Source organism: Anas platyrhynchos, chromosome 13 (genome assembly GCF_047663525.1).
Source record: "Anas platyrhynchos isolate ZD024472 breed Pekin duck chromosome 13, IASCAAS_PekinDuck_T2T, whole genome shotgun sequence".
Lineage (NCBI taxonomy): Eukaryota > Metazoa > Chordata > Aves > Anseriformes > Anatidae > Anas > Anas platyrhynchos.
The window spans coordinates 10,753,431-10,824,039 of NC_092599.1; the positions used below are offsets into that span (position 1 = coordinate 10,753,431).

A 70,609-nucleotide genomic window follows, 5' to 3' on the forward strand; every position below is an offset into this window, starting at 1 on the left:
CTCAGAGGGGTTCCTTGCTGATCTCCTTATTCCATTAACAAAAAATGCAAGGCTATCAGTGAAAACAGATGTAAAGGGAGTAAACGTCTGCTATAGGGAACAGTCCAGCACTTTCAATGAGGAAGAAGATAATAACTTATAAGTTATTATAAGGAAGAAGATAATAACTTATCTCTGTGTGCTGTTTTCACAGCACAGAAGTTGTTCTGGGTAAGAGAGATTGATCCACCCTCTTTGCCTGTCCTTTTTTTTACAGCATTGGTGGGCTCATCTTGGACAAAACTGTAACTGACCCAAAGTTTGAAGGCATGGCCGTTTTCACACCTGTGATTAACGGTAAGTTGGCCAGGGGGGTTATATGCATGCTTTTATTTATTCCTCCTCTGTCTTCTCAAGGCTTACGCTATCCACTGTTGTCCCTATGTAGGAGTCTCTTTTCAAGTCCCTGCTCCCATCACCAGTAGAAGTGAAGTCACTGGTCCCCATTACATCCCTGCTTACTGGTATTTTGAAGCATCTCCGGTGCAAAATAGCAGGCAGGGCTGAAACATACTGACAGAGCTGTTGGAAAGGTTAACAGCATCTGATGATTATCTCTGATAGCTATGCTGACACCTTCACTTTCATAACATCAGACCTACTAAGGATGTCACAATAAATCCATTTTCCATCTCTCTTCGCTCACTAATTTGAGCTGTGCAATCATCCCCTAAACAGATTGATGATAAAGACTAATATATTATGTATACATATATATATATATATATACAAGATTGTGTGTGTAGATTGTATATATACATAAAAACATCTTTTGTATGTATATTTATATTTGTAAGAAGCCTCACAATATTCTGTTACAGACACATAAATGTATCGGTATAAACTGCTGGGGATCACTGAGAATCCACTGGGTTGTTTTTCTGCCGTTCTAATGTTTCTTGCAGACCAGGCCCATTCCAAGGGAAACCCGTGTTCCTAGGGAAGGCTTGGCCTCATGCCACTGTCAAAGCATGGTGTCATCTTGAAATGTCAGAGGGTGTCATCCAGCTGTCACCTTGCAGGATCTGCATAAAGACAGCCGCCTTGGTGACAAACTCTTTCCAGCATGGTTAGCCAAAGAGCCCGATTAGGAAAGTGCATGTGTCAACAGCTGTTTAGGTGAACAATGGCTGACCCAGACATCAGTCTCTGGGGGTGGGTGACTGTTTGGCAGTGCTCTGTGACTTTGCACAGGTAACTACGTTGCATGTGCATGAGAATCCTGCAAAGAGTAGCAGTGTGTGTTTCAGAAAGCTTCCATGTTGGATGTGCTGCTCTGTCAGGGTGTTTTCATTTTGGTTCCACTCTGGCAAATCTCACATTTAATGATGTGAAGAATCATTTAAAGAATTTCCTTCTTTAAGGCAATGAAAACATGAGAAGCCTGTGCAATCCAGCTCAACGTTACCTTTTCTGTGTTATTTCTACCCTGCACACACTCAGGATGGTGGAAGTTTGCTCCACAGATCATCAGCCCTCTATTTTCTACTGGAAAATGTAGCAGCTTTTTCATATTTACTATAATTAATCAGTCTGGAAGGAATTAATTTCCTTTTAATTGCCTAACATATTTGGGCTCTGATTCATTCTCATATGATTCCTTCTTTAACAAGTGTGTCAGATGCCTTCAGACAGACATGTAATCAGTCTCCATGATGTTTGTTGTCTTGTTCTCTGACTGAGTAAATCCAAGAAGTGGCCAAGAGCAGCAGCTGCCATTGCCTGCACTGCTTTCCCCAGGTATTGCTCACAGACTGCACCAAACCAGGTTCAATTACATCATCTTCTGAGGCACGTTGCATTTACTGCTGGTGCTGGCAAGGCAGGGAGAACATTTCCAAAAAAGCAGTCAGAAGACCATCACTGGAGCCATCCTGATTTTTAAGAGTTGTTCCTACTAGGTGAATAGCACAGCTTCACCATGACATGTGGGATCAGATTTTCTCACCGCTGCTCCTAGAGAGCTTGTAAGTGAATGCAGATTGACCTGTCTTGGGCTAGGTTTGAGGCTGGTATTTCCTGCTGCAGTGAAGGTGGTGTACAGGTTTACTGTGTTTTGTCCTCATAGGTGTTGGAGGGAATCTGGTCGCCATCCAGGCCAGCCGTATTTCCACATTCCTGCATTTCTGGAGCATGCCTGGAGTTTTGCCATACAAGATGAGGCAGAATTGGCCCAACCCATGCACCACATTCTTCTCATCAGGTAGACCTTGAACTCTAGGTGTCCATGTCTCAAGGCCCGTCATCACAGATAGCTCCTTTATCAAGCCTGGTTGGCGCGAAGGACTAGGTGGGTTTCAAAGGCAGAACTCCCTTTCTCCCTAATGGGGAAGATCCTCAGACAGGCGAGCAACATCTCTGCAGCAGGCAGCTTGAAAAAAAGCTTGTATGTTTTTGCTCACTAACATGTAAAGAAACTGGTCTTCAGGAAATGCTAAAGAAAGTAATTGAAAAGGAATCTGAGATTTTATCTGATAGAAGGTGATTTTAACCATGGCCAGGCTAGAGCCATCACCTGTTGGCAGGGGGCTGAATAGAGCTGAAAATCAGTAACTCCTTACTGAAAATCAGTAACTCCTCCATCTTCAGCTGTGGATAAACCTAAACATCATTAAAACTCGGTTTGGGTCTGTTGTCTTTTTAGGCTGCAGGCTCACTCGATTTTCCCTGCTAGATTGGGAGTTACTGCTGGAGCAGACTAAAAGCTGGGAAAGTGGGTTGCAGCAAGACAGAGCAGAAGCAGTGGGAGGGAGATAGCTGCTGAGAAGGAGTGTTTAGAAGATGTAGAGTGAGAGGATCAGCACGGAGCATGTCTTTGGCACAGTTTTCAGTGCCAGACAAAGCTGCTGGGCTGATACTACAGATGCTCCAGATTGCTGCATGATCTAGAAAAGGCATTAGCAATGTGTTTGGAGGGAGGGGACAGACCCAACTCTACGTACCAGCATTAAAATACACAACCATCTTCTGTTCTCTCCCCACTGTCTGCAGCCGCTGTGATCATTCTTTTTCTCTGTCCTCTGCAGAGGTGAATTCCAAGTCAGCCCGAGTCCTGTTCCTCCTGGTTATCCCAGGGCACCTCGTGTTCCTCTACACCATCCACCTGCTGCAAGGAGGTCACACATCTCTGTCCTTCACCTTTGTGATGTTTTATCTGACTGCTGCTTTGCTGCAGGTAAACCCCAGCTTTTCTTCCAAAAGGAATACTACAAAATAGATACCACAAAACCAAAACAGTGTCCAGGCTAGACAGGAGTCATGCTAAAGCTCCAAGCAGTGGCTCCCATTTCTATTCATTTCAAGTGTCCTTCCTACCAAGCAACCTCTATTTTCTACTTGTGCAGTAATATTTCACCCTAATTGCCACTGTGCAGTTTCCCACAGAAGCACAACTGCCACTAAGGACGAGGGAGGGATTAGAATGAGATGAGGAACGAATTACTGTCATCCACAGAGCTGCAGTAGGTAGACACACATAGCTTAGGTACCTCTTGCTGTAAGGTGGTACCTTTTTACCATATTTGTTCCTTGAGATTTTAAGCCTCAGTTGTTCCTACTGGTCATCCTAGTAAGGAGCAAATGAAAGACTATGAAACCCAGCCAGCAGGTTTCCCCACTCATTTTGGAAACCAATTTCATATATCATGATCCCTTTGGACGGGGCCGTATGAGTCAAGAGCGAAGGGAAAACCCAGGCCTGGGAAGCTCGTCACAGAAAGTAAAGGTTTGGGGTCAGCAACGGGCAGTTCAACCAATTTGTTCTGCCTGTTCCCTTTCAGTGTTTTCACTGCCCTGTAAACTTTGTCATCTCACTCAGAAATGCATGCATCTGTCACAAACTCACAGAGGCTCTGACTTCACTTGCCCTTTTAAATCAGTAATTCATTAGGTTGTAGGGCGAGGCAGCTGGCTTCTCACTTTGCCTTACAAGCAGCCTTGTGTCCATGGGTGAATTCCTTGCGTGTGTAAACAATCAGTTTTTCTTGACCTTTGCACAACCCGAAGCCCCGCACCACAGCCATAGTTGTAAAGGAAAATATTTATTCTTCTCTTTATGCATCGAGGTAACTCCTCAACCAGAGCCAAGCATGAAAATACACTGAATAAATGACAGTGTAAAGAGCAGAATCCCAGCAACGCCACTGACCCCAAAAGACTCCCATGGAGCCCAGCAGAGGAGAATGTGCTCAGCCTGGTTCTTTCTTCCCCTCCATTACAATTTATAAAGAAAACCAGAAAGAATGAGAGGGGGAAGTTCGGTTCAGCTGGAGGAAGCCCAAAGAGAAAGATTAGGGGCCTAGAAAACATGACCTCAGAGGAACAATTGAATGGACTGGGGTTAGCTAGTCTAAAGAAGCGAGGCTTGAGAAAAATCTGGTAATAGCCTTTAAACTACCGAGTTTCTGTGGGGAGGGACAGAATAACGCTTTCTCTGTGGTCACTAGGAATGAATCAAGAAAACAGGGGTTTCAAATGGAAAAAGACAGATTTATGTTAGACCTTGGAGAAAAGAATAAAAGTCAAAAAATTAAGCCGCGGGGCTGATTGCTTACAGTGTGTAATCTCCATCTTTGGGGGTGGTTTAGCATACATTTAAACACTGTCAGGAAAGATGGGGACATATTTCACCCTGCATTGAGACAGAGGGATGGACTATATAAAACTCTTGAGTTTCTATTCAGCTTTAGTTTCTGTGATTCTGCTATTAATTTGCTCCCTCCATCTCCCTCTCCCTGCACCCAGCTTGCTGTTTGCACCTTTAGAAATGCTGCCTCTCTCTTTGGTTCCTGTTGTGCTGTGGTCCCCTATGGGGGGACTGCAGATGTGGAGTGCAAACTCTCCCTTCTTAATTCAATTAACTAGACGGTCTTTAATCTTTAAGAGAAATATTTTCTCCTCCATCTGTTTATCAGAAGCGGGAGCAAAATAGGAATTAAAAGAAATCACAACAAAGATTTTAAAATTGTTGAGATGAAAAAAATAATTTTATATTTTTTTAACATGTCAGTGCTGCTTGGGATAACTTTGATGTAAAAACTGCCTCAAACTCTAGTTGCCCACAGAGACTTTTAGGAAAAACAAAGTAGACGAGATTTGAATTTCTAATGGAAAGAAGGATGAGGAGAAAAAAATCTGGTTGCAAACTTACGCTTTGGGGCTGCCTGCGTATCCGCAGCAACACTGTTTCTGCTGAAGTGAATGGGAGCTGAGGGAGGTTGTGTGTTGCCTTCCTCCTGCATTACAGCAGAGCCTGTCTTGCCTCTCCAGGTGGGAATCCTGCTCTACGTGGCCGACCTAATTGTGCGCCTGATGTGGAGGAAGGCGCTGGATCCAGATAATTTCTCTATCCCCTACCTCACTGCCCTGGGGGATCTCCTGGGCACTGGATTCCTCGCCGCCTGTTTCCGCCTGGCTTGGCTAGTCCATGGCGCAGACATGACCCTGGGGAACTGAGGCAACGTGCGCTGCTCCACATCACTCGTTTGACACGGTGCTTTCCTCCATGACAGTGGGGTGCTTGGCGATGAGCGCTGGGTCACCCGGCTGGGTTGGGCCTCCCCTGCTGCCCCACCGCCCTGCCTCTCCTCCCCGTTGTGCCTTACAGCTGGGCTTGCTCACCCGGAGGAATCAGCACCCACAGACTTGCGCCGTCACACGTGAGTAAGCCGGGTTTAGGCAGCACTTGCTGCTCACACCCATGCCCGGCCAACATGGCCCTAAGGAGCTTCTGGGCTATATTGTACTGAACGAATGTTTTGGTCGGCTGCAGTCCCTAAAACCAACACAGCCTGCAAGGCTGCTCCAAAGCCTGCTGAGATTGCTGCATCTGATCACGCAGGTGTCACAACATCTCTGTCCAGCTCTGACTTGCCATCCAGGAAAATATTGTATTTGCCCCCTTTCCCTGGAGGAGGAGAGCATCCAGGTCTTTAAACTCATCTCCTCTCTGTCGCTCAGATGCTCAGGGAGTGAGTGTCTCGCTGTGAGTGTCTCGCTGGCTTGCACCCAGCAGGAGGTTATCTAGGGATACCACCTACCTAAGCCAGCAGCGTTGCTGTTGTCTGACCAACAAGCTGATTTGAGTGCATTTTGGGGGTAGGAGGGCTGGTTTTGTTTTTACGGTTTATGAAATGTCCAGTAGTTAAAACGTTTATAGAAACACACACAAATAAAGTGGTTAAAAAAAATGGAATGCTGTGGATTTGAGGATGTTTTTCTTGCCATGGCTCTTCCTGCTAGGAGACAGTCACCTTGTTTGAGGACCCACTAGCCCTTCAACATCTGGATTTGAGCTGTGTTGAGTGCCTGCTTGCCTTGGGCATTTTCTTGGCTCCTGGTACTGCTGTGGGGCTGGGGTTCTGCACAGGGTTGACGGTGGCTGAGGGTCCCTAATGGCAAAAGCTGTTCATTGCTGGGAGACCAGGAGTGGGGAAAAGCGCTCCCTGGACAAAACCAAGCTGTTGTTCCCCTCCTTTCCCAGCCTCCTCTTCCTTTTTTAGATTTGAAGGGTAAATAACCCCGCACCAACTGAGCTGGGGAGCATGTGTGGGGACATGGTGGGGACGTGACAGCATTTGGGGCACCCTCTCCACCACCGTGGGCCTCGCTGTTTTATCTCCTGCTGCAGCCCAGGCACGGTCAGCCCTGAGCACCTGCGATAACTGCAGCAGCAGCGGTGGCTGTGGGGGCTTGCATGGAAAACAAAGCAAGTGTCTGATTGCCAGTCCCAGTTTGAGGGAGCTGCACTAAAAGATACATACATATTTTAATAACTTCAGCTTAGTGTTTTATTTCGTGCACTTTTATTAGTGCCAATTTGGCACTGGCTTGAGCAGTCCTGGCAAATAACTCCTCCTGCCCCAGCACCAGCCTTTCTCTTCCCCACCTTGCTGCATGTCCCTGCTGCCTCAGAGAGCTGCTTTCCTGCGAGGTGGCCCAGTCACCTCCTCCAGCATCAATTCCCAGAGCCCAGCACTCAGCTGCTCCACTGCCATACAGCTCCAACAAAGCCCTGGCACGGGTGCGTCCCTTCTTCGGGGGATTTCTGGGCAGAGCTCGGCTTGTTGTGGTTGTAACTGTTGACAGAGGACACGAATGGGAACACGTAATAGAGGCCATCTGTGTCCTACTTGTGCTGCCCAGCTGGGATGGGGTGACCTGCACTGCACCTTGCCCAGGCTGGGCTTGAGCCCCCCATTACAGGAGGTGCTGGGGGTGTGAGCGATGTCTGGGTGTCACGAGGGTCCCCATGAGACTCACTGTCCTCGGGGGGCCACTTGGTGGGCAGCCAAGCATCAGCCTCCTGCCTGTGCACTTAGTGCGCGGAGTGCTTAAGACTGAAAATTGCTTCCAGGCTCAAGAGAAATGATATAACCAAAGGAAATGGTTTCAATAAAGGGATTTTTTTTTCCTTTTTTTTTTTTTTTTTTTTTTTTTTTTTTAATTCAGGGGCAGCGAAAGGCTAGCTCTTTGGCTATTCAGTCTGTTTACTCTTTTTCCTTCCTCCTTTTCTTTCTTTCTCTGCACAAATGAGAAAGGGCCCTTGCTAACAAAGGCTACATGTAACCCTGGAGCAAGTCCTGGATTAGTGTTCCCGAAACTACATCTGGGCCTGCTCCTCCCAGACAGCACCGCCAGCCTTCCCTGGGATGGGCAGTGATGTGCAGGAAGCCTTGAGAGCTTTGATCACACTTGTGCACCCAGGGTTGCAAAGGTAACAGCATTTCCCTCCCATTAGTGATGTGGGGTTTAAACACATGCAGGATCCTTGATTTTAAGACCTTCAGTAAGTCCCAGCTCACCCCACCTGGTTTTGTGCTACCTGGAGCGTTTGCCTGGGGTTATTTCATTGCGGGAGGTTCTGGGAGATGTTGCTTACATCCTTTTTCCTCCATAAAATTCACATGGCTTCAGAGCAAACCCGTGTGGGTAGCAGAGCCCAGATGGGGAACAGACATCACGGAGTGATTTCTCTTTAATCCAACCCAGCAGGAAGGTCACTGCTAGCAGTGGGCCTGATGTCTCTGCTGCTGTGTGTCTACATCACTAATGTACCCAGGGTTTGGCTGGTTTGTGCTACCCCATCACCTCCACCTGTACGCCATTTGAGCTGATGGTGGCTTTTATTTGTATTTATTCCTCACGGCTCCCAAATAAGCAATTTCCTTAAACAGGAGGAGGTGGGAGAGGAGCGCTCCTGTCTCACTGCTCGCCAGCTGACCTGTCCTGCTGAGCTCTGCACTTGCCCTGGACTGAGAAATCCATCAAATGCTACAAGGTCCCAGTAGAGTCTCACCTTATTTTAATCTCTGTGGGGAAAAAAAAAAAAAACAAATGTGGAGTTTTGGCACAGACTGGCTGGTTTTGAATAAAGCAGAAATTAAAAAACAAATGCCTTGGGCTCCTCCAAGCTCGGTGCAGCCATCAGCCAGCTGATCTGGGCCATAGGAGGAGGCAGTGAAAAGCTGTAAAATGTTTTTATTTTATTTTTATTTTTTCCCTTTTGTTTTGTTTCATGCTGTAATAGCAGTGAGGATTAGACCACTAATCCTGGGGAGCAACTAACAGCTGAGACCAGCTGTTAGTTGCTCCCCAGTAAACTAAATTTTGGGTTCATACCCATGTTTTGGGAGGGGGTCTGAGGAAGGGTGCTGGGGTTGGGAGGAGCTGGGTGCCTGTCCTGGTGCTGGGGTGGCCTTGGGGAGATCCTGGCAGTGCTGGGGAGAAAGGTTGGGTGTCCTTTGGCAGGCAAAGAAGGGGCTGTCACCTGCTGTAGGGAGAGGAGAGCAGGGGTTTGCTTTCAGGGACAGTTGAAGGATTTATCTGCCTCTCCCCAGCTTCTACTCACTGCCCTCATCCTAGTACAGTATTTTTCCAGAAAAACTACTTTGTTTGAGACACTGCATCCTCACCAGGGACGAGTGAAGTGCCAGCCAGCAAACAAGCAAGTCTGAAAAGCCTCCTTCAAGCGAGACACCACTTCCAAGACATACTTGAAAACATTTTTTTTCCCCTTCAATGGAGGTCTATTTAATCCTCCAGCTGGTAAACAACCCAATCTGCGGTGCACAGCGAGCTCGGGAAGGAACGCTCCCCATCACTGAAGCTCAGTTGTGTTGCGCTGGATGGAGAAATGCGATGATTTCAGATGGGTCACCAGGGACGGGGCTGGCAGCTCCGCAGCATGAAGCATCCCAGCACGGGCAGCGCGCCCGCCGCATGCTGAAGGCCGGAGCGAGCTGTGAAGGTAGCGACGTGCAGAGGATGAGGCTGGCTCCGTTAGCTGCTGAGCCACATTTCCTTGAAAGCTCACATTGTGGGAAGGGAAGGGGCTCCTCTTGTATGGGGAGGGAGTCTCGTCTGTGAATATGTGTGTAGGTATCACATACACACTCACACGTAAACACATATAAATCTATGCCTATTAACTACTACAATCAGATGCAAATATAATTGCTCTATTAAACATTATAGTCTAATCACATATGCTAATTATGTTTGTAACAGATTTTATATACATACTTGTTACATATGTATTAACTATTAAAATTATTTGCAATAACTCTATTATACATTATAGCATAATCATTATTTACACTGCATATGTATGCATGTCCACACACACACATAAAAGTGATGCTGTTCTTATTTTCTCCTTGCATCCCTGGGGCTTTGAGAGCTCCACAGCAGCTGCCAAGCATCGCTCTGAACCCCAGGGCCAAGCTGGCTCCCTCGGGGCTGCTTGTCCCCCAGCCCTGCAGCCTGTTTGAGGCCAGGGCTGGTAGGGTGGGTGATCCTACTGAGCCCCCACTGAGCACTGCCAGGGAGTACTCACCCCATCAGTGAGAGGGGTTCTCTGTGACCCAGGGGTCTGAATGCTGTTTCATATGGCAACAGATGTGGCGCTTTCTTATTTTCTAAAAAAATATTATTTTTAATAGGCACTTGATGGGGAGGTGGAGGGGAAAGGAGGGTTTAAATAGAGTTTGCAAGGTTATTCCTTGCCTGAGGCCAAGCCGTGTGCAATTATTGCATCTCGCTTGGATTTTTCCGTTTGTCTTCGGGCTCCCGTTGCTGAGCTGCGGTGACCTTGGCAGCACTGGCTGCTGCTGTCCCCCGGCCTCCTGCTTCTCCTGCCCCAACCCGCTGGGGCCACCAGGCTGGGTGAGGAGCAGTGCCTGGCCCCCTGCCCACCAGCAGCCGAGCTTCTTCGTAACGATGTAGGTGGCTAATCGTAGCCATGCTTGCTCTGGCATCTCTGCTCCTTTTTGCAGGGTCACCACAGCCGGGAGGGCCCAGCGGTGTCACCTGGCTGCTGCCAAACCCTGTGGTGTGTGGTCACACAGGTCGGCCACTGCGAACCCCAGTGTCACAGAGACCCCTCCATTTGGGACCCCAATAGTGCTCCAGTCCTTCATCTCCCAACCATCGTCTTCCTCCTGGACACTCTCCCTGCTCGCAGCAGCAGGGTGCCCTTGGGGTGGGAGGAGTGATGCTCAGCCCCTGTGTGTGTCGACGTGCCACCGTGTCCCCATGCTGAGGCAGAGGAGCAAACAAAAATCCAACTCCATTTTCGAGGTGGCCTCGAGTCCCTCGATGCTTTCCCCTCTGGCAAGAGGAAGGGATGAGGTGGAACAGCTGGAAAACAAAAAGCAAAAACAAACAAAAAACCCAGCCGTCTGGCAGGCCTGCAGTTGTGCCCTGCTGTCGCACGGTGTCCCCCGAGCTCCATGCAGGCCCCGGCCTGCGGCGCGGGGCTGCCCCAGGCTGCAGGCCGCAAGGTGGCCATTTTCTGGGGGCAGGCCGTGCTTCCGAAGGGGGGCTCTGGGCAGGGGGAAGACCTGAATTTGTTGGGGTGATGGTTGTGTTTTTTTATAGAAAAAGCCTAAAAGTGGGTATTCCCCAATACGTGACCCAAGTGATGGCCACCTCCTCCACCACCTTCAAAACACCACCATCAGACAAAGCCGTATCAGACCCTCTCTGTCACACCAGAGATCCCAAAAGGGCTCCCAACCAGCCAGTCTGAACACCTGTGGGCAGCAGGAGACGGTCTGTATGTCTGTCCTTGCTGCTGCCTGTCTGTCCTTGCCGCCGTGTGCCTGCCTATGCCGCTCACCATGCCGTCAGCTTTTAAGAGCTACCTGCATGGAGCTCCCTTTTTTGGCAAAGAAATCCATCTAAAAATCCATCCCTTTATGACTCTGCATCTGACCCAGAGTTATGATTCACGATCAAAAGAAAAGAAGAGAGCTTGTGGCAACTTGAACAATAATTTTTTTTTTAATTATTTTTTTTTTCCCCAAGCATAGGCAAGTGCTAACTGGGGAACATGAGATCCTGTGAAAACAGGAGGCAGCCACTCCGAGCCTGAATGCTGCAGACGAAATTTGTTGCATCACATCAGCTGTTTCTGTGCTTTGACTTTCAGCCAGGCAGAGAGATACTAAGGTAGCACGAGAAAGGCCGTCTCTGCGCGAGCTCCAACCCACATTGGGAGAATCGGTCAGGCTGCCGGGATCACCAGCAATTTTATTTACTTTTCTTTTGCAGTGCTTTGCTAAACCCACTGTCCAAACAGCGTAACCAAGGAGGGAATGTCAGCTGAAAGGGACAATCAGAGGCAAAGAGCAAAAAAGGTTAAGATGTAGAAGCCGAAAGTTGTTAGATGAAAACATTATTTTTTTAAAAACAGTCTGAGCACACTGGGGTTTTATAAAACCTCCCATTGTATTGCACTAATAAGTCAAGTGCTCGCAGCTGAGCCAGCAGACACACACTACGGCAAATTCTATTACCGGCGTGTTTATTTACAAAGGCAGCCACTGAGCCAAAGCTGAACAGAAAAGGGGAAAGACTGAAATATGGTTTTAAAGAAATACAGCTCTTTGGACTGTTTGAATATAAAGCTTTAGGACTGTGTCTGTCATTTTCTTTTGTGTCCCCCCCTTTTTCTTCTTCAAAAAAAATGAATTGTTTAAAGCTAGCCAACCAGAGGAGAATTTTCCACTAGGTGTCTCTGTCCCCATTTTTAATTCTTTATTTTTTCTGATGCACACGCGCACTCTCACAAATAAGCAGGCACACACAGACACGCTCCTTCTCCAGCCCTCCCAGTGCAGCACCACCTTTACCTCACCACTGCTCTCCCCTGCCCAGCACAGTTGCTCTCTGAAGCCCTTCCCAACCCCGCTTTGCCCCAATGCAGCTCCCCAAAATGATTTTCTTCCATCCCTGATGCAACACAGCCATCCCAGTGCCGGGCTCTGGCTGCAGGAGCCCTTGCCAGCTGCAAACGTGCTTCCGTCTCTCTGTTCGCAATATTTTTCACATCCCAGCCAAGAGCATGTGAGGAGGAGGAACAAAAAAGCCCTCCAGGCTTTGTCAGAGAGAAACGCTGCTGCCCTCCCCAGTGGTGGGGGACAGCGTGGGAAGCTGGGGTGGAGGGAGAACAAAGCAAAAAAAAAGAAGGTGGGAGCAATTTGAAACAAATGGAAAAACTTACATTAAATTATTGCTTTATTTCTGGTCCTATGCAAGTCTCTGACACACGCCATCCTGTCCCCCAAGTCTATGCCCAGTGAGGAGAAAGACCCAAAGGGATCCTGCCCGAAAAAAAGAGCCTTCCCCAAACTGGACCTACAGAGGAGTTAAAGGTCCCCAGACAAGGCAAGCCGTCAAAGCCAGCAGCCTCCTGTTCGCCCCAACATCTCCTGTTGGAGATGAAAGAGAAGGAAAGCTCCAGCCCCAGTGTTTTGTGAGGCCTTCTCCTTCCAGACCCTGCCTGAATGAGGCATCAGGATGTGGAGCAGACCATAACGGAGAGGGCACGGCGATAAACCAAGAGATCAGCTCAGGGTCGGAGGAGAAGATTTGTGGTAAAATGAGAGTTACCCAGCTCTCTCCCACCTCTCTCCCCCAGCCCCTGCCTCATCGGATGCGGAGGTAAGAGGGGATGGAGTAATTGAAGAGCAAGTAGTCCATTTTGTATAAATTAAAGAGTCTCCTTTGGTAGAAGGGGCTAATGTCCTGGAAGAACTGGGCTGTCATGTCATCTGTCGTCCTCGTGGTCTTGGACGAGGATGGGAACTTGACAGTCGTGTCGGCCCCCACCAGCTGGAGGATGTAATTGGCATCTTCAACCAAGGTCTCATACTTGCCCACCACGTCGTAGTGGACAATGCAGGGGTGGCAGAGCGAGTGCACCCGCTCCCAGTGTTCATTGAAGGGCTCCTCCCGCTGCGTCCGTGGATCCAGCAGGTAGTAGACGAACTCCTCGAAGCGCACGTCATCCCCGCGCTCCAGCGCCCTGTCGCTGGGCTCCTGCCGGTGCCGCCGGATGATCTTGGTCCCGTAGCGCTTGTGGAAGGCCGTGTTGTAGCTGCGGGTGAACTTGTTGCGGTACGCCGAGACCAGGCGCTCGAAGGGCTCCCGCACGAAGATGAACTTGAGGTAGCTGCGCAGGCGGTGGTTGATCTCGGGGATGCTGTATTCGGAGAGGGTGCGCAGGTTGGATGAGACATGGGCCTCGTTGGCAGGGATTTCCAAAGGGTCCCGGTACTTGCCTTGCCCCGTCAGGACCATCATCACCCGCTTCCAGTTAGTGCAGGCCACTTTGGGCACATAGCAGTAGAGCAGCCCGTGCGTGTCATCCACCACCAAGTGCCGCAAGTCATCCGGCCGCAGGAGACGCCGCTTGCGGGTGTAACGGCTGCAGATGTTGCTCAACAGCTCGCGTCTCTGCTGGTGAACTGCCTGCAGCGACGACTGCTCCAACTGGGGAGGAAAAAGAGCAATGGTCACCAGCTCACCCAAACTGACGGGGATCTGTGTACAACATCAGGCCCACAACTGTTCCCATCACTTCCCCTTCCCTGTTTTTTTGGAGGGGGCTTCCAGGGGATTTCCGTGGGCTTTTTGGGGACAGTGCTGACTTTGAACTCAACTTGCTTTGGTGTATTTAATGCTTGGACCCGCTGGGGGCAAAAGAGAGAACAAAATGTGATGAGGAGCAAGATGAGGAGACAAGAAGATCAGGAGTGCAGAAAGGGGCACGAAACGAGTCACGTTATAGCCTCTCCCCATGCTGGCTGATGACACTGTCTTACACCAGTCTGGGGACATGCATGGGCCCCAGCTGAAATCCCCCTGCAATCTGGAGGCGTGTCCTTTCCTGTCCGGGTTTTCATCAGAAACTCCAAAAATGTCAATCAAATATCTGGGGAAGGAAGCCATTTCCAGGAACTCAGAAGAGGAAGGTCCCCTCCTCCTGCCTGCTCCCTCTGCCTTTTACAAGCCGCGGCTGGGAGATTTCATGCTCAGCCCCAAAGCCACCGCTGGGAGCTTCCCAAAAGCCTCGTCTTGGCTGCAGCCGCTAACGGTCTCGCCATCCGTTCCTAACCCAGGGTGGCTCTGACCCTACAGAGCTGTTGCTTTAATGCCATGCAATGATACCGTGTTGCAAGACATCCGTGGCTTCCACTCTGAGCCACGCAGGCATCACACAGCTCCACGGCATTGTCCCTGCAGCTGGTGCGTCCCACTTGTGGCCACCACACAATGAAGGGCAAAGGGCAGGCCACCTCCTTGCTGTCCCCATCCTCACTGCTGACAGCTGTCATTGATTTTAGGAGTCACCACAGTATGGGAGAGGCAGTGCTGCGTGGCTGGGGCTTTGTAAAACTCTTGCCAGGATCTGGGATGCTGAAGCAAATCACTCACATCGTGCATGATCCAGCAGAGCCCTCACCTCCAGGGTGGCACTAACACCTGGGCAAAAAGCTCCTCCTGTAAAGGATGAGCCAACAGACTCTACCTGCCTCCAAGAGATGATTTTGACATTGTTGGCAACTTGGATATGAAGAGCACTGGATCTAGGGTGGCAATGATCATAGCTGAAGAGGTGTTTTCATGGTACAACTTGCTACAGAGCCAAACTTTTTGGTAGAAAATTCTCTTGCTGGGTTTTGTTTGGAAGCTGCCCTCCACCTTTTAAAAATGGAAATGCTTTTTGCAAGTGCTAAAAAAAAAACACAGACATTTTAATGATCTGATATTTTTTTCAGGTGTTTTTCCCTGCACTTGCATAATTTAAAACTATAGGGATGGATAGACAGACAGACAGACAGACACTGTCTGCAGGCATGGCAACAAATAAATGTGACTACTTTTCAGCAGCCGCCCACTGGAATAAGTGCATGTCTTTCAGTTAATTCAGGGCAAAATTGCTCCCTTCTTTCCCTTCCTTTTAAAAGCCAGAGAAATTAAGCATCACTTTCAAGGAAATAACACCAGGACATTCCAGCAGGATTAGGGTATGCAGGCGTCATGGCCAAAGAAGTCCGCATTTGCCATTTTCCCCAGAGCAAATGTAATTCGGCTGCTTATAGACGTGTAAGCACCACCCCAGGCTGGAACACAAAGCGTTGAGCATGGAAAGGGACCTGGCTCCGCTGCAGCAGCGTTCCGCATGGGCAGGGACCCACCAACACCCTGCATCTCGGCAGGTGCAGCTGGTGATGGAAAGGCCCGAAATGTCCCAGGATTATAAACCTGTCATGACCCACACCAGCTTAATATACATATTTATGTATATGCATACATAAATATACAATAAACATGTGTCTGTGCATGTACAGATATACATATATATCTCTCCCAACAAAGAATCATACAATATTATATATATCCATATATAATTATCCTACATTACATTATAACATATTATATTATAATTATATATAAGGGATGTATTATACTGTATTATATTATATATAAGGAACATATTATATTAATTACATTACATTAATTATCATACTATATTATACATAAGGGACCCATAAGGATCATCATAGAAGAAGCTATGAATGATGAGCTCAGGAAGTCCAGCAATGATGCTCTTGCCTTGCCACAATGACCCAGAGTTTCCTCTGACATCTCCAGATGGCAAAACCACATGGGTTTCTCATCATGGCTCAGCCCACCAGCACTGAATCCATTTATCCCAATTCCAGCAAGGGCCGTAAGCAGGTTTTGAGCATCAATTACCCCCCAAAGTGGCACGGTCTTTTCTTTTGGACACAGCCAGAGGTTTGGGTGCGTGTCCTTGGGTGGCTGGCAATGGCCCAGTGCCTGTGAACTGAAGGGCTGGGAGAAGGGGTCAAACCCTGCCACCCCTTCCTCCTTCACTCCCATTTCCCTCGCCCTGTCCCCTCACCTGGTCACTCTCATACAGGGCTTGGAGCGGGCTGCGACCGGCCTTCCCCTGCCAGGCTGTCCTCATGGCCCCGTCTTCTGCAGCTGGAAAAGGAGTGAGAAAAGGAGTGAGAAAAATCAAGAGGGTCAGAGGGGTTGGGCACTGCTTCCCTCACCCCCTCTGGTGATGCCCAACCCAGTGGTCGGGGCCGTATCGGGATGTGGCGATGTAACCCACACAGAGATGAACCCATTTGGCTCTGGGGAAAGATGCTCAGCTACAGGGGAAGATGGGGAAGATGAGCCGATGAGCCTTTTTTTTTTTTCTCTTCATCACTGATACTGTTTTTCCATTGTCACTTCTAGGTTTTAGCCAACCTGAATGCGGCAAATCCAATCTATTTAATTTGGGGCCAGTTCTCAAATGCTAGCAAGATGTTAAGTGGACTGCAGTCTTCAAAGGCTGGATTTCAGTCAAAAGAAAGGGTTGATTTATATGAAATTAAAAACCGCAGCCACCAGCACAAAATTTATGTGGTATGGGACTTCTCACTAATACTAACAGTTGTTCCTCCCCCTTATTTTTCAAGAGAGTCCACTGTTAGGGTGCAAAAGGTCCGGAGATCCTTTAAACAAACGAAAGGCCATACATAAAGACAGCAGCTTGTTACAATTTCAAGAGCAACTGGGAACAGCTGGCCCCATGTGCACGTGGGACGCCGGCTGCACTGGCCAGGGCACGCCGGGCTGGGAGTCTGCATTTCCAGGCTCTGTAATTAACACCACGGTAATTAACAGGCAACTCGGTCACAAGTTTCACCCAGTTTTAAGGTCTTATTTGCTATTTTTGATTTTTTTCCCCATCCAACCAGTGACATCCCCTTGAGCATCTGAAGACGCAGATGGCCACCCAAGCATCCTCGGGGCTGCTCTGATGCCGGAGGGCTACCTGTGGCAGCAGATACCCTTTTCATGTGCTTCTATTTTGCCTAAATGAAAACCACCCCAAAGTCACCCAGGTATAAGCTCAACTTTACTCCTTCTTTGGGCTGTAACAGGGGGAAATGCCAGGCTGGCCTCACAAGATTTCATCACCGTCACATGGTCGCTTGCGTGTCCATGGGATGCACCACTTCCCGTGGCACCGTACGGTGACTCAACGAGATGCTGCTTCTTCCTCAACACCCCGCACCCGTTACCCCACAAGAGGGGGAAAGGGCATCTCTGCTAACAAGAGATAAGCGGAAAACTCAACGTTCACAGCCCTGGGCTGGGATATCTGTCCCAGCAGGTCCCAGTTCACATTTTCCAGCTCGGCTATCTGCAAGCAGAAGGGAGCGAGATCAGCCCTGAAAGCTGTGCTCACCACGTCTCCAGGCTGCCAGCAAAGAGCACTGAACTCCAGTCCCTTTCCCCAATGGGGACAAACTGCTGTTGGTGTTAATGGTGTGACCCCACTGAGGGCTGCCTGCAAGTGTCACGCACCACAGGCACTGCGCCTGTGTTTAGCAAAAGCAACCTGGGGGCGTTTGTTTTTGTGGTTCACACATACATCACTCAAAACCTGTCTCATGGGAGACATAAACAAGCCCAGGGTGGTTCGGGATGACCCAAAGCTGCTGGAAACATGCTGTATGGGGTTACAGAAAAAAAAAAAAAAAAAAAAGGAAAAAAGAAAAAGCAGGCTTGCTGCTCCCATGCAGCTGGAGGAGCCCAGCAGAGCTGAACACACACGGCATCTCGACAGCTTCTGCTCTCCCTGCCCAGGGCTCTCGCCAGGGCTCAGCCACAGGACGTCTCCTTGCTCAGAGCTGTCTGTGCTAAATGCAGCGTCCCAAGGAGAAAGGGAAATTGTGCACGGCACGGCACTGTGTTGCCCTCTCATCCGTCCCAACTGGAACCCAAAGCCCTCTTCCCCATCCCAACAACCTCAATCCCACGGTGTCTCCCCATTCCATCCCCTACCTGCTGTCCCCGTCCTGTCCATCACCACCCAGTCTGACAGGCAATGGCTCGCCTTTGAGCTCCAGGGAATCTGCAGCTGGCTGGGCTGCATGGCTGGAGAGGAAACCTAACGTGTAAGTGGGAGCTTGGGGAAAGGCTCGGCTCGGTCTGTGCCTGTTTCTTCTATCAGGTTTGGGATGCAGCCTGGGCTGCGAGGAGGAAGGATGAAGGGGGCAGATGCACAATGGCCTGTACGTGTCCTTTTTCTTCCACTCACTTATGCTGAGAAGGAGTCAGCCACCCCGTGCCCTGCACTGCTGGTTTACCCATCTTTGGGATGCTCCTGGGACTCCAAGCAGTTTGGGAAGGCCAAGGAGTACTGAAATATATGGCAGTGTTGAGGCAGGAGGATCATCAGAGCAAATTAATAGTTCGTGCTGCATTTTGGCACCATGGCCCTGAGTACAGCAGGATCTTCCATCATGGGGGAGCTGCCAAGATCTCTGCACGCTGGCTTGCCTCCTGACTTTATAGCTTGTTATGAGGTTCCCAGATTCCCCCGCATGCGATGGCAATCCTCAGAAATTTAGCATCACGGTAATTGCGTCTGTAAGCAGCGATTGTAGTTAGCCAAGGTATATCCAGTTTCTAGAGAGGAGAAAATGTCACTCCCTGGTAACTGCTGGATCACTTGGGTAACAGATATGAAGACAGTGTATGTCTTTCATCCAAATCAAAATGTTTCTTGCTGGGATAGGCAGAAAACTACCACATTCACCCTTTGCATCCTCAAAGCATGGGAGCAGCAGTGATGTAGAGCAAAGGAGGGAAAGTCCCGTACTAAAGCTGACCAGAAATCACTGAATGAGAGGAGCCTGAAAAGCTGCTCAGGCACATTTTGGAGCCTCCTGTACCACAAATGCTTTCAGTCTTTCCTTCGGAGGTTGGAAAGAAAACATGCTCCCTCCTTCCTTCCCTCCGCAGCCCAGAGTTTTGTGCTAGCCCATCGAAACCAAGGCTATTCTCTTGCAGCGGTGTGACATCAACACCGCAGCGGGATCTGGGCTTCAAATGGCTTGCCAGCTCTCTTTGGAAAAGGGAATGGATTTTAAAGCTGTGACTATTTAGGTGTACGAGCTGATTATGAAGACAGTCATTCATGTGTGAGATGAGGGAAAGACTGCATCATGTCCATCCCAGGCTTCTGGAAGCACTAGTGAAGGAATTTGCTGTTTTGGCTGCAGGGACTCGTAATTACGGAAGGAGGTTCTCGGCGACCACAACGGCAAATCCAGAGCCTGAATTCAAGATTTTGGCGAGGAGACAGGATTCAGGCAGCGACAAGCCTGCTCCTCTGATATCGGCATTACCAAAGCTCTAGGAAAGAGCCCGAAGGAAAGAAAACGATTGAAAATGTGGGTACAAAGCTGGAGAGGGGAATAAAATGCAAGATGGCAGTTACTGAGTGCAGCTTACACCCATGCAAGCCGAGCTGCCAATAAAACAAGCAGTTTCTGTAGATTGAGCATATGTGGTAGATAGTCACCCAGATACAAGTAAAGCATGAGATATGACCTGCCACAGGAAATAAGTACTTCTTCTAGAGAAGTTTAAAAGGGGAACTGTAAGGGTCATGAGCAGCTGGAAAGCAAGCAGTGCTTAAAGGGAAATATTGGGCAGAAGGTGGATATCCAGCAAAACATCTCTAAGATTGACTTTGGGATCAATACTTCAGGAATGAGCCTGACATAAAAACAGAACGATAGCGATGATGGACAAAGCACGGAGAATGGCTGCCATGGCAAGGAAAGACTGAAAGACCAAACAGGGAAATTGAAGCTTTGTCCTGGACCAGGGGAGCAAGAAATACAACAGAATTTAATTTCACCATGCTGGAATTTAGCAGTTTCTGCTACTTGGCTGCTGGAAGTGGCAGGAGGTCCCAGATGCATTAGTTCAGGGCTATCAATTGCCAGTGTGACAGTGATAAAAAAAGCAAATGAATTCCTGAAACGTATCAAGCGAGGTATTTGCCACAGGAGAAAAAAAAAAAAAAAAAAAAGAAGAAGGAGCATGAATACCATTATCCATAGCATCGTCGACCTTCACTTGCAGCACTGACAGCTCTGCTCCCCTGGGACCAAGGCAGCTGCGGAGCTGCGGAGAAGGGCAGCGAGGTGACCGGGCTGTCCCCTGGCAGCCTGCAGGGGCTGGGATGGATGCTGCCCTGGGAGAGCACCAGCAGGAAGGGGCAGGAGGTGTTTCGGGTGCAGGACACCTTGATGCCCACCTGCTCAGGAGCCAAACTGCACAGATAGGAGGTTTGGAAACCCCAAAGTGGTGGGATTCTGGCTGGGAGGAATCACAGCTCCTTTTGGGGTGGAAAATGAACTTTTAGGAGTTTTTCAGGCTGGAGCCACAAGGAGCCAAAGGCTCCACTTGTCATCTCCAATTCAAGATGTTGACAGGAGTGAAATCTGCAGATGTGGTGACCTCCAGCCTGGAGGAGTGAGCACGTGAACCTGCACGTGAGTGCGCACCCAAGAGGCCCCAAAGAGTTAAACCTGGCCCTGCCACTATCGCCCCGCTCTGTCGCGCAGCCCCAGCTTCGCTTCCTGTTGTGTCTGTGCAAAACCTAAAAAAAGAGAAAAAATAATTGTGCTGCCTGGCCACCCGAAATGATCAGTCTGGGCGTTAATTACAGCCTGCAGCTCCCTGCAGGGGAGCGGGAAAGGCGTGTGTTCGTGCTGCGGGGAGCTCTCGGGGCAGCCTTTTTCATACAATGGGGAAACAACACCCAGAGCTCCACAGCTTGAAGGGATCAGCTTAAAACCACTTGCTTCAAGTCACGCTGCCAGTCATTGGAAGAGCCAAAAATTAGGAGCCGGGTCCCCTTGTGATGAGCTTTGCTGTTTCTGACCCCTCTCTGGCTCCTGACACGATGGGGCAGAGCAGGACCCCACTGCAGCCCTGCCGTCTGATTTAAGACAGGACACTGAGACTGCATTATTCAAAGCCAAATCCTAGCTGTGGCCACTGACGGTTGAATCCGTCCAATTTTCGATTTTAACGTCCAAGAGGAAAAAAGAAAAAAAAAAGTGAGAGAGGATGAAAATAGAGCTTGGCATCAGCAGTGGTAGATCCAGCAGTCTGAGCTCTGTTTTTCCTTCCAGTTTGATACCAAAGCCTGGGACACACAGCCTGTCTGAAGATGGACCAGGGCACAGAGGCCAAGAAATCGCACGTGGAAGCAGCAGCCGAGCCCCTGGGGAGCGGACCATGGTTTGTGCAAAGAGCCCTGGCTGGAAGGATCAGAGCTACTGGAGCCAACAGGGCTGCAAAGAAGCGAAGCTTAGTTCTAGGAAGCTCTGGCCTTTATATTTGGGCTCGTACTGATGGAGAACACATTTTCTCTATTTTCACCTAAGCACAAAGGCTGACTGTTGTTTTGTGCTTCTTTTTTTTTTTTTCTCTTTCTTTTTTCTTTTTTTTTTCCCTTTTCGCAAAACAGTGGTGATCTTGAATACCAAAATCCCAACTAAAGCTCCAGACCCACTGACCTGATAATGCTGAAGGTTATAACCACTGATGGAGATGATGACCAAAGTAGAGACCCTCTGCTTTCCTGTGTGCTGCATTCAGCTGTGAAGTGTGGCCATTCTGGCGCACATATCCTTCTGCACCTTCAGAGCTAAGGGAGCCCCTGTGGGAATTAAAACCCAAACCATTCCAATTTTTGTTCTTACAGGAAGGTTTTGGCTTGGGAACACCAATTTTTGGCTTCAGCAAAGAGGCTGAATCTAATCTGCTTAGCTGTCTGTGACTACTCAACTAAACTGCAACTAAAAAGCTGGGGATATAGGCAACGGAGGCTGAATTAAATAAAACACTAGAGAAGGAAGGAAAAGAAATCTATCTGAACCACGTCTGACTTGCTTAAATGCACCCTTCAGCACTGTGAATTCAGACACAGCCACCTCTGCTGGTGTTACAGCTGAGCTTCCTCCATGTCTTCACCCCCAGCACCAGCTCAGCAGCTCTCTGGACCACCCCAAAAACCTTAAGTCTGCTTGAGCATCTTCTCCGCCGAGTTTGAGGAGCCCACACACCCCCATCCCCCCGTCACACTACTGTCACACAGACAACACCTCCAGCAGGTTACATGGGCCCCTGACTCTTATCATCTTGCTGCACCACTGGAAAGATGTGCACTCCTGTGGCTCCCCAGGGAAAAGATAACACCCCAAATACTCTTGGATTTGGGGCACAAGACTTGAGGACACAGGACAGGAAACCTGGGGTGGATGCTGAATGCCAGAGACCTGGCTGACGATGCCCAGGAGCATGGCAGACGTGAGCGATCATTTGTTCCCATCATCAGGGGACGAGCAAGCGACCCTCCTGCAATGGCAGTCACATGGATGTGGGACACCGGTGTCCCCCTGATGCACCCCATGCAGCGTGGCCATAAGCAGGTCCCATATAGCCTGCTGTATAACTCCTCCTGCCCTCTATGCTGCGAGACAGCCTTGGGGAAGGCTGCCTGGCTCCGCATGGCTCTGCAGGGGCAGAGGCGTCTGTCTGGGCTCGCTCCTTGGGAAACGGGAATAATCATCCTTCTCCATCAGACCTCTCCTGCCAGCTCCCCTCCCGTTTCCTGCAGCAGGGTGACAGCCGGCACGCCCAGCAGAGCAGGGCTTTCCCCTCGCTTGCTGCAGAGCATTTCCAGACGTTACGGCAGAGCCAAGGGGCAGGATGCCACCAGGCTGAATATTTCGGATGGCTGGTGCAGCCTCTGAAAGCCCGGCGTGGGCTGCCCAGGCCCCACAGCTGCCGGCACCAGGTCCCAAATAACACGTATCCCTGGTGGGATGGACAACAGGAGCATTAGGAACAGGACCTCCAAGGGGAGCCCAACACCTGTAGTTGGTTGTACCCCTGCACAGGATTGAAGTCACCTTTGTAGTCCTGCCTCCTTCAGCAGCTTAGGTGCATCCCTGCGCCCCACAAAGCCACTGTGTGGTTTGATGGCATCCCTCTGTGTCCCCAGCTGAGCCACAGCCCCCAGGTGCTGAGCACGGGACCTCCGCTGAGCAGAGGTTCAATGGTCAGTCTGAAACCACCGACTGCTGCCTTGAGTTTGTACAAGGCGCTTCCCCACAGCACCCATACGACACGGTGGGCTTGAAAACATCGACCTGCTCGCCGTGTGGCTGAGCAACAGCTTATTGCCAGTTCGGGATCAGATGGTGCAAAATACCCTCGTCTCAAGGTCCTGGTGAATAAACCTAGTATGGGGTCATGCCCAGAGCCACACCATTAAGGGCAGCCTAGCTTCCTAAGACCACTCCTCTTGGAAGAAGAAGCTTGGAAGATGCCCCAAGTGGAGGTTCATGTGGTCCTGATTTAAAGCTGTTTCATTCAGCAAAAATTAAAGCAACTGAGTGACTTGGCTGGATCAGACAGAACCGAATCCCAGCAGCATGGGGATGCTTGAGAGCTTAGCTCAGGCTTTTTTTTACCACTGCTACACATTTTCTACCATCCCCCCCCCCCAGCCCTTTTGAAAGAGCCAAACCAAATAATTAACCCCCCCGCTCCCCTCGCCTCCCAGACCTTAGAAACTGCAAGAGGGCTGAACAGAGATTTGTTGCAAGGAGGTTACCCGCACAGCCAAGGGAAAAACCACAAATAAAAGCAGCTTGGAGGAAAACAGCTCGGAGGCAAACCTGAGCAGGACAAGACGGGACGTGCACGTGAGGAGGTTTACACAGACAAGAGCTCACGTCCAACAGGCACAGTGAGGTGCGGCAGGGAGAGACAAATCTCTCCCATCAGCTCCAGCAAATAAACCTCCCCACGTTCCCGTAAGGGTAAAGGTTTTGCAGCACCAGATGCACCTAGAAATGATGTTTTAGCCACTGTCATAAAATATAATTCCAGGGAAAGATGAGGGAAGGTACAGGGGTCCACCTGCAATGGTCCTCCCTCTTCCTCCTCCCCAGCAGCCAGCTAAAACACGCATCACCCCTGTGGAGCTGATGGAGAGGTCCCACTAAACCCTATCACGTCCCCTTTTTCCCCAAACGACACCTTCGGCTTTTTGCAGAGTTAATTAAGGTCAATGCCAAGCAGCCGCAGAAGGCTTTTGAAGGGCGATGGGGCACCCTGTCCCCAACAGCCACCTTCAGCCCCAGCACCTTCCAGTCAGGCTCCTTACAAGAGTTACCAGGGGCAATGACTCTTGCCACTTCTGAGACCACCTCGGGAGCTGCCCAGCTGCACAAACCTCCTAGAAAAGAGGGAAAAGAGCCTTTTGCACCATTATGAGGTGTGCATGATGTCCAAGATGACTTCCTTTGGGAAGGAGACTGAAAGAAATGTTGGGAGCTCTTCAGCCTGCTCCAGTCTGCAGGATTTAACCACTGCAGCCGGGACCTGGCATCTCCCTGGCACTAATGACAGCCTGCCTCCAGCCAAGAAACACACCGTGAAGTGTTTTACATGGGATAATGTGACAGACAGCGCCGCCTTTAACAGGAAAAATCAGTCGCTCTCCTAGGGACCTGCCCTGCTGGCTGGAGGGCAAGAGAGGGGCACAAGGGGGTGTGATACCCCCAGGCAATGCTAACTCAGGACACAGAGGACAGTCCTAAATGATTCCCTATGGAAAGAGATGGATGGGAGAAGCCACGCACAGCGGTGAACGCACGTCCTGCTCTTGTTCCAGCCAGCCAGGGACCGGCTGAGCCTGCCAGCAGCAGCGTGTGGTGACCATCTGGGGGTGGATCGCACGGCCTCAGGGAGCTGTAGCAGATCCAAAACCCTGAGTCCACCTGCCTCCACCTGTGCCTGTGATCCCAGATGTCTGCATGCAGTCATCTGTTGTCTGGGACCCTGTGCCTGGGGCCCACAGGCAAAGTGCCACCAGCACCAAGTGCCACCAGACCTCAGGGGACATCGACTTTCACAGGAAAATGCCTCAAACCAGCCTGGTGCTGTGGCAACCTTTTTAGGGCAGGCAATGCTACACTGCCCAGGAAGGACAGCATGTGCCTCCTGAACGGCCGTGCAGCTGGCCTGACCCCCTCCCAGTGGCAGCCTGCTGGTGGCTGTCCCCTTGTCACCTTCAGCCACCTTTTAGTGGTTGATCTTCTGGCTCAGACGTGGCTCATAATGGGAGGTGATGGGATGTGACACCAGGCATCCCTGGTCAGGACTGGTCCCCTGGTATACGTGTGATGCTTTGGTTATTACGGTGACGAGAGTTTGCCCAGTGTCCTCTCTCTCGTGCCCCAGTGACTGTGGTCTCCAGCTGGAGAACAATCAGAGAAGGAACAAAAAGTAAGCAGGGAGTCTGAATTAGGGCGCTGCTTTTCAATGGGTTCAACAGGACTAACACAATCCTAACAAGAGGGACTGGAGTCCAATGTTCAACACTATTTGGATTTCTCTCCAAATCACCAAAAGAAGAGGGTTCCCTGCTGAAGCACTCTGAATTAAACTAAGAAAGCCAACTGCTGACAACACCATTTCCACTGCCCACCTCTGTTACTCCTCCCGCAGATGTATCAGGCCATGGCAGTCAGGGTGCTGACTGCACCCACTCGTGGCGTGCATCCCCTGCCACGCGAGCAGGACGCTGTGCGTGGCTGTTCCCAGCAGTGGCTGAAGCACGTGTCAAAAGATACAATGAGCCCGTTCTGCTTCACATGCCTGGGCGACACAGCACGCCCCCAGCCTGTCCCTTTCCAGTGCAAGTTCAGCACGCTGCAGTTAGTGCTGGGGCTGGGACACGACTCAGCACCAACGGGTTTGCAGCCAACGCTGTCCTCCGTCTGCAAGATGTGGCTGCTCAGGCAGCAGCCACAAAAGCAGCGGGGAGATCTGAGGGGGTGTCAGCAGATGCTGGTATTTTTTAAGCTGCTGCAAAAAAAGAACATTAAATTCCTGATATGAGGTTGGGATTGAAACTTCCTGTGCAGGAAGATTTCTAACGTACATCACACATGCTGGGCAGGAGAATAATTATGCTCTATTTGTGTGTTTTACCTTTTTTTTTTTCCCCTAAAAGGAGAAGGCCCAGCCTTTAAAAACCAACTGCCTGGAGGTGACTCCTGAAAAGGCTTCAGCCAGCTGCCTCCTGTTCAGTCAGCGCTGGCCGTACCCAGGGCCACTGGTTCCAGAGGTGAGAATGATTCAGGGACCTGGCTGCTTTATACACACCTGAGCATCACTGTCAGTGCTCAAGATCCTGGTAAATTTAGTTAGCATTGCCACTAGGAAGAGAATTTTAAAGCTGCATACAGAAGTTCCTTGTTTTCTATAAAGCCTCATGAAAGTGCTTTCCTCTCTTGACTCCTGCTATCTTGCACAGATTACTTTGCCTTTATGTTTCTGAAGGTAATTTGCCTTCATTTCTCGCTGAAGGTACCACCTGGATCGTCACAGCATCACCAGCTGCACCCAGGCACCGGGGCTGGCACAGCTGGTGCTTGGCTGCTTGGCTTTCTCCTCTTTGGAGACAGCGATGTCCCTAGCTCTGTTTTTCGAGGAAGGCTTTCTTATTCCAACTTAGTCAACTTGAGTCAAGGATCAGCCAGGGAAATGCTAATCAAGCGATGGAAAAGGGCAACAGCTATAGGATTAGCTCACAATAAATCATGCTGAGAAGGAAAGAAGGAATCCAGCTGCTTCAAGCAACCTGCCAAATGCCACACTGTCGTCAGCAAGGCTCAGAGCAGGACCAGAGCCAGGAGCGGCTGGTCTGGACGCTCTGTCCCATTCAGCAGTTCCTCCTGAACCACATGTCCCCTCAGTGGCAGCAGGAGGCTCGGGTCACCTGGTTCCAGGCTGAGGCAGATGTCAGGAGGTTCAGGAGGAGGATCACAGGCACTGGAGGCAGGGGGATGTATTTCACTGCAGTGATGTGCCTCACTGTCAAAAGGAATGCAACTGACATCTTGATAGGAAACCCAAAATGAACAGAACAGCATCCAGGAGGAATACGGCCTACGTGAACAAATAAAATATCTGTACATAAGCACCACGCAAGCCTCTGTTTTCAAAGGGTTAATTCCTCCTACAAGCCAAGCTAGAAGCTTTCCAAGAGCAATTTCTCTTCCCCATTATGCCTGTTGCTCTCCTGGCCCCGGCTGGCTGCTTGCATGTATGATGCAAGCCTGAACTGCCAGCTTTTCCATTCCTCGTCAATAAAGCCTCTTTCCAGGCCGCTGCTCGGCAGGAATTGCAGCAGAAGAGCTTGTGCTGGCAGTGCCAAGGCAGAAATCCCTGCTGGGACATGCAGGGGCTGGCTGGTAGCTGGCAGGGGTCTTGGTGCAGGGTGCCCCAGGCCAGGCTGGACGTGCTCAAAACCTGCCCGCAGGTAGGTCTGGTTTGGGCAAACACAGTTTGTGCCCTCTGCACGCAGGCTTCCTACACGCAAACAAGAAAAAGGAAGCCTCTCTAACGTCGCATGGCTCAGCAACTTGCCTGCTGCATGCATTTCAAGATGTCTTGTCAGCTCTGCGCATCTGGAATTGATGAAGAGCTCAACAAGCACTTGGAAAAAATGCGCACTCAGCAAATGCTTCCCATTGCACCACCTTGTGCACGGCCACTCCCGTCCGGGCTCTGCTCTGTGTGCTTGGCAGCAGCAGCTGAGCATCTGTGCCCTGTGAGCACCGTCCTGACAGTGGGACGTTGACCTGCGAAAATCACTGCCACGAGGTATGGAGCAAGATGCACAGGCTTCACAATGCGTGGAAGAGGTGCATGAGCTTGCAGAGCAGGACAGGAGCTAATTATGGGTTGCTGCAGGATAGGGAGAAGTGTCTCCGTCTCATCCTGTGATGAAAAGCTCCTTGTGCCCATTTCTGCTGTAGTGGGCATTGTCTGAAGCCACCGGAGAACCAGCCTATTTAACAGAGGATGCAAACATCTCCAGCAGCACTGCAGCACTGAGACACAACAGATCCAGCATCACTGGCAGCAACTTGTCCGGGGGCAGGTGCAGGAGGTGCTCTGTAGACATCTCTTTCCTTTATGCAGGGTGTGAGCAAGGTCTGATGGAGACCTCAGGGGGAAGGGAACCAGGAGTCTTGCACCTCAACCATCGGCTGTTCATGGGCAATCGAAGCACAGCTCCTCTGGAGTCAGGCCAGTCTTGTTTCAGCCTCGCGGTGCCTGCGTCTGCCGGCCCTATTAAGCTAAAGGGAAATCAATCTCTTCAGTGCTGCCAGGAGCAAACTTGGAAATGACCCAGCTGTGAATACGCCACCACTGCACCCTTGCCAGAAGGAACGGGCTGGCTCTGCAGATGTTTGCAGGACTGAACTTGCCACCTTCCCATGCCATGGAAAAACGTGACGTGCGGATCTGCCCCCCATAGCTAGGGGAGGGGGCAGAGTTGCATGCCTGCATCACAACAGAAAATAGGAATTCCTGAGGAGTTTCTGACCTCCAATTAGTTTGTGCTAATTTCCCAGCTCCCTGCCTTGAAGGAAGCCCTCTGGAGCCCCAGAGATACCCACACCTAGCGGCTCCAAACAAACAGCACCTTTGAACCTCATGTCAACACTGCCCTCCTTGCTGCAAGGTCATTACCCCATGGCAGCAAAGCAACATCTGGCTGGATCAAGTTTCACGTTGGTGAAAAATCCCCATAAAAAAAACCATGCTCCTGGAGACACCGCTCCACGGACGGCTCCAGCCCACCACCGCTGCTTCCCTCTGCAGAAGGGCTAGGATCACAGCCAGGAGATGGAGGCCTGTCAGGCAGTGGCACTTCCCGGGAGAAGAATAAGCTGTTGTGACATGAGGACTTGTGGCCAGGGTGTCCCTTTGTGCACAGAGATGGGATGGGGCGGTCATGGCATGCCCTGTGCGCTGCTGCGTAGGGCCCAGATGTCAGCCAGAACATGGCCGCCGTGTGCTCGCACCACAGGGAGAGCTGCCAAGTGGTTTATCTGCCGCTTCAGCCACCGCAGAGACACTGCCACCTTCAAAAGAGACCTTCTGGGGAGAAAGCAGCTTCCAATCCAGCTGAATAATGCTCCAAGGGACTCCGTGAAAATTAAGCCCCGTTCTGAAGAAGCTGGCTCTCATCGGCACCAGGTGCTCCTTCAGCACGGCTGCGCTCAGCCGCAGTTTGTGTACGTGGTCACATATGTAACACGGCCGTCACAGAATGTAACACGGCCGTCACAGAATGACACCCGCCAGGCAGTGTGGTTTGCAGCATCTCCCAGCTGCAGAAACAGCTTCACAACTTCACAATGGGACACCTGCCCCCAGGGCTTGGTGCTGGCAGAGCAGTGCTGCAGGGAACCTGAAGGCATTTCTCCTTCCTTGCCCCAGGGCATCGGAGATGGTAACTGAAAAGGTGGATGGAAGGCAGGGGAAAGAGGGAGGCAAACAGGGGCTAAAGGAGCCAGGCTGGGCTTTCCACGGTGTGGGGAACAGCTGTAGCTGTAGGAAGCTCTTGCCACTGCATGGAAAAGGAGCAGAGCCTGCAACTGGGACAACACAAGGAGGCAGACGCTGAGCCCACAAGCTTTGCACCCTCTAAAGCAAGTTCTCAGTCATTTTAAATGCTGAATGGTGATTTTCACTTCAGCGCAGAACTGCTGAAGGATGTGGGTTGTGTGGCCATGCTTTCCTGTACGGGGAGATGGTGCTGAGCCACCTCCGCTGCGGATGTAGCTGCTGAACGAGGGGGTCAGACCTGAAGCAGCAGCAACCGGCTGGGAGAGAAACTGCTTTCTTCTCCCAGGAAATACCGACTCCCGTCGGTTCCCACCCAAAAATGTACAACGGTTTTATCTAATCAGAGTTCATCCAAGTATGAGGAGCTCCAGGGCTCGATGGAAAAAGCAGAAGCAGCCAGGCCAGCCATCCCCTTCCTCTGCCCCGCTGCCGCAGCTCCCCTCTGGCTGGCTCCAGGCTGGGCACCTCCCTGCCCTGCAGCCCAAGGAAGGCTGGCCCCAGGACAGCTCAGAGAAATCTGCTCAGGGCTATCCCAGAAAGCTCAAGGGATATGGGTTTGTGCGATTTGAGCAGAGTTTGAATTCCTTCCCTGAGGCAAGGACGATCTTGTCTAGCTAGAAACAAAATTCAGGCTCGTGCAGATTTTTGTCTGCAAGCCTTCGTAAGTTCAGAGCTGGAAAGTGCTACAAGGAAGGGAGCTTCACAAACGTATTCACCCAGCTGCCTCAGCAAGAGCTGCTGCAGAAGGCCTGGTGAAAACAAATCCTGCCTGGGAGAGCTGCGTCCCTTGCACTAACCTGGCCCCAGCAAACCAGCAGAAAGACTTCCCCAAATCCACGTCCTGCCAGGCTGCACGGGTCAGCTTCAAGGAGACCTCCGATGGGGTGGCCAGGATCCAGACCCCGGGCCTAATCTCACCCAGCCTTTCCCCTGTTTTTCACAGAAAAAGGCCAGTTTTTAGGCAGCCGCCCAGGGCGAGTCACAGCAATGCCTGGGGCTGGCGCTGAGACGTATTTGCCGACTGCAGGGGAGCGTGTGTGCACGAGGCAGGGCAGTGTGTTTGCCTTTTGCAATCGCTGTCCTGTCTGCAGGGCTCGGGCCATCGGTCGGACAAAAAAGCACACTTCAGGGCAACACCGGGCTCTGCCAGTCAGCCCGGTGAGAGAAGTAGGGATTCTGGGGCTGTTATATGGCAGGGTGAGCAGGTTCGTCTGGCTATGAGGTCTCCTTGACTTGTGGACCAGGTGGCTGCTGAAATCAATTGTGCTGCCTCCATAGATGTCCCAGTGCCACTGCAGCCCCCATTTGCCGGCTGGCTGGTACTCCAACCCTCCAGACAGCACGGGGCTCACCGTGCACTTGGCACCAGGGACGGTCAGGTATTACTTCTGCATGGATCCGAAGCACACAAAACCACTTCTCACAGCATGTCCTTTGGCTCCCCTCTCCTTCCCTGTTCTCACACAGGCTGCGTGCTCTCTCAGAGCATCACGCTCTCCTTCCAACACAATAAACATAGCATTAGCTTGGCTCCCTGGCTCGTTAAAACTATGAGAGAAACAAAACCAAACCACATGCCCCACTGCTACCTCCTACACTGGGAGATCTCCGTGAAGAACACGCAGAAAGAGGAGTTTATCCGAGCAGTGGCCACCCAGCTCCTGGGGATGCAGAGCCACTCTTCATTCCCACCTCTGCCCATGCTGGGCTTTGGTTGAGACTGAGATTTTGGCTTCACAGAGTAAGGCAAAGGCAATTGGGAAAAGGCAAACAGGGCTGCAGAAGGGATGTTTGGGAGTTGATTCCTGTTTATCAGAGCTCTACAACCGATTTTACTGGATAGTTGACTGGAATTGCAAGGAGTGCAAACCTGCAGCAGAGAGAAAATTGGGCTGGTCAGAGCAAACCTTGACAGCCAGCAACGAACCAATGATCCCAGCATCCGGTGATGAGTGTCTGGGAAGGGGGACATGTGCACCGGGCAACACCATGAGTGGGGTGGATGCAAAATCAGGACCTAGGCAATGGTCACCCCAGGCCTTTTAGGCCACCAGAGCTACTGCATGAGATGCCTCCTCCCTCCCAGACCTCTACTAGCCTCTAACTGCCTTTTAACAGGGGAAGCCTGGGGCATTCGCCCAGCTGTGTCTCAAAGCCTGGATGTGTAACGTCCCCCGCTTGGCCCCACAGAGGTATTTGGGGAGTTAAGCTCTTCTTTGGGTACTCGGCTATGAGGGGGAGTAATGGGAGTTAAGCACCTAATGCCTTTGTAGTTTCTTGGCTTCTAGCAAGCCCTGGGAAAGCCAGCTGTGTTTGCACTGGGATTAAGATGGAGGGCTTGTCATGCTCTCCATTCAGACGCTGTCGGGGAAGCGGCTAAAGAAAGAAAACCCAGTGAGCAGCAAGCCCCAGCACCCGGGGAGAGCCGCTCCCTGCAGGGCTGGGGCTGCCCAGCCACTGGTATCAGCAGCAATCCCTTCCCAGCACTGGTTCTGGGCAGCACGAGTGCTCATTTCCTACCTTGGACCTGACTGAGGATCACCAGAAGGTCCCACCTGCACCGACATGGGGCGAGGTCCTCCTGCTCCCAGAAGCTGCTTTTGCACAGCCCTATTTGCAGGATCAATCTGAGCATCGGGTCTTTGGGAGTGGGAACAAAGCACAAGGTGCAGGTGCAGCATGCTCCTGAAGAGTGACAGCAGGGTGAGGATGCCAGCGGGATGTGGGGCCAGGGAGGGCTGCAGAGCTGCTGAGGTGCAAACCTCTCCTGCAGGCACAGAGTTAACTCCCGGCACACCGAGCGCCCTCCTTCCCTGTCCCAAACCTCTTGCACGTATCAGAGATTCTCAGGAAATCATACGGAGCCAAGACGGACAAGAAAAAACATTCCTCATGGAAGGGCTGGTGCTCGAGAGCAGATGGGCTTCATTACTGCTCTGCTTCCAGCACTAGACCGGGCTGATTTTTCCACCATCGAGGTCATGGGTACAGCACTTCACATCTTCAATTGCAGCAGACCTGGGGACCTTCCAGCCCGCATTGCCCAACACCACTGCTGACAAACACCCTACACTTTGAGCACTGGGTCCATGCACCAGCTGCCTCTTGGAACTCACAGGAACCTGAGCCCGGCAGAACTGCCCCACGACAAAAGCAAACGAAACAGAAACACAGCAGAAAAACCAACACGATCTCAGAGGGATTCTTAGATTTCACACCCCTGCCCACACTTCCAGTGGTGGCCGGCGTGCAGACAACGCAGCCTTGCTTATCAGGAGGGTGCCTGCCCCCAGCTTTGGCCGTGCCTGGATTTCAGCCTGAAAATACCTTTAAACAATGGGGAGGAACTGAGGTCTAAAATAGGCTCTTTCCTGTTCTAAAAAAAAATATATCCCTGGTTAGAAAAGCTCTGCTGATTTCTAACTGTTCAAGTGGCTACGTTCGGGCTAGGTGCAGTTGTAGACTCCAGGACCAGCACTCTGCAGGACCCCAGGCAAATTGCCTGTAATCTGTGTCCTGAAGGGATAAATCTGTAGGTAGAAGGACAGGGTTGAATGACAGCTCCCACGAGCAACCACTCACCTTGGATGCACGGCTCAGAAAATGTGAAAGGCCAGATCTGCAAGGATCAGAAGGCCCAGATCTCAGAGGCAGAACTCAGTGGGTGTTAAAACCAGACACCTTGCGGCCCAGAAAAGCCATTCGGTGGTCACTTCAGGAAAGCTAGGTTGGGCTGACACAACCAAAGCCCCACAAAGCCAGCTCTCAGTGCAGGCGATGCCTGGGCTGGTAGCTGTGTGTCAGGCAGAGCTGAAGGGCCTCAAGTCCATTTCCCAGTGCTCCCAGCTTCGGCATTATTTCACGTCCCACTGTTAATGCCACCATTTGGTGCAGAGCCATCCCATGTGCACGTGCCCCCAGGGGTTCCTCTTGCCACGTGCTTCATTGTTTGGTTTGGCAGGAGCAACTTGTGATGCTCAGTCGGGTGCCTCAGCGGATGGAGGAACAGATCAGATGGAGAAAGGGGCCTTGGTGCTTCCCTGCTCCCAAACCTTCCTGGTTCCTCATCCAAAGTTTGGAGTGATATCATAGCATTAGTGCTACCATGATCCTGGTGCTGGTGTCTTGTTAAGCAAGAGTCAGCTCAGAAGCTGAGTAAGACTAACCCACAAAGCCCCGTGAAGTCCCACAACTCATGCTGACCGCAGGACAAGAAAGAACAAGGAGTGCAGAAGCCAGCGTTAAGCAAGTGCTGCTAGAAAGACAGAAGAACAACAGCTGGATGCTGCAGTCGGACAGAAACAGAGAAGAAATAAAGCAACCTTGAGATTTTTTCCTTCTTTCTTGCTGGAGAAAGTGATTCAGCACTGGAACGAGCTAGGAACAACAGGAAGCGGGGAGCTCCCCATCCCGCAGGCTGCTGCTGTGCAAGGTCTGCCTGCAATGTCCCCCATCACCTCCAGCACGCACAAGCCACTGTACCTGACAGACCAAGGACCAGGTAAGAACAAAACAGCTGGTATTCTTATGCACGGATCTCCTGGGGTCAGACTGAATTATCTCAGCCTCCCTCCTTGCCTCAGTGCAGTTCCCTGACACCAGCAGCGACCAAAGCTTTGGTGCGGACAAGGATCAGCAACCTCCTGCAGTTACCACAGTCTAGACATTCTACAACTGAAGTCTGATGAAAGAATGGTCAGAAATCCATCCCCACTACTTGTTACCACCTCCTCTATGCAGAAAACATACGGCGTGTAGGGTCACTGTGGCCGCTGCTAATGATACACCATCCCTGGAGCAGACAGCAGAGGAAGATCAACTCAGAAGAGGGATGGTAATAGTGCCAGGCGGGATCTCCTAGATGGCTGTGGGCTGACACCAGCACAACCAAGTCCCTCTGAGGGACCACACCGTGTCCGGCACCACGCTGAGACTGCACGAGGTTTGCCCAGGAATGGACCAGACCTGCCCACACCACCAGTCCAGGAGAGCCTGGAGATGCCAGAAGAGGACTGCTGTGATCAAACCCCGTTAACTACCCATTGTGGCAGTGCTTGTGAATTCTACCCGACAGCGTGCTTGGCACCAGCTTAATATTTCCCTGCAGTGCAGATATCCTGCCCTTGGCCTCGTCTGTGAGTCTGGAGTGCAGCAGCCACAGACAGGTCACCGCTGACCCCAAAGCCAACGGGGGACAGACCGTGGGCTGCCTCCAGGAGGTCCAGCGGGGGACTCTGCTGCTGACTCCAGTACAAACAGCCCAGCACCAAAATAACTGGCTCAGCGGCTATTTAGGAGCCGAGTTATTTCAGCACATGCTGGTGTGTGGGTGTTCCTGGTGCAGAACAAGACAGCCTTATTCCAGCACAGCCGCTGATTCAGTACAAACCGCTCCGTGCGCACAACTGCGCGGATGGAATTAGAAGTGGGAAGTGCAAATGGAGTTAATTCCTGCTCCCCGAAATGAGTCCTTAGTTTCACCTCCCGAACTTAAAGGCTTCTGTTTATACCATCTTTGCTCCCACGTTGTATGCCTTGTCCTGGTCACAGGATGGTTCAATCTCTCCATGCTGTTAGCTAGGATTAATTCAGCACGTTACCTGAAATGGAGCGTGGGCAGCCCAGGAAAGGCAACCTGCTGAATCCTGCAAAAGGTGGAGAAAAGGATCTGGCCGCTCCAGAGGGGAGCTCAAAGCACTGCTGCCTTTCCTAGCATTTTTCTTCATTATTATATAGAAACCAAATGACACCAGGCAACCAAGAACTCCAAATAACCTCAAGGCAACCATCACTTTAAAGATGACATTTTTGCCTGCAAATTGTTTACTTATTATTGTAACTAGCAAGTTCTAAAATTCAAGTAATTGGCTTAGTTTGCTTTCCCTTGGGCTAAAAGAAAAAGAAGCAATTTTTAGCTTATGTCTTTTCTGTATTTGGTAATGACCTTTCCTCTGCTAGTGTGAATTTTTCACAGAACTGAAGAGGGAAAATACTGTAATCTGAAAAATAACAAGGGAAAGAAATGGCATAAGAATGTAGGCTGGACTCTGGGAGACAGTTATGTGGCTAGAAAATAACCAGATTTTAGAGAACATGAATATCACTTTAATTCACCTCTTTTGTGAACCTTAAGGGGCCAGTGTGCAGAGGGTGTTCACCATCACAAACAGCCTCCAACAAGTTAAACACTGCGAGTTTACACCAGTTCAGGATACCTGCGCCAATCCATCACCACCAGCAGAACCCTTAAAAAATGCCCCTTGTCCCATAGCAAGGGAATCGCTTTGCAGCCTAGGGAAGGCATTTCCCAAAGCCTCAGCTGACCAGGCTGTGGCCAGCACCTCTGAAGGAAGTGTTACAGAAAGGAAATCCCCCAAACCTATCAGGAGATGCCATCGCCCTTACTGTCACCTGGTTTGCTCTGACCTGGTGGGAACCCCATCCGAAACTGCGTGGGGGCCACGCAAGGTGTTCAAGTTGATGAAGCACAACAAGTTGTGCTGACTCAGACCCACAGAAGTCTCTTTTTGAAAGCCAGGCTCCCAGAAGAGCCACATTTCCCAGTCAAACACTGTCAAATAGAAAGTGACTCCAGCATCCAACGCAGTCCCCTCTGTTAGGAGCCGTGGAGACTGGAGCCAATTCAGTGCTGCACTTCTCGCTGAATATACCCAGCATTAAAATAAGACGGCACAAATTGTTTCTTTAAAAAAAAGTTACTGAGGAATAAAATACTGAGTGTGGTCCTCTGGGATTACTGACTTCAGTTGATAAACTTCACAAGCTATCCTAGGAACAACAAATGCTTGCTGAAACCTAACTCCTCTTCAATCTTACTCAGCAAACAAGTTAAGCTTTTTTTATATATATATATGTTTAGGATAAAAACACATTAAAGTGATGGAGCAGCCCCTTTAAAAGGAAAATCGCGTTTCATTTAGTCCACGCTGATAACATTCCCCTACCATCTCAGTCAAATCAGTCTTCCCAATTTCCAGAACTAACTTTAAAGGCCCCATTGATGGATTGCTGCAGCGATCAAGAAAACATTAGTGCATTGTTAAAACGACAGGAATTACCCAATAACGTCTCGTAGGAAAGAGGAGCTAATTTCCCCCGAAGAGCAGGGCAATCACGAACCCTCCCAGCACAAAGCAGTTCAGATTTTACTTCTGCCCTGACCGCATCGCTCCCCACCACGGGGAGCACAGTTCAACGGGAGGAGCCCGGATCCCCGGCTGCGGGGTGCGGATGGGGGAAGATAGGGGAATATATATGGTTGGGGTCCCCCCCTAGAAACCCACCGACCCCCGCAGCGAACCCACCTGGCTTGAGGCTGCTCTGCAAGTAGAAGACGCCCAGCACCAGCGAGCCGAGGCAGGCGGCCAGCGCCAGCCGCCGGGGCGCCCGGCTCCTCCGCATCCCTCCGCGGCGGCTCGGCGGAGCTGCTCAGCCCCCCCGGGCCCCCGGCGAGCCCCGCACCGCCGCCTGCTCGCCCCGTCCCGTCCCGTCCCGTCCCGTCCCGTCCCGTCCCGTCCCGCTGCTCCGCCCCGCTCCGCGGCCGCGGCCGGGGCCGCCTCGCCCCGCCGCCAGCAGCAGGAAGTGCGAGCGGGGCCGCCCCGCCGGGGGAAGGGGGAGCTGCGCCCCCCGGGAGGGAGCCCCGGGGCTTCCGAGGTCCTCTCGGGGGTGGGGAAGGAGGCAGCGATGTGCTGGCAAGGGGAGGGGGGAGAGAGGGGGGCTGGCGGCTTCTCGCAGCGTGTTTAGTAAGCATCGAAAAGTTTTGGGGACTTGAAATATGCCTCTTTTCTTGTGCACTTAAAATATATATATTTTTTTCTTTCTTTTTTTTTTTTTTGGTGGACTTAAATGTATCTCTTTTTGTGGACTTAAAATATATATATTTTATTTTATTTTATTTTTTGTGTATTTAAAAATGTCTCTTTTATGCATTTAAAATATACCTCTTCTCTGTGGACTTAAACTCTCTCTCTCTCTTTTTCTTTTCTTCCTGGACTTAAAATCTTTTTTTTTTTTTTTTTTTTTTTTTCAGTCGGGTGATCCCTCCTCCAGCAGACTTTAACTGAAAGCAATAAGGCTTGTAAGTAACGTTAATGCAAGCAATAAAGCTATATAGAAGGGAACATCTTTTCTCCTGATCTCTTCTCCTGATCCCTGTGTTTTTTTTTTTTTGTTTTGTTTTGTTTTGTTTTTTTTTAAGGCAGGAGTGCAAAGCTCCTGGTTTGCCTAGGAGGACATGGAATGGATCTCAAGCTCTGAGATCCTGAATTATAAGTTGTGGCCAGGTCTGCCTGCACTGGAGAGGCCCCGTTTCTCCCTCCCCAGGCCCCAGCAGTGACAGGAGAAGAGCTGGGATGTGCAGCAGTTTTCAGCACTGAGCCTGGCTCTCTCTGCTTTGCCCGGATAATTGGAAGAGCCAAGAAATGGGCATTTGCTGGAGACTGGCAGCAGCTCCTTCCCTGCCAGCCTGTGGACACCCCACTGAAGGGTCAGACTGCGCCCCATTCACACCATGCCTCACACCCTGGGGTCAGACCGTGGCTAGAGCTATTTACCACCGTAACAGCAATACTGATGGTCCATAATAATGGCCAAAAGCTACTAATCACGCCATATGGAGGAAAATTATTTATTTATGCTGAGGAAATGCATCTAACTAGCAGGCGAAACGTCAGTTCTTTTTGCCTGCAGAAAGATGCTGTGCCTCTGGTGCAGTGCATGCTCCATTCCCCCCCGGCTCATTAGCAGCGCTTGTTACTGTCTTCTCAGCAGGTTTTCTCCAAATGCCTTGCTGTTTCCCAGGCTCTTGGTGCCACAGAGTGAGATTAACCCCAAACTCTGGTCTGATAACCATGCTGAATAGAAAGCTAACAGCAGCTAGTGTGAGCTGGAAACCCAGGAATTTGTTGAACTCCTCCCCAAGTCCTGGTTTTCCAACTACTGTGAAAAGGAGCCCTTCTTGGGCATAGTTTGCTTTTGCACTCAGCTATTTAATTCTGGAGCCTGAATGCCACGGAAATAGTTTACTCTGGCCTCACACTGGTGAGACCTCCATCTGCTGGTGGCCAGGCTCTGGTGCACGCTGCCTTTGCTGCCAGGGCCCCCACATCCGACCAGGCCAGCAAGGGTTTGGGCAGATACCCAGGGAATTACACTGTGATGGTCTTCCTACCTTATCTTCACTTCTATTTTGCCCCCCAAAATGAGCAGGGGTCCCAGTTCTGTTTTGCTCATATCACCATGCTGCAACACCTGAGTGCACCCAAAGCAGTGCACTGATTTTCCACCATCTCCTACAGGCCTTTGCATCAGCAGAATGTGGGTTTTCAAATATTATTTCATCAAAACACCAGTGTTTCTGTCTACTTTCCACCAATTTACAACAGCCGTAGTTTGAAGCAGCAGCGAATCACGCTGAGGTGGACCTTTCACCATTAAGAGCTGTAGTAACTGTTTGCAAGCTCGATATATGAGAGAAATAGGTTGGATAAAAGGCAGAATTTACATTAAATACCTCTGCAGAAGTAACAGGAGAGTTAAATGTAGATATAATAAAGTGAGAGGCTTGGTGAATCTTTAAAATCTATGGCCAGATTTGGCCACTTGTTCATACAAACTAATTCTGATGCCTTGAGGAATCTTCTTGGTCTTAGGGGGAGAGGGCAGTGAGTAAGCAATCAATCCTAAAGACACCGCACACCCTGGGGAATCCCCCTGACTTGGTGGGTGTGACAGCGTACAGTCCCTAAAGCTAGGCAGGTTCATACAGCTTGTCAGAAGAAAAAAGAAAAAAAAAAAACAACAACAAGAAAAAAGAAGATTAGGATAGCGCAAATAGCATCTGGTCCTGAGTAATTAATATTGTAACCTTGCTAATTCCATAGCTTGCTGACCTTTCTGTTCCTGAACGAAACACTAATCACTTCCCAGAGATCCTTTGGCAACTGTCTCAGGGGAAGTCTCCCTAGAGACGAGGAAGCTGAAAGCTGGTCCCGCTTCTCATCGTGAAACGCTGGCCTCTGTCAAAAGAGATGTCAAGAAATCGCTCATTTAACTTTCTAGCTGCCACGATTTAAAAAACAAAAATAAAAGCAGCAGCTGTTTTCATTTAAAAGCACCAGTGGTGATGGGAGCAGGCCAAATTACAGGCTCTGAGGACTACTCTGCCTGCAGTGCTTGCATCTACTGGAAGTGCCGTTGGTATGACGGAAAATCCCATCAACCATTTTATTCAGCGGTGGCAACTAGAGACCACGCTTGCCCTTTGTACCAGGCATTTATATTTCATTAGTTTATATACTGTGACCAGCTGGGAACTTGTTCTCTGCTGATGTCTGATTTAGAGGCTTGCACGCAGGAGGAATGGGATTTACAGGTACACGGTGGAAAACCAATTGCCTTTGATCTTAGCACAGCGCTGTGAGCTGCAGCTACTTCCAACAGCAAGAGCAACAAACCTGTCAGGCCTCCCACCAGCAGCACGAGGCTCCTGCTGTCGGCCTCTGCCCCGTGCTCTGCTGTTTCTTGCACTTCTCCAGCAGAAAGCTGCAGCTTCTCACCTGGCTGCCCACAGCACTCCTGCAACCGGGCAGCTCTGTCTGCTGTCCCTGTAGCAGCTCACGTGGGGTGACACGAAGAAACGGGGATGCTGAGATGTTGCTTCTGGCTGAGGTGGGAGCCAGCTGCGGGCTTTTCTGCTCAGGGGAAGGCTGCGAAGCCCTGCAGCAAGCTCCTGCTGTGGTCCTGCCCATCGTGTGGGCACAGCTTCTCTTGCATTAGATGGAAACATGCTTCTGGAAGAGATGGAAGGAAACAGTTTTTTTGTTGTGCCACGTAGGTCACAGTGGATAACCAAGGGGAGTGAGCTCTGTTCCCACCCCTGTGCTTCCTCTGATTGCCATCCAGCACCAGGTGCCCCATGTCTCTTCTGAGGTTTGGAAGCTGGAATATTCAGTACATACCACTGTTCAAATCCACCTGGCACTGTAGAGCAGGAGCAAACCATCAAGTTTCATCAGGTGTCCCCAAAAGCTGGTTTACAGACATCTGGAAGAAGGACTGGCACGTGTGGGCAGGATCGTCTCATCAGCTGCCAGAAAACAAGTTCTTCTGTCAGCACGGTGCCTCCCCAGTGGAAATGGCTGGGCTCAGACTGGTAAATAAAGATGCCACGTGCGCACCAGCGTGTTTTGACTTGATAGTCTGGTGACATTAGCGCTGGAGAGCATCCATGTACACAACAGCCAGGCAGCCTGCCGCTGGGAGCTGCCGTTAGCTTCTAGGAAAGCAGAGCATGCACACAAAGTCTTTGTTTCGAGTATCACAGCATCACAAACAAGATACCCCCGGTACTGAAGCCAAGGAAGAGCTTTTGTTACACTGACAAACATCTAAACCCAATAAAAGCCATATGAACACACCACTGAGCTCCCTTTCACTGCACTCACCAGTGTAGCATCCCAGTGCCTTCCAGTTGTGCACCAAGAGAAGTGACTGACAGCTGGCCAAACTTTGTTTCGAAGCTCTGCATCTGCAGCTGGGGACATACAAGGTGGGAAGTCTGCACGAGCAGGTGAAACCAAACCTCACAGAAATTTGTTGTGAGCTTGTTAGGGTGTTTGGGAGCCCAGCTCTTCACAGCCCTCCATCTGTGAAGTCTTTGGCTGCCATAAGCACTTTCCCAGAAACTGTTCATCTTTATCCCAACTGAGGGCCCAAGGCCAGGAAGTCTATATAACACAAATTTGATAAAAGAAACTTTGTTAACAGCATGTTTTATACCTTCACAAAGGTTATAAAACATTATGCTAACCTGGGCTTTATTAACTTGGAAGTGTGTGACTCAATAGCAGAGGCAAGCCCAGTGTCTTAGGATGAGTGTGGAGAGCTAAAAATGCTGAGAAATTTCTATGAAAATTCCTGTTTTTTGGACTTTGATGACTTTATCTATTTACATCGACTTGTTCACGAGCAGAACTCCAGGCCCAAATGATCTGGTCTTATGATCTGCAATTGCCAGCCAGCCAGCCAGCCAAGATAAAATGAGAAAGAGAGAGAGATTGCTGCTGGTTTAAGAATCTTGTCCAGAACGCCCCCTTTCTTAGCACAGCAGCAATGAGCACATGATCATGATCTGGGGTGTTTCATTCCCCAGCTCCTTAGAGCTGAGTAAAGGCACATCTGTCCCTGGGGGCACAGTGACTGGACGTGCCCTGGGAGATGCTCACAGCCACATGCAGCAGCTCTGCAGCCTGGCAGGACACAGTGTGCTGGAGAATGTGCTCTTCCCTGCACCGCTCACTCATGTTGCTGCTGTGCACACACCCTTTTGAAGTGGCTCCAAACAAAAATGGAAAAAAAAAAAATAATCAAGAAAAAGCAACACATGCAGTCCAAAGCCAGCCTGACCCTGTAAATAACAACATAAATTGCCATCAGTGGTCAGGGCAGTGCTATAAAAGTCTTCTCAACCACAGAATGAGCATGCTGAGAAAGTTCCCTTTCTCCTTAAAACCCTGTGTTATAGGCAGGGATGAAAGCCCTGCATCTCCTTGTCCTCACATTAGGGAAGCTTGGGCAGGTCTTTCCATGGGGCTGCAGACAGCACCTGCAGCTCTCTGGGATGGAAGAGGAGGACTTATTTTGTGCCTGAGAACTCCAGTGGACCGAGTCATCCTTCCCGTCATCAGTGCTGTACATGTTAGTGTGCAGTATAACAGTGTTCAGTTTCAGTGTGCTGCCTGCCTCCTTCCAGGGCTTGCCGAGTCTGTCCCTTCTCCCCTTCTCACCCCGTAACCCTGTCAACACAACCAGGCCATCTGGAAACACTGACGTTGCTGAGACTCTCTACAACAGGGCAGACTGGCCTTGGAGAAAAAGGAGAAGGAAAGAAGGCAACAGAACGGAGCAATGTTTCTGATGACACCTGTGTGAATTAGGTACTGCCCTCACTGACCACAATTAGATGAGTCTTTAGGCTCCTAAATCCCGTAAGTACCACTGAAACATTCCCTCATGACTAAAAACAGAGTTTCTTGTTTACTAAAGGGGGAAAGATTAAAATAATCATCATAGTCTAAATAGTATTCGGCAGGCTGTACCCTGCATATATTGCCACAAACTCAAGCCCATAATTGTTCCCGCAATTTTAAGCACAGAGAACTAATTGCATACACCTAGGCATGACAGGGCTGGTCAAATCCAATCTAAATAGTTTCAATTTCTTGGAAACCTGGCTGAGAAATCATATAAATATTCCTTGTCCAGCAATCCTCCATGACTCTGTTTTCACTATTCTAAGAAGCCTGCGATACTATTTTTGTTTAGACTAAAAATAATAAAGGCTACTTTCCACTCCTCTGGATGCCCTAATTGAATTATGTCTGCATTAATAAACCCTAGCGCTGCTAAAATCAGACAGCCACCTACCCATAATGGCTAGGAGTCACAGTGTCTGCCTCCTCCAGAAACTCTATCCAGAGGTGTCTTTTGCAAGAAGTGTAGCCCTGGAAAGTTCCCAAATCAGGTTAGTTGTAATTATGGAGAGGAGAAAGCGCGTTCCAAGTCTCTGAGCCATCGCAGAGAAAGCGCAGCTGCCTGGTGCCTCTCTTTTATAAAGGCATCTTTCAGACAAGGACTTTGGTCCAGTGTTTGCACAGTCTGCTGTAGATAGGACGGGACAGGGGATAGGAGGGCACTGGGTTTGAGCTGGAGCTTTTATTGCTACCACAGCTAAGGCAGAGGAAACAGCCCAAGCACCCTCCCAGACCACAGCCCCGTCAACTCATATCAGAAGTTTGCAAGCAAAGCCTTAGCCTCTTCTTGCAAATACTGACTGTGGAGTGAGGACTCATGAGCTCCTGAACTGTGTTCCTAGAAACATCATCCAGCGAGTCCCAGATTTAGTTCCCAAATGCTTTTAGGTGCAGCCTGGTGAGCATACACTGTCCAGCCTACTCTGGGTGACCCCTGCAGCGGTACCAGTACCACCCACAAGATCACCTTTAATTTAAGCACAGGTGCTCTTGGCTGCCTGAGTTGCTGATGCTCTGCCTTGTTCAGGCCGTGGCCCAACTTCCTCTCAGAGCACTTTGCTCGTAATGTTAGCACTGCTGCAAATGTTAAATAGTCTGGCTGCTACCGAGTCTACGTATTATGGCAGCTAATGCTGTACTTGTTCAGCAGTCGCTGTATTTCCAGCTGGTTGCAGTGGGCTCTGCACTTTTCAGTGCAGCTAAAATAATCCACAGAAACACCCATAAGCCTGACCTTCTCTGAGGTTTGCTGTCACGAAGAGAGGGAGAGAGAGAGAAAAAGCTAATTCTTTTCTACAGATGTTCTCAGCACTACTGTGATTTCAGCAAAATCAGAGAGCGTTCAAGTGCCTCGCTTAGCTAAGGAAGCGAGCACAGTCAAATGCACTCCCCAGACCTTCCTTCCAACTAACAGTGCAACCAGTGTCATTGAAGAAAAAAATAGAGAAAAAAAAAAAGGCAAATACTGGGAATTTTTTTTTCCTGTGATTTCTGTGGTTAAAGCTACAGCTAAAAGCAGCTGTAGCAGGTTACAGCAGAAACTGAATACGCTACTGTGTTGAGACTGGGCAGTCTGAAAGGGAAATTGATTTGCAAACTTCAGAAATGGATTTAAACAAAACAAGATTCTCTCTTTCAATGGAGACATGCTCTTTTCTCAGAAAACACTAGGACACAGTACAGGACACCTCAGGCATATGTTGCAATGTTTAAAAGCTGAAGCAATGAGAGCTGCACTGAAGCTTGCTCTGTTTTACTTCCATTTGGCGTCCTGGAGCTAATGGAGTGGAGGAACTCCAGCAAAGTGCTTCAGCCAGACTCTCAGTAGCTTATGCCCTGAAATGCCCCTGCCCAACAAATCAGTACTGCAGTCCTCTGTTCCTTCAGAGGCTTCTCCCAAATATGAGACAGGAGAGTAAATCCTCCCCCATCCTTCCAGTTTTGCAAGACTAGGAATACCTAATGGCTAATAAGGAAATGAAGGGCTGCTGCTCAAATTGCAGGGGTGGCAGAGAAGGACATGCTCTGAATGAAGTATAAATCCACACGGTACTGCAACACGGCCCTCATCCAAGCCTGTGTGGGGAATGGGGGCTGAGACCCCCAGGACAAAACTCCCCTTTGCACCATGAAGCTGGTTAGGTCCAAGGGCTGCTGCTGTGCCCCAGAGCCCTGTGCTGAATGGGAATCAAATGAATCCCTCTGGGCTGGGAGGACCAGCCTGATGTTGCTTTTTAAGGATGCAAGTGCCTGTGTGGAAAAGCTTCGTGCTGCCCTGCAAAGTGGCTGTAACTTAACAGCAAAAAAATCAAAGAGAGGGAACCATGATTATACATTTTCTATAAATACGGCTGGCCCAGAATATAAACTCTTGCTCCATGCAAAGAAAAAATCAGGAATTGTGGAAAAAATGTAATAAAGTTGTGTTATTCTGCCAGTTAATCCTCATCCACGCTGCAGTGCAGTATATATGGTTTTACTGTCCTCTCCTATTCTGCTCTCTTAGCTTTATTTCCCCAGTAGTTGATCTGTGGCCAACAAAACTATTCTTGCAGAGCCTGAGGGAGGCTCATGGTGCTAAAGCAGCCAGCCATGCAGTCAAGGCTAATGCTGGCTTTCCAGGACCTCCTCTCAAGATTTCCAAAGCCTGACAAAGTGGGCACAACTCCATGGATCTCGTGAGCCACTGTTTGACTGCCCAGGAATTTATAGTTTTGCAGTTGCTACAGCTTTAGCTAAAGGAGATATACTTTGCTAGTTAACATTTTCCAATGAAAGCTTAATTGGAGTGTGCAGTAGCCAAGAAAAGAAAACCATTCTCAGCTGAAGTCCCTAAAATGTATTCTGCAGTCCGTCAGGACAAGTGCACGTTAGAGACAAGCCTAACCCTAAATCCCACCCTTTGTGACCAAGGATAGGAAGGGCAATGAATGACACAAAGCAAAATCTCCTTGTTTTGAACATAGTATCCTCAGTACCTGTTGTGGGTTCAAAGAAGTCAACTTCATGTTGACATCTGAGAAAGCAGTCAAGGAAAAGGAATCAATCAATAGCTACATGAAACCACTTCACATGCTTTGTTAATGTGTTAAATAATAGCCGAATAAAGTAAGAATATGTAACAGCTGAGTGAAATATTAGACCACAGAGAAACACAGGGCAGTGCTAAAAGCATCAGCTTTTCCTGTGAAGAGAAGTGGTGGTGTTTCTATACAGACTTGGCCAGCAAATCTTTCCATCCACTCCAGCTTTTCAAACAATTAATCTCATGGAAACCAGAGAGGGAAATCCTGCTGGGGAACCAAATGCTTTAAAAACAGTCCTTTGGTGAAAGGTCCAATGGCAGTGAAAGCAAATGCACCTGACTTTCTGGGCTGCACTCAGAGAAACCTCCCTCTAGTGTCAGTGACAAATGGGAATATCTCTGCTCTCCAGTATCTAGCCTTTCTTGCCATCTTTAAATCACATGAAATGCAAAAATGGAAGGGGGATATCTTTCCTTACCTAGTCTCAGAGATCTGTTTTTCTTCTTGTCAAAAAAAACCCTTCCACCTGCCTGCTGTCAAGAATATTGGCTGCAAAACCCATCAGCAGCCTTTTAACTGAAGAAACCCACTTAGCACAAGCATTTTCAGCAGAACAGGGTCTGAACCTCCAGAATCAGAAGACACAATTTCTAACAATACAGGACCTGTTGCCAAATCAGCATCTGCATGACCTTACAACATGAGATGCTCTCCTACGGTGTCACCCAGTTCAGGGACAAGGACAGATTTGCAAGGGTTCAGCCCTGCCATAGAGTGGGAAAATGAAAAGGAGACCTCAAGTGGGTTTGGTAAAGAAGGGCAGAGAAGAGACAGCAGTGAGCTGCCTGAGTTAGATGATGGGACAGGAGTAGGGTAAAAACAAGTTATCCAATAGACAGACCGTAACAGAAGGCGAGGAAATGGACTGTGCTTCCACCAGTTGTTTCATACAGGTGCTCGTATGCACAGCCCTGCCTGACACCAGAAGGCACATCCCAGACATGACAAGTTTCAGTCCAACACACGTTGGTGGCAGAATTTATATTATAAAAAAGGAGAAGAACCTCCAGCATAGGCCAGTAAGTGGTCAGAACAACGTTCGATAACACATTTCTTTCATCTTGGTCATTGAACAGCTGAAACACTTTGGCTGAAATTTAAAGCAAATTGATCAGCAAGAAGCTGAAGGCTCTGGTTGGGAAGTTTCAAACCAAATAGCAGCAATTTGGCAAAACTGTAAGCAGCTGAAACGAGTTATTGTTGCTGGAAGTGCTGATCTATTTTAACAATAGGTGGTGTACCTGCATCACTTACTGTTTGCACAGAATCTGGTATTGCAACGACGAAGGTAGAAAACAAGGCTGGTAATCACTAGCACTTAAAGCAGCATAAGGAAGTCAGGGAAAGCAGCTTTTCCTTGGAGTCAAGAGGTAGTAATACCACCCTCTCTTGCAGTGGAAACACTGGTTGCTGAATTTTAAATTTTCACAGATCAAAAGAAAAAAAGCCCTCCAGGTCATTTCTAATCCATGCAGTTAACCGAGCCCATGAATTCCGAGATCCTCTCAAACAGACAGCATCTCATTTCCTAATGCTTTTTGAAAAGCCTAATAAATGAATTGAATAAAGATGAAACGAGCAACATTTTCATTACCCATTCCAACACAGAAGCCAGGACTGGAAACATTGGGGGAACACCACGGGTTGAGTAGGCATGTGCTGTAGCATCTCTGCATCACAAACATAAGGATGAAGGTGTGGGTACATTATAGAAAATGTAAGCAGAGCTGCATAGGGGCCTGAAGTGGGAGAATGAGCTGATGGAAAGAAGCAGCACGCAGAAGGAGCGCGCAGTGGGTGCACCAGCCTACAAGCTGGATTGACAGTTGTGTAAAAAAAGGATTAGTATAATGACAGCATCCTGGGTTTTGAATTTAAATTCTTCAGCCAGGTTCTAGAGGAGTGTTATAGCTATTACCTAACCAAGACAGGTGAATTGTCAAAGCAATTTCAAACACAAAGAACCCTCAGGACTCACTGAGATGAATGCTCTTGCAGGGCCATATTCTTTGGGAAGAGACTTGTACACATTGACATCAAGAAAAAATTCAGTGGTATGTCCCCTTCCAAATACATCAGCAAAACAACAGCAGGACCCAAAAGCCACATTCACTGACAAGCTCTGTTCCCAGTTACCATATTGCACAAGTCCTTTGTAAAACCAAAAGGAAGAGGATGTGAATTCAGAGCTCTGCTCACACGTTCAGCAGGACTTCTCATGGGCATGAGGAAAGTCCAGTGGCCCACAGAAGTCAGCAGCTTTCTCCCCACACTTCTGCTCTGGATAGGGGGTTCTTGATTCTTCCTGGCAAGCTCCAAAAGGGTTTTAGTGATTTGACTGTAAAATGCCTTGATTCAGAGGGGCTGTGCTGCCAGACAAGTTAATGCCATGGGGAGCACAACACATTCACGGCTCTTTATGGCAAAAAGAACACAGCCAAGTGTACAATGAATCCTGAAAGCCTTGTAGGAGCCCCATAAATGTTTCCAAATGCTGATGAGGTGAGAACATGGAGCTCTGTGCCCTACCAGTAGCCGCGGGTTCCTTCCCAGTTAACGACCTCTTTAACCAATTACACATTTGCTCCCATTTTAAGTCCTCTGTTGCTCATCTGGCTGTTGCAATGTGGCCGTCTAATCCACACTATCCTCTTCCAAACACAGAAGCTGTGACCCCACAACAACTGAGCAGGGACAAAGCAGAAAGTAAACAGAATTATTACTAGAGAGGCATGAGAGGCTGTTCTCCTAGGGGCATGATCCTTGCATCGAGGTGAAGTGACTTGCACATGATTGCGAAATACGTCAGTGGCAGAGCAAAATAGAGGGTTGAGGTAACCTGTTTCCTAGCAGCTTACTCTAAAAGCACTCATCTGTGCTCCTACTAATTGCCATCTAGATAATTTCTTTGTAGGACATTCAGGCTTACTTATCGAACCAACCTCCTCCTACCTCCCGAGAAGGTTAGAGGTGGAGAGAGCCGTGTGGTTCAGTGCTGAAGGTCAGCCTCTGATGACAAACTTCTGGGAGCTGTGGTGTTGGCTTCTGTGGACACCTGCACAGCCTGCACCCTGTGAGGGCAGTGGTGGTCCCATGTTGCAGAAAGACAAATGGGTTTAGAAGCCTTCTCCCCAAAGCACCCAGTGTGGTGACAGAGAACCAGGAACAGCCTGGTCTTAACTTGTACTGAACACCCATCCCATGTGAGTACCGTGGACCCAGAGGGTTTTTCTGACTGACTGACCTGCAAGAGAGCCTGGAGAGGGGTGAGCAGCCCTCCCACAACACAAGGTGGGGAAGGGAAGATGTGTGACTGCCTGGAAGCAGCCAGCAGGCAGCAGTCACAGTCTCCAGGAGGTTTTCAGAAGACTGCAGGTTTGGCTCTAAAGGAAAAGGAGAGAAAAAGCTGCAGGACTCTGTGACATCCAGTGAAGCCAGGCATTTGGCTGAACCTACACAGGTACATGGGCATGTGGTGGAAACACAGATCTACATGGTTCTGAGGGACTGGAAAACATTCAGCCTTCTACTAAACTCTCTTTATGCACAGATTTATTTTATATGTTGAGGCTGAGGGGCTCTCACTGTTCAGGAGTATACAGAAGAGTTAATTTAATCTACTATGAAGTGCCACAGTGTGGTGTGAAGTGTTTCATACACAGATGGGATTAAAAGGTCTCACTGAATTGAAAAGCTGAGTTAATTTTGATTGCATTCAAAAGGGTCAGAAAACAGAAGAATGAGAGGAAAATCTTTTTCCATAGGGTGAAAGGAGATGGAAGCCAACGACGGTTAACTTACAGCCTCTTATGCTTTCTGAGTGTTAATGTTAAGTCAGCTAGACTCCTGTCAAATTATCTCCTCAAGAACTAATTTATTTTTTTTCCATTCACTTCAAGTTCCTGGACTTACACATCTCAGTGTAAGTTAACTTGAGACTTCCAGACTAAAGGGGAAAGCTGTTATTTTGCTTCAACTTGCCCAATAAATATTATATTATCCATACAGCCAAGCATCAGCATACATACATAGTCCAGGTTTTTATCATTTTAGCAGGGTCTCCCTGGCACGCACACAGTTTGAATCAAACCACCTCCCCCAGAGGTTTCATTCTCCATTGTAGCACACAGGCATTCTGGACTAGAAAATAAATGTTGCGGATGAATTGGCTGAATTTCTAGAAAATCTGATGTTCTTTCTGGGGAGCACACCAAGCTTTCTCCCCATGCTGGGAATGCTCTAAACCCAAACCCATGCTTTCCCAAGGATGCCCACTGCGGCAGGAGGCTGCTCTGCCTCAAGCTGTTCGATCAGGATGCTCACACCCAAACCTGTTGCAGGTGCTGCTGGCTGACACAGGGAACAATGCCTTTATGAGTACAACACAGCCTCTATCTGTAGAGAGCTGTTGCTGCTCTTTAAAGAGCAGCCAAGAGCAGAGTGTGCTCTCGCATCCCTCCAAGCATCTGTGTGCGTCTGGAGGGACCAACGGCTGCAGTGACGGCCACCAAGGGCAGAGCCACCAAGGGGCACGTGCTCCTGAAACCATCCCCTGCATGTGTCCTTCAGTTTGTCTAATTCCACCCTTGGCCCTCACTGGCATCGTAGCCCCACCCCAGCAAAGCCAGCGCAGACAAACCCTCTCCTCACGTTGTTTAGGGGAAGGCACATACATCAAAGCCCTAATAAAGAGGAGCACACTTCCCTCTTTGTGCTCAGGGAGCATCAACTGGAAGGGAGCCAAGCAATTACCAAGCCCTAGAACTAAAAAAAAACATTGAACTCATTACCCAGAAGACTTACAAACCGAGCCTGAAAGAGATTATAAAACCCCATCCGAACAGGCACAAACAGCAAAGCACCCACCCCGCGGGAGGGAGAGCGCTCACACCCCGGCAGTGGTGGGCAGTGCTCTTGTAAGCACCAGGGCTCTAACAAATTCCTCTAACACCCCTCAAAACATGTGCCAGGCGGTCAGTCCCACCCCACCAGGAGATGCCTGGCTGAAATCACAGCAGTAAATCAGCACAGGATGGCTCCCCAGAGGTCAGGGCTCTGCCGATGAAAAACTTCTGACAGCCCGCCACGTTGTGCGGATGGGCTACGCTCACCGACGGTGCCTGCAGTTGGCTTGAGACCTGGCTTGTGATGTTTGCATAGCCTAAATATGTCTGGCATTTATTTCACAATGTTCTTTTAAATCTTAGGAAGCGTGCACTTTGGCTGTTTCGTTGTCTCCTCCCTGCTGCGGTTACAGGGAAATGGATGACTGATGATTCTGTGATTCGGTGTGCAGATCCTCTGCCCCGGCTTGAGCAACACTTACCAACGGGTCACAGCTTTCCCAAGTATAACTGCCATTCAAGCTGACCCTAAACATCACACTGGCATTTTGCTTTTTGGCTCTTTTCCCCCTTCTCTGGACTTGTGACAAGGAGGTCACTGACAGAGTGGGCTACGACAAGCTTAGAGCTGTGATTGACTGTGTAAGATCACAAGATCTGTTTGTTACAACCCCTATAAGTAGGGGAAAGACATGGCTTTGAAGTAGAGAAGTTTTTTTTTTTCTTCTTTGCTTTCTTTTTTTTTTTTTTTTTCTTGAGAACATCAAATCTCCCAGATCAGACAGGCCTTGCCCAAGGCGTCGTTCCTAGAAAAAAAGGATTGTTTTAGCTTTAACCTCAAACTGCACCCTGAGCCGTGTCGGGCCATGGGTGCAGATGGATGTCAACTCCTCCGGCTGAATTTTCAGCTGGCCAGATGCAAGCCAGCAACAGGCCAGATGCTGCAGGGCTGCACGGGTCAGAGTAAAATCCCTTCCCCAACCTGCAGGGAAGGGTGCCCACATGTGGACAGGGCATATCTGCCTCGTACAAACTGCTTGCTCACTAACACTCCTGCCTGGCCAGCTCAGAGTCAGCTTTACATTTCTTCCTTTTTTTTTTTTTTTTTTTTTTTTAATAATGTACTTAAATACAGTTCTTCTGTAATTTGTACTTGCAACCACTTGGCTACCAAGTGAGTTGTGACCTCGAGTAAATTACTTGCAGCATCACCCATCTATAGGAAACAGCAAAAATTAAAGCAACAAAATTTGCAGGGTTGCTTGGCGCATCTGGCTGCCTGATGCCAGCTGCAGAGGCGGTGGCTCACTCTTTGCCCTCTTGCCGTGATGCCAGGGATCTAACAAGGCAGCTGAGAAGCTCTGAATGTTACATGAAGCATGGTTTAATCAAAATAAAATATCCCAAGCACATTGCATGTATTGATTTGTAACTCTTACCAGTGGTTGTTTTCATAAAGTAATTGCAGGTGCTTGCAAAAAGAGTGGTCAAACCTTAGTCTGCCTTGCTGAACAGTCTCTGCATCAAAGATCTCATGAGAGGTTTGGGCACTTTAAAAGGATCAGCAATTATCTGTGGCTCTGGCTTCGCATTTTCTTTCCTTGCATATCCGTGCCAGCAATAATTTAGCATTCATATAACAGGAGGAAGCAGAATCTGACAGTGGGGGATACAGCTGAAGTGAAGCAGATGTCTTTTAAATTCGGAGCACATAGAGCATAGAAGCACTGACTGATCGAACACAAACCAGAAGTGAAACCAGAAAAGCCGAGAACTACAGAAAAAAAAAAACAACAAAAAACAAAGTACACAACAAACTTATTTTTAAAACTCTTCCCTTCTTTGAATACCTCGTTGCACTGCCAAGTAGCACAGGTAAGGAATTTTCAATAAATTCAGTCCTTTGTTGACCCTGTCTCTTGCATTATTACTTTTTGGCACAGCACATAGGACACCTCTGGGCCAAAACACAAGTGATGTTGAAAGTACAACTGCTCCTTCCCTTTGGGAATGCAAGTTTTCTGATAGTTATATAAACACATTTGGATTTTTTTTTTTTTTTTTTTGGATATTCATCACATTAGCAATTATACTATTAATGGTGAGTCAGAGAACATTTTGCTGACATTTTAAAACACACAACTTAAGGTCAGAACCTCCTAAACTTCACAAAGCAAGCAGACCTGATGTGAAACAGACTCATTCGCCCTGGTGGGACTGCTCTAATGAGCAAGGATTTGCAGCATGTGATCTCAGGTTGGGAACTATATAGAGCTGCTTCCTTTTAATTGCAAGGCACTGGGCACATCCAGGCAAGAGCAAAATATAAGGATAAAAGAGCAGCTCTGGAGAAACAGCAGATAATTATAAAATGAAAAAGAACCAAGGGTGGAGGTGTTTTTTTTTTTTTTTTCCTGGTTAATCTAGGAAACCTTTTCAACCAAGGCAGTAACCAGTGGTCGTTAGAAAAGTGCTGTGACACGCAAGCAGCCAAAAAAGCTCCAGTCCAGGCTTTCACAATAATCACAGACCTGAAGACAGACTTTCAACTTCTCTTGGAACAGCTCTCCCCTAAAAGCAGACCCGGAACGTAACCCCCACACCAGAGGCTATCTTTGGTGCAGAAACCCTTCTGGATAAACCAGCGCAGGGAGTTTCTTGGCAGAGGAGAGGAGTTACTTATAACTCTGCTTTGGCCGTCACACAGCACAGACAGAGGCAGGCAGGGAGGCTGGTGGAACTCGGCTGCTTCACCGTGCTGCAGCTCACAGCACATTTTGCTGAAATTTTGATCCGTGCAGAGCAGACAACTGCCCCTTCTCCCACGCTTTGCTCACATCTGGATTTGAGATAAAGCTGAAAAAAAAAAAAAGAGGAATACAATTCAACTTAACACACAGCCTTCGCTTAGCATATGTGCCCAGTTGTTCAAATCATACAAAATAGTCGCTTTTACCTGCTTTTGACGGAATACCAAAATATCAGCCCCTGTGTTCTCAGGAAGTCTGCGGGCTCCTGGGCTCTTGCGCGCCTTGGCCTGGCTGGTGGCTGCGTGGCAGAACCACACAGGTTTTGCTCAGCTTTGCTTTTTGCCTGGGTACATTTCTATGAAAGCCGTTTCCCTGCCATAACCACAAAGGATGAGGTAAAAAGGAAAAAACTCAAAGGCTGTGAGTGAAACCATTCTCGAATAAGGCGACATAAGCCTCACATAGGGGAGATTAAGCTTAATCTCTGAAAAGGGCCAGCAGAAAAGGCTGGTGGACTTCAAAATGAGCTACAACAGCTGTGTTTTGGTTGGCCTACAACTGCTCTCCCTTTGGCTGCTGCTGGCTCTGCTTTTGTGAGCAAGACAGATTATTAAAATACAGCATTCGGGCTCCTTTGTAGCACACTGCAGGGACTGAAGGTGGTACCAAAGCTAAGTGGGGAGGTAACGAGGTGCTCCTGCCACAGCAGAGCCAGTGCTCATCGGGCAGTGCTGCCCGCAGGTCGAAGCAAGAGATACCATTTATTGGCTTTGAGCCTGTCTTTATTTTTGTTTCAGAAACACCTTTTGATAGGAAAATGCATGCCCTTCTGTCTGTCTGGTTTAACCGCTGGGTTTAATTGGCCTTTTTTTTTTAGAGCACAATAGATAAATCAGCAAGATGCGGTGAAAGTCAGAATAAATTGAGCTCAAAAGCTTTTCATTACTTACTAGTCACCACAGAAGGAGAGGAACTGCTCATTTTCCATGGTAATAAGCTATGCCACCAACCTGAAGAGTAGCTTAAAATAATTAACAGTACCAAAAAAAGAAAGGGTGTGTATAGGAGTATCTGTGGAGCCACTCCACCCAGTACGATAGGAAAAAAATGAACTGGGTGGACCTGCATTCCAGTGGCAGCTCTGAACGACTGCGCTTTGTATTTCTGTGCCCGGAGATATACATTTCTTGCATGCAATCACAAGCAATGAGGAAAAATAAGAGGCAACTTGAAAAGCAAAGCAAAGCAAAACAGAGCACTCAAGGAAAAAAAGAAAAAGAAAATAATTTGTTCGACAAGACAAAGAACAATTCACTGTGTGTGCTCAGGAGCGCTGGTTTTCATCTTTGCAGTAATTGTATCGTTTATTAGGTGATGTTTCCTGTGATGGTATTTAGAGTTATTGTGCAAGGATGTCATAACATCCCTGTTTATTAGATAACTTTGGGGATGTTGCTGTGGGAGACTATAAGAGAAAATAACAAGAGAGAAATTGTCTGAGAAAGATCAGGTGTGCTGCTTGAATACGAAGAGCACAATGCACAAAACAAGACAGGGGAAATAAACAAGTAGCAACCTTTTTTTTTTTTTTTTTTTTTTTTTTTCCCCTGCAGGTGTAAGATGCCTGGTATTCAGCTCTAACCTTATGACTAGGACATCTCTCAGACCGATGAGAATCAGGAAAAACTGGGTGCAAAACCCTTGGGTCCTGCTGCAAAGGAGGGAGCTGAACGGAGAGATATGGGCAAGGAACAGCCTGGAGATCTGGGAAAAAAGGAACCTTGAGGGGACAGAAAGGTTTGTGCCACACACACAAAAAGTATACTATGCTGTTAAGCTTTTTTTCTTCAGAGGAATTGATCTAAATGATTTTCCTTCCCTCTAAAGGGTTTTGGAGTAAGGCTACTCAGGAGTGCTGCTGATGGTAGCCTTGGAACGACCAAGCGCGGTGTGTGCTGCTCCAGTGTGGGACTGGAGGTTAAGGTGAGACAAAACCCAAAATACAGAGGGTTAAGGTCAGACAAAACCCAAAATACAGACATGTTGTCCATGCCCTTGATTAGTCTGTCCTGGTGGACTGGCCTCTGGCATAGCTTCAGGCAACGTGTTGTACCTTATTATTAGAGCTTTGTTAGTCCAGGTCTGGTCACCATCACTTCTTCACTGGTTTGTTTCCTCAGAAAAGTCCTAGAAGAAAAGACAGTGCCACTCACTTAGCCATCATGACAAGAAATAGAAGAAACTTAAAAGAAAAGAAAATGGAAGGTTCATTTTTGCTCAGAAAAATAATAATAATAAAAAGTTGATATCAGCAGTACAGAAAGAAATATCCTAAGTATTCAATTTTGTTTTCTGGAGTTAAATCAACTTGATTTCCTCTCCCTCAATAGGATGTTCCTTTGGTATTTAATATCTTTCCTCTGTTTTGGAATGCCAGTCTTGTTGTCGTCACTGAAAGAGATGTTAAGAGTCCTCAGAGACTGCACTCATGAATAAATGTTAAATTCATTCATTTCCTAAAAATCCATCATCTTGGCTGCACAATGCTACCCGAGGCAACAATGCTGCGAATGGGCTGTGGGGCCCGCTCCCGGACTCTGCACGGCCCTGGAGCATCACTACTGCCATCGGCTTTGCCAGCAGATTTCAGGGCAGCGGGGTCAGCCACAAACCACTGGGCAGCAGCAGGATGTGCTTGGTGTGCCTCAAGGAGGAAGGGCCAAATCAAAGCCAAATGCTCAACAATGCATAAAGAATATGGGTAACAACTGAGCTGCAATCTCACCTCATCCCAAGCCTTTTTTTTTTCTTTTTTTTTTTTTTTTTTTTAATAGTTCAGATGTTTTCGTCTCTTACTTCGCCGTGCTGTGTTTCTTGTCACTGCTGTATGCACAAGGCTGTCACTGCCTGGGTTGAGCAAGGCTGGTCAGAAAAGAACAGACTTGATGGAGGATGCGTCTGCAGGTCAGGCAGTGCACTTGGGATGCTCGGGAGGATAAAGCCTGCACACAGCTATGGCTTTACTGTGCAATTATTCTTGATAGCTGTGTCTGGTTTATGGAGCTAGGAAGCTTTTTTTCTTATTTAAAAAGTAAGCTTTATGGATCAGCAACAAAATGGTAAGGCGTGTCCTTGCTCTGAGGTTTTTATTTACAGTAGTGATGAAGGAGAGAAAGAAAAACTTGGGCTTTAGCTCTTCAGAGTTTGGAGAGACTGCAGTTAGAAAAATCACCTTTTGACTTGTAAAAGGAGCACATTTGATCTGGGAATTGCTCAGACAGGAAAAATCAATATGGACTGGTATAATTTGTTATTTACACAAAGTCATTTTACTCTTGACTGCTAAAGGCCTTACACCTTTTATTAATAGACATTTTTCAAATAGATTGCACTGAAGACTCTAAAGCCACACACAGCTCTTCTTCCTCCTTGGCGGATGGTTGAAGTTTGGGGTTTAAGGAAGAAGTAAAGCAGCCAAGTGAATGAGGGAGGCACCTGCAAGGCTGAGACCTGACCTGGGCACTGGTGACATTAACTCTGGAAACCAGTTTCTACACAGAGGCTTCAGCCTTCCAACAGAGCCTCTCTGGCTGCCCAGCTGGGTGAAATCCTCCTCACCAGTGCAGCTCCAAGTGCAGGATCAAACCAGTGGGTGAATCACAAGGTGTCTATCCCTATAAGCTTCATGTCAGATGAGGAAAGAGTAATGGGATAACTCATCTCTGGGAGCTGCAAAGCAAAAAGCTAGTTGGGAAAAGATTGTGCTCAACAGGAGAGATCTGAGACCAGCTGTCGAGCATTCTACGTCCAGGTGGGTTTTTCCATGGCAGCATCATAACCTGTCCCAAAGAGCCCCATAGCAGAGCAAAAGCGAATACCATCACGCTGCTGCTTTCTGCAACAGCATTTGAGAACTGACGGCAGCCAGCATAACCATCCAGCTTTGTTCATGTGGAGAGAAGAAATTGCTCTTTGCTTTTTGCATGCTGGGTTTGTTCTGCACTGCAAACAAAAGCAGTTGTCTAAACTGACTCTGTCTTAATGCAGAACCAGATTATTTCCTTTTCTTCCATCTCCATCTGCTGCCTGCTTAGAGCTACCCAGGTTTACCATACTCAATGCTTGTGATTAATGCTTTCGGCAGCAGTATTTTTTTTCTATCCTATTGCCACATTGTCTTCACTATTCAACCCACAGACCAAGGGTGGCATCCCAGTGGTGAAGCCATGTGCTCCAGAGCCCTTTCACTGCAGTACAGAACTGAGTCTCTTTGAAAGTGCAGGTGTCATTTGGTCTGAGGTGCTGTGCTTTCAGGATGGAGAACTGCACATGCAGATCTGAGGCCTCTTGGAGCAACATTGTCATAATAAAAATGAGCCTGGTTGTGACAGTTTCCATTATGGTAAAGCAGATGAGTTCCTATCTCCTTTTGTCAAAATTAAACACTTTTGCTTGGCCCAAAAAAAAAGATAATTCCTCCATTTGAAATGCAGATCTGATATTTTGCTATTCAATTAAATTTCTCTGCTTCTCAGATAGACTGCAATTGTTACTCAATTTCCTAACTGTGGCACTCTGAGGAGGGAGGGGTGTGCTCACCATTCTTCTCCCCGAGGCTGTATTTTGCATCTGCAAGAATCAACCTAGAAAAATATCTCATGGTGCAGCTCTCCTGTATTTGCTGTGCCACCTCCCTTGTAAATACAGTCCCTTCATTAAAATGAGCATATTGCCCTCTATCCATTCCCTGTCGCTTCCATGACCTCGGGAGGTCAGAAAGTCCACCCGGACAACATCATTCCTATTTGAGAATGACTCCAGTGAGCAGAACATGGGAACATACACATATATGCTCACCCCTTAAAAAACAAACAAACAAGCAAGCAAAACAAAACAAAACAAAAAAACAAACAAACAGGATCTTTCATTTTATGTCAATCAGCCCTGAGAGCATCCTTTTAAGAGGCCTTACCTTGGTGGATTGGTGAGAGTCTCTCAGAGTAAAGCTCTTTCTGATTCACTTCCTTCACTTCAGATGCTCTTTGTTCCTTCTGTTTGCACTTCATCACACCCACACATGCCCCTACCACACATCCCCTCCTGGCCATCCTTCTAAGTCTATCATCTGGTTGCACATCAGCAGAATTCAGGCTCCTTGCTCCAGCCACCCCTAGGAAGAGGGGATCTCCGTCCCTGTCTGGGGAGCAAGAAACGAGCTGCTTCCCCTCAGCACATCCGTGCCAGGGCACATTTCCTTGGGGAAATCTCCCACAGTCGGGAGGTGATTCTTTGTGTAGCAGCCCAGGTAGCACCACCTGACCTTATTGTGCAGTTTTTAAGCAGTGTTGAGCAACTAAGTGCATCAGGAATGCCAAAGCTTGAAGTAGTGCAGAGTTACAGGGGAGACATCTCAAACTGAGATACAGAAGGGACAAGGGATTAGTTACAAAATCAAGATGGAAAGGAGTTATTTGGAAGCTTTACCCCTTCCCATAACTACAGATTCAGTGAAGCATTTTTTCTGCACTGCAGTCATAGCCAGCAGCATATACAGAATAAGGATTGAAATATTTTGAAGTGCTGTCACAGTGTGAATGATTTTCTTTAGAGCATAAAATCAGACTGCAAAGTTATTTTCTGTCTGTGGCGACACAAGAAGAATGTGAATGTGATCAGATCTGGCCCTGGGCATAGAGGAGAGCAGAACTGGCCTTAGCCAGATTCTCTTTTTTTATTCAGAGTCCTGCTAAGAAACACAAAATCCAAAAGAAATTCTGAATCTGGCTGGATGTCTCATAAGAGGAACAGGATTTCAGCATAGCTGAAACAGCATGACTTTGATTATTTGAAAACGCATGATTTAATCATTTCATTATGCATACCTTTTCACAGCAGGCGCCACAGCCTAAAACAGACAGAGACAAGCATTAGATGAAACAACATACTTTCTAGCTAAAGAGATTGGAATCAAAGAATTTAATCTTGCAAGGCACCGATATCCTTGCTGCCTTTAGACTTGGCTGCAAACAGCAGGTGAGCAGCACAGCGCAAATGGAGCCTTAGCGAAGCGCTCTGCCTAGAAGTGACATCCCACAGGATGGCTTTGGTTTCTGCCTGCCACAGGGCACACCTGCCCATGTCTCATCTCCCTACAACACACAACATGCTCAGAGTGCTGTCAGTGTCCTGACACCCACCCTTAGCCCAGGTTGCCCTGACCACCCTTAAGTCCCTGCCATGCGTCCATCCTGTGTCTGTCCAGGCTGAGGACACCACAGGAGGCACCTGGGTCTTGGATCTGTCTGTGGAGCACCCAAACAGCTCTCTGCATCATTCGGTGCCCTCAGAACAGTGTCCTTGTCTGGACTCAGAGAGCTGCTCAGTAACAATGCACAACACCGTGGGCTGGTTCGCAGCAGGCGGTCTCATGGTTAGCATGCGGATACATGATTTTTCTCCACACAGAATACTTGGTCTGCCCCTTTCAGTGATGCCAGATGCTGTTCCTCTGCTAGGAAATGGAAACAACCAGGGCCACAAGCAAAGCTGACCAGCAGTTCAGCAGCACCCTGACACGGACATGCTCGTGATGCTGCATTATTTAGTGGGGGCAGTGTCCAGAAGAACCTGCTCTGACTGCAGAACAGAGCCTGTGTTCACATCCTATTGCTGCCAGCCTCCACTTGTTTTGCCTGAGCTAAACCAAATGGCCTCCAATTTCTAACAGAAATAAAAAATGTATATGAAAATCCCATGGGAAGAAGCCCCCAGACATGAGCTTATGAAATATTTCACAGTGCTGGAAATGATGAGTTTGACCCGTGACTTGCAAGATGAACACAGCCAACCAGATTGTCCCCAGACCTCCTCCAGAGAGGACACCTGGAGTATCCCCACCAAACAGCCCATGCTAATGGGCTTCAGCCAAGTTTGTGGAAATCCCCTCTGAGAAAGATCAAAAGCTGCAAATTCAGTGTCTGTACCCCAACCCTGTGCAGGTACGAGAACCACAGCAATGGGAATAGCGATGCCACCCTCTCCCCACTGGAAAGGCAGCTGAAAACACCAACCAGTTTCATACAGATCTAAGCTGGATTCACCCAGTGACCCAAGGAGCCAAAGCTCAGTCCCAGGCCCTAATACCTGGGCTCATGGCCAATTAAAAGGTGTTCGAAGGGCAGCAGAGTGCCAGAGAGCGCTTTGATCTCACAGATCCTGGCCAGATGTGTAATAGCTGTTCAGGTGTTTGTGCAGGTATCAGTAACAGTCCATGCACATCAGACAGACAGCTTTCTTCCTGGGTTTGCTAACAGAAACAGCAGTTGCTCACAAATCACAGAGAACAGAAATAATCCCTACCTTTTTAAACATCAAAAATTGTAAAGCTTCACAGCTGCACGGTTCTGAAATTGAATTGAATGACTTGACTTGCCAAAACCTGAGATCAGAGTTCCAGGTCTTTCATGCCACAGCTGAAAGTATCAATAGCGCTCAAAGAGGAGCACAGAGCAGCCTTTCAAACACCGATTGTGGCTTTAGAGGCACTATTGGGTCTTATCCTTCTAGCACAGTAGCCTCGATTCAAAGTGGGTGTGAGAGTAAAGCAAACTGTTTTTCAGTGTGAACATTTTGTTATTTAAAGGACTGGTTCTTCTTTCTGAAGCTATATCTAAAGCCAGTTAAGGATTCTGTATTTCAATTAGTGTATGAATTTAAAATATAACACATTTGAGTTTTTTAAGTAGGAGAGCAGTGGTGTATTTTCTCTGCAAGCAATGCAGCAATGATTCAAAAGCAATATTCTTGCAAGCATGGACTTGATCATACAGAAAGGCTTTGGGGATGAAGCATTAAATTCCCAGAAATTGCTTTCCCCATTGATCGAAATGGTCCCAGGCCTGCTGACTTCTGATGCTGTAGGACCATGTTGCTCAACCAGAACATCTCTCTGCTTAGACACAAATCTCTTGCCTTCACACGTTGCCCCAGTACGTGAAATGTCTCAGCAGCTCAAAGTCAATTATTTATTTATACCCCTAATGCCCTTTTGAGTTCTGGCACTGTAACTTGCCTAACTTTTGCAGAAGAGAAAAACAAGGCATAGTAAATCTAAATAACCTGTTAGCTTCTATTTTGCTTGTTGGTCATTGTTTTATTCATCACTGGTAAACAAAATTTCATTAACAGTAGAATAACTAATTCCAGCATTAAGATCAGAGGTGATTTTTTTTTTTTTTTTTGCAAGCAAGAGGAAGAGGTTGTCAGCTTATGTCAGCTTTTTACTCACCATACTCTCTCTTCAGTCAAGCTGAGCAAGAGAGTTCAGTTATGCTAAGAGAGGCATTTCCAGTCTCTCACGGACCAGGGAGACCAGTGTGGGACTCTAACAGGAAAGGAAAGACTAGATTTGTACATATGTATGCACATATATGTAATATATATATAAACATACACACATATACATATATAACCTAGATTTAGGTAGATAGATGACTACATTTATGTTGACAGATGTAAACACGCAGAAACCATAACTGCTGTAAAATGAACCATTTTCAAAGCACATCATTCTGGTCCTGAAAACCCTAGAATCTTTTTTTCCAATAACAAATACATCCTCTTCCTGCCTATCCTGGACCTCAGCTGCAAAACGCAGAACCACTTTGTGTCATGGCAGAGAAAAGAAAAAGGAAAACAAAGCCAAGACAATGAAAAAAATTAAATCCCCTCTGCTAATGTTGCCAGTACTTTCTGAATGAACTCTGGTGTGTCTGTGTCTGATGTTCACCTAAAAAGCAGAGCAGATAGTCCAAAAACTCAAGGCCAATTCAAAATGGTCTGGTTATGCTGGCACCAAACCAGAAACAACCCAACCCCCTGAGCTGTATGCCTCTTCAGTCCAAACCTTAATTTCAATTTTCCTGATATCTGGTCATTGTATTCAGAATGCCCCAGGCAAGGAGCTGCATTTGAGTACCCTGCTCTTTTGCAGTGTTTGGAAAGCAGGATCCAAGTTTAGCATCTTGAGCCCACTTAGACAGTGAATGACTTAAAGAAGAGGAAAAAGAAAAAAAAAAAAAGAGCAAACCTGCTGCTTATTTTACATTCTCAAGCTTCTTTGAATCTGTACAAATGCTAGGAACCAGCCAGACAACAGATGCATCAGGAAATTAGCTTGTCTCTTCCAAGAGCTCACATTAAAACGAAGAAAGAGATGAAGATCAGGAGACCTGATGCCCTTTGGGGACTGTTGCTGGAAGCTTTGCCTTCAGGTGATAAAGGGGGAGGTGGTTAATCCAGGGCAGACACGGGCAGATAGCATTGCTGTACTTGTACCATTCTGTACAACATTAGTCCAGACAGGAGTCTATTAACAGTGTCTGATGGAAGCAATTGTATTATTTATTAAACTGACAAGATCAATTGGCTGCTTTGTACCAGTATAAAGAGAACTATTGTACTTTCATGTCCTTTTAAACACAGAGAATAAAGCGCTCCCCAGGGTGCTTTCATGGGCTGCCTTCGATTAAGAGTTCTTAGAACATTTGATATTGTCAGAGATCAGCTTGCCAGATCCCCAACTGGATTTGCAGCCCTTACAAAAGAAGGGAAGATGGTAGCAATTATAATTAAAAGTGAGCTGAGAAGGAAGGACCTTACCTGACTTAGACGAGTGCTTTTACTCACTCTTCCCACAGACTAGGCTCTCAGACCTGAGGGAGACTGACCTGCTTTTATAGCACCAGCAGCAATGTCAGGAGTAGCGTCACGGCACTGGTAGCTGAAAATGGGATGTTAATTCTCTTCTTCACCTGGAAAACGTGGGGGGAGAGGCAGTTTCTAGGGCATGAGTAATTTTCATAGGGCCTAATTCTGACAGGCCCTATTATTGTGTAAATTACCAGCAGGTTTTAAGATGGGCTGTGCAATGTGTCTCTATATTCTCAGCTGTAGGAGATGAGGGCAGGGGGAAGGCTTTTTCACGACACCTCTGATTGATAAAGCACTTGGCTACTATAGCACTCTCGTTATTACCTTTCATCCCAGGAGCTGAGAGCAGCTCAGATGCAGCATGGAACGTATGCCAGACACAAATATTTAGGAATTGGTGCCACTGTGTAGTTAAAGGCCTTTGACTCTACAGTTTCTTTCTCAAGGGAAAATCCTGAGTCCATTGCTATTTAGGACGTGATGCTAACGAGGTGTGTTAACACAAAACTTTACCTGCAGGGTGTTTTGGGGAGTACATCCAGAGGATGCAATTTTATAAACTATACAACAAGCAGTTTAAGTTAATTTGGAGTGGATAAATATGCTAACATTGTGGCATACTTAATAAATCAGTAGCAATACTCTCTCAGTGCAGATATTTATGGGCAGTTGTGGAATTTTCCAAAAATCTGAATGCCCCTTTTACTATGTGTTCCTAAACAGAGGTGTGCACTGACTGCACAGAAGCCAGGCGCCAGCTTGGAGTTAAGAACAAATTTTTCATGGGTACCAAAGCAGGGTTATTGTTGTTGTGTCATGATAAGCCACATTTGTCTGTTTGTCACCCTAGAACTGAAACCTCAAATGTTCATATTCAATTGCAGTTGCTTTCTTTTCAATTAGATTTTGCCTGGTCCTTGCTATTAATACAGAAAATACATACATTTCATGCTGAAATCTGTATGACCTAGTGTTTCCAGTTAATTGCTGCCCAAAACAGTTTCAGGACCAGAGGCAGATGACAGCCACATGACATTGGCTTCTGTTCAGTTCCCTGCTCTTCTTTATTCCCCTATTTCTTGCCTATGCCACTTGGGTGTGCAAGCCTTCGCTAGCTCCAGGCTGGATAGCATCAGTTTTGAGTGAGATCTTAAAAAAAAAAAAAAACCTCAGATTTTCTCGTATTCTACTTCTGAAACGCTAATCTGCAATCTGCTGCTGCTTTATCTCTGCTGAACCTAATAAATCCCAGAATTAGAGCTCAGCATCAGACCGTGCAACTCTTAGCATACCGACAGAAACCAGCAAAGTCTGTGCCCCACCTTCCGGCTGCCGAACAGCACTGCACGAAAATCATCTGTCAAAGGCTTGGTCGTCAGGAAAATTAGTACCTTTAGGTATACAGTGCCAATTGTTACGACTTGTCAAAATACTGCTCTTTCTTGGCTGGTGAAATAAAAGGTGGCTAAAAACGGATTAAGAACAGCATCCTATGCACCCACAGTGGAGATCTGCAATACAGAACAATTTGTACTGTTACTAAATTTAATGAACCTGTGGGCCTGTTTAATTTTACATTTTTTACAAGCTGATTTCCAAGGTGCCACAACATCACACCATGAAGTCAGTGCTCACAAGCACAAGGGGAGACAAAGCTCAAATTTTCCTGCCGCAAAGCCAGAGTCCCTGTCCTAGGTTTGGGTACTTGATCCCTTCAGGAAGCTACATTGCTAAAATGCCCTGTAAGTGCATTACTATTGCTAGATCATTCATCGTGACAAGAAGACAACAGAGAAGATATTGAACGGTGGAAAGAGATTGCAAGGAACTACCTGTAGAAATAAAAGGATGGAAGAGCAAGGTAAATATTTGAGGTGAAGGAAGAGCACAAGGAACACAGGCAAGCACTCAGACTAGGCCATCACCAGTCAGTGCCCATGTTCCCAGGCCTACAATTTCCCTAGATTTGAGGACAGTCCGTGCAGACAGACACTGTAGTGTAGCCAACTACAGAAGTTTTCTCGCTCACCTTTAATGTATCTATCAGGAGATGATTTATTAGTTTTCTTACAAATTGCATTGAGAAAACAAAGCCATAAGCCTAACATTTTATATGTAAAATTGACAGAAAGAGCTGACCTTGCCTGCAGGAGTAGCCAAATGTGCTCACAAGATGTTCTTGACGTCTTAAGCCATCCTGTGATCCTAGCCTGCACAGAAAAATAAGCATATTTCAAAGAAAATCCTGTGTGAGGGTACAGCTTAGTTTACCCTGCTGTGGGTCATTAGAGTCTCAGCACAGTGACAAATGTGTCACTCCCTTTAAGTTATACTTATATCTTATTGTTAGATAACTCTGGAAAATAACTATCCCAGAATAGAGCGGTCCATGGGGATCACAGGAACCTTCTGCTTATCACAAGCTTTTCTCAAGAGTCCTTCCTTTTCTGTGTTCTGTTGGTACAGACAATTTCAGGAAATCTGTAGGACTTGCTTTTGAGATATCAAAAATAAATAAATAAATAAATATGTCACATACAAACACTATTCTTTTTAAGAGGCAAAACATCAAAGCTTTCAATGTCCTTTCCGATGTGGCTATATTCCAAGAGACACATCCTAGTAAAGTGGCTTAAGGTGAGTTTTTTTTTTTTTTTTTTTTATTCTATCATCACTCATGAGTTTTCTTTCACAACATCATTCTTTCATTGCCCAGCTGTAGTCTAAGAGCAGCAGGGTTTTTTTCCACCTCTTACACAAGAGCAATGGAGGCAAACTGAGAATACTTCCAAGGAAAAAAAATCCCTCCATTTTCAACAGAAAGTGCCTGAATCACTGAGGGAACTCTTACTTGTTTGGGCATTTGTGTCTTTCTGGGACCAGTATTTCCTCGTACAGGAAACTTCCTGGATATAATCCTCTAAGCTGTAATTAGCAGAAGACAAGTTAAAGCAGATATTGTATAATGATGTGACAGTGAGTGTAGCAACGTCCTGCTTAACAGCTCGGGATATAGCTCTAAAGTATATTTATATAGGATCGTATTTGAATTACTAATTATTATAAATGAGAGCAAACAGAATCTCAGGGGTATACTTACCCCTCAGGGGTCCTCAAAAATCCAAATCTGTGTTGGGTTTTTATGTCCGCTTGTTGCAAACTCAAACATAAATACATAGGAAAATATACCAAAGTCAAATATTTTTTTGCAATCTTGATTTGCCTTCCACGATTCAGTCATTCTTGTTTGATCCCATTTTTTCCCCACAGGATTTTTTTCTTGGTTGTGGCACTAAATAGGCTTTACAATATTCAGATGTTTGTCTCTATTTTTCAACAGGCCATCATTGTGCTTGATTATTTCCAATTTACTTCTGAATACAGAGAGCTTAACTTTCTTACCGTCCCCTTCTGCCATGCTTAGCAGCACTCTATATTTTTTAGGACTCTTGTGGGAACTTATTAAAAATACAAACCACTGGGAATGCCCTGACAACTCAAGACCTTACAATGATGGAGAATGCCTGTTTTTCTGCACTGAACACCTACCATAAAATCCTTTTCTGTTCTTTTCCAGTGCTGCCAGGAAGGATCAATGAGAACTTATCACATGGCCAGTCTCTTGTGCTTAATTGTGTGCATATTGATGTACACAGTCAGAAGAACTGAGGAAGCCTGACTTCAGCTCTTGGAGTATTGGATTTAGAAAACATTTTGAATATGGCTCTGATTTTCCTCCTCTGTCAGCAAGGATCTCCAGTGTGTTCATGTTTCACAGGAGCAAGGCACAGAGAATGTGGACAATGTTCATGCTTAGTCTTCAGTCAAGTACTTTAATCTATCAGCAGGAAAATGCTTTCCCTTCCAGCAGGCCTCAGAAATCTCTCAAATATCAACTGAGCCATATAGTACCTTGTGCAAGTTTATGTGGAATAGCTGGGAGATGGACAGCTCTGGGTGAAGCCAAAACTGCTGCAGGCACATGAAAGGAATTCAAGCCCCCAAAGAATTAACCATTAAGGTTAAATTGGATTTTGCCTCTGAATGCACAGACCAATGTAAATATATCATCACTAATAAAGCAGACAGTAGATTCAAATTGGAATATCATCATTAAATAGCTGGGGTTTGTATGTCTGTTTGTTTTTGTTTTGAAATCTGTGCCTTACCCAAATAGAACTTTCTGCCTGCCAAAAGGGCTAGAAAAAAACAGGTTTTGCTCTTTCTCCACTTATAACTTTTTTTTTTTCTTTTTTTTTCCCCTTGGGGTCTTATGAGGTCTTTCTTTCAGGGGATTTATTTTTCAGTGTCAGGACCCAAAAAGTAAAAGCACACAAAGAGGGGGCATGAGCAGAAAGAAAAGCATGCCTTACCCTTGCTTCCTAAACCAACAGCCTGTGCCATGCCGAAGCCAGAAAGAATTGACTATAAACAAAAAGCACCTTCTTAGATTCCTGTAGTGAGTCTGCCTTTCAGTATCCTCTGACAGTGTGACGCTTCCTGCCAAAAGAGCCCTTGTGTAAGGAAAGCAGAAGCAGCAAGCTAAACTAAGCCGCAGAAAATGCTTTCTAGGCAATGATAGCATTACCCGATTTATTCATAGCTCTGCTGAAGTGCTGCCTATAAAACCCACTGCAGTGATTTATTCTGCTCTCATTTCAGCATTGTCAAGAACCCTGCCTTCCTGCTACAAATCTACCTCCCTTTGCTCACAGAATAACCCAAACAAATACAGAAACCTTTACACTAATAAATTCTACATTGCATTTAGGTATATGGATTAAACTTGATGTATATCTAAGCTATCTTCTGCAGCAGCAAATGCCCAAGCTGAGATAGTTCTGCCAGTAGATGTCACCAGGAGCAGAGAAAAGCACCGTGGCAGGTCCCAGCTGTCCCACCTGTGTGCCAAAAGGCACTGCGATGATCCCAAGGGAGGTTTGGGAAGGAACCCGAGTAGGAGGTTGCCAGCGCAAACATGATTCATCAGCATTTCTGCTTTCTGACCTCGTGGGTGCAGTGTTGGAGGAAGACACGGATGACGCACTGCTGCACTTTGTACAGCAATGCAAAATGGTTTCATGCAAACCTGTTCCTCAGGCCGAGCCTCCATACGTATGTTGACTAAGGAAGAGCACACGGAGATTCCAAGTTAGGAGTTCCCAAAGCCCTGTCACCTGCAACCTTTGACCCCAGGGATTATTCAAATTGTCTGTCACAATCATTCCTTTGATAAGGAAGAGGTAATCCCTGAGCTGATTCTCCTCACCCCTGCTGTGAGCAGAGTCTAGGAACATGAAGAGGGCTTCTGATGGAGTGCTAATCAGGCTGTGTAGTGTCAGGATGGGATGTCACGATGTTTAAAAATGCACATTCCTATAAGAAGGATGTTTATTAAAAAAAAAAAAAAAAAAAGTATCTAAATGTCTTTGAAAAACAACCCTCCCCTATTTCCTTCTTTCCTTCCATCTCTGCACAAAAATTTCTCCTTCTTATCCAGCTTAGTTCTCCTGAGGGCAGGAGGGGAAGGGGGGAATAATTTGCTGGGTTCTTTTGGTTCTCCCTAAAAGAAGGTGATCTTTCATCAGTATTCTTTTCCAGATAACCACATTCGTTCTGGGACTTTTCCCAGATTTGGGTGTTTTGGCAGGAGATAACACTAAGGTCTCTGCCACACACATTTCTAGAGCTGGTCTTGGCCAGAAAGTGTGAATGGGATTGCTCAGCATGGCCATGCCACTCAGAACTGTCAAGAAGTCTCAAAACACATCCAAACAAATTACTGTAAGTACCACAGTCTTCTTGGACTGGTAAGTGACTTGGGCACTGATGTCTAATAAATGAAGTGAGACTAAAATAGTTTCCATGATACTGAAAGGGGAATTCTAGATTTAAAGACAGATGAAAGCTCTATGTGCCATGGGGAGGGAACACAATTATTTTTCCTTAGATTGATTTCTAAAAAGGCAGAGGATGTACAGCCAGTACTAACTTCAGTTAGAGTTCTGTTTTCAGAACATGTCTGCATGTGAAAAAAGAACTTGGTTGTAGCAAACGTATATATAAATGGCACGAGCTACATGGGAACCAGCAAAGACAGTAGGACTTCCCCAGGGTACGCCAACTAAACCTCGCTCTCAGTATTCAGAGCATGAAAATAGTCTGTGATTTCCTGTACTTTAGTACGTGGGCCTAACACCCACCTAAAGCAAAGCACAGTAAAACAACAAACATAAACCAACCAGGTAACAACTAACCTTTTTATTTTCTGCTTCTTCTCATTCCTGCATCCATCTACAATAAATCAGGTAACCAACTGTCTTCAGCAAAACCTCTGAGATGCTGAGAGAACAACAGATATCCATCTTTTTGGGTAGCTTCCTTAAGCTTTTGATTTCTGTGGGAGCTATGAAGTTCTCATTTTCTCCATGGTTTCAAAAATGGACATTTCCTAAGGACAAACCAAGTGGTTGAAAATATCTTCATGTGCAACACTATTTTCAGATGGCAAAGAAGCCACCATTCAACATAACCTAACTTTGTCTTCTTCCATTTGGAAAGCTGCTACTCCTCCCATAAAAAACCTTGGTGAAGCTAAATCCTTTATAGAGTTCCTTAAAAAGAGTAATGGCAAAATATCAGAGAACAGCAATAAGGGATTTTAGAGAAAGTGTTTCCCCTGTAGATGCACAGACCACTTAGGAGAACTACTTTTAGGCTGCACTTACGAGACTCCAGACCACATATCATCACCTGTATGATTCACATACCAAAAGAAAAAAAATATTTCCATCAGCGAGTGAAATTCAAATATGATGTGTTTAGATGAGATGCAAATGTTACACAAGAGAGAACAGCAGCTGTACTAAACAGTCTAAGGAATATAAGGTTGTGTTATGCTTTTTTAATATCAGAATAGGCAAAAGAAATCATACTGAAAATGCAAAGGTAAAACTCAAAGTTTACAAGCCATCTACTCTCTGGGAAACATGCATATTTCATCTTGTGTGTTGCTTTCATCCAAAGCAACCTTCTGAAAAAGTATGCTGAATCTTTTATTTTACTGGATCTTACTTATTAGTATCTGGTACTATAAAAATGTGTATAAGAATTTTCTCCCATAATCCTTAAGAAAAAAAAAGAAAAAGATGAGAAGCTGAATAAAAGATCTGTGACAAGTGAAACCTCATAAGTGTAGTTGATCAAAAGACATTTTTTCCATGAAAGTTTCTCTTCATCAAAATTTAAGTTTCAATGGAAAACTTCAAATATGGATTTAGAAATAAAAACAAAAATAAACAATAACAACAACAAAAAAAGGCCTATGGCAAATACAAAAATAACCAGAGAATTTTCAAAAAGAAAACACCATTTACTTTTTAGTTTTCTGAGTTAAATATGTGGAATGTACATGGAGCAGAGTAATAGCAAGCTAGCCGGAAGGAAAAGAGAGGATAAATAAACCAGTGCTAGCGTGTCTAGTATTTATAAGGAAATTCTCT

The 70,609-nt window shown here is 47.6% G+C and overlaps 2 protein-coding genes and 1 long non-coding RNA gene across 19 annotated transcripts in view; 1 reads left to right on the plus strand and 2 right to left on the minus strand.

The window, feature by feature from the left end:
- SLC41A3 (solute carrier family 41 member 3) overlaps positions 1-6,232 on the plus strand; it is a 26,332-nt gene extending 20,100 nt beyond the window's left edge. For all 14 annotated transcript variants that reach the window (XM_005025093.6, XM_021276030.4, XM_027467326.3 and 11 more), the window contains 4 exons: positions 257-336; positions 2,108-2,242; positions 3,066-3,214; positions 5,308-6,232. In XM_005025093.6, the coding sequence (XP_005025150.1) occupies positions 257-336; positions 2,108-2,242; positions 3,066-3,214; positions 5,308-5,493 (550 nt within the window). In that variant the 3' untranslated portion in view covers positions 5,494-6,232. The remainder of the gene's footprint in view (positions 1-256; positions 337-2,107; positions 2,243-3,065; positions 3,215-5,307) is intronic.
- Positions 6,233-12,540: 6,308 nt separating this feature from the next.
- CHST13 (carbohydrate sulfotransferase 13) lies at positions 12,541-41,402 on the minus strand. 4 transcript variants are annotated; one of them, XM_072044482.1, is made up of 5 exons: positions 41,130-41,402; positions 40,242-40,475; positions 39,576-39,701; positions 16,256-16,338; positions 12,541-13,815 (listed from the first exon to the last, which is right to left on the minus strand). In XM_072044482.1, exons 4-5 carry the CDS (start codon positions 16,319-16,321, stop codon positions 12,970-12,972), a joined length of 912 nt encoding a protein of 303 aa, XP_071900583.1. In that variant the 5' UTR covers positions 16,322-16,338; positions 39,576-39,701; positions 40,242-40,475; positions 41,130-41,402; the 3' UTR covers positions 12,541-12,969. The 4 variants fall into 4 exon arrangements, with proteins under 4 accessions (XP_071900583.1, XP_071900582.1, XP_071900581.1 ...); XM_072044481.1 differs by having other exon boundaries at positions 40,644-41,402; XM_072044480.1 differs by having other exon boundaries at positions 40,242-41,402.
- Positions 41,403-52,008: 10,606 nt separating this feature from the next.
- Positions 52,009-59,243, minus strand: LOC101792918 (uncharacterized). The gene is made up of 3 exons (XR_011812585.1): positions 58,369-59,243; positions 53,603-55,583; positions 52,009-53,502 (listed from the first exon to the last, which is right to left on the minus strand). It is a non-coding gene; the product is annotated as an uncharacterized lncRNA (long non-coding RNA).
- Between the last annotated feature and the right edge of the window lie 11,366 nt (positions 59,244-70,609).

Excerpts from the sequence above, each read along its gene's own strand:
- CHST13 (XM_021276035.4), bottom strand. The coding sequence starts at position 37,086 with ATGCGGAGGAGCCGGGCGCCCCGGCGGCTGGCGCTGGCCGCCTGCCTC. Across the intron at positions 16,339-36,989 it reads GCAGAGCAGCCTCAAGCCAG|CTGCAGAAGACGGGGCCATG; the intron begins GTGGGTTCGCTG and ends CTCCTTTTCCAG. Across the intron at positions 13,816-16,255 it reads CCCTGTATGAGAGTGACCAG|TTGGAGCAGTCGTCGCTGCA; the intron begins GTGAGGGGACAG and ends TTTCCTCCCCAG.